Source organism: Schistocerca serialis, chromosome 4, assembly GCF_023864345.2.
Source record: "Schistocerca serialis cubense isolate TAMUIC-IGC-003099 chromosome 4, iqSchSeri2.2, whole genome shotgun sequence".
NCBI classification, from domain to species: Eukaryota; Metazoa; Arthropoda; class Insecta; order Orthoptera; family Acrididae; genus Schistocerca; species Schistocerca serialis.
This window is the reverse complement of record NC_064641.1, coordinates 571,308,231-571,380,319: the sequence shown is the minus strand read 5'-3', so window position 1 is coordinate 571,380,319 and position 72,089 is coordinate 571,308,231. Positions and strand designations below refer to the sequence as shown.

At 44.0% G+C, this 72,089-nt stretch overlaps 1 pseudogene; it reads left to right on the top strand.

Moving 5' to 3' along the window:
- Positions 1-40,484: 40,484 nt before the first annotated feature.
- Positions 40,485-40,602, top strand: LOC126476204 (5S ribosomal RNA; annotated as a pseudogene).
- The last annotated feature ends 31,487 nt before the right edge of the window (positions 40,603-72,089 follow it).

Sequence of the window (72,089 nt, the reverse complement as noted above, 5' to 3'; positions counted from 1 at the left end):
TAACTCAGCAAGGGACTGGATAACAGCATTGCTGGTTCTAAGGACAATTTCAAAAACTTTGTGAGTGCACAAGTGGTGGTTTATGGACTTGCTATATTATCCGCAAGACTCTTCAATGGTGATTGTGCACCTGCACAGTCACAACAGATGGCTGCTGGCCATCTCTTCAAGGACTACAGTGGGTCTACATCTTTGATGATCCATCAATACCATTATTTCTACAAGGACTGCAGTGGGTCTGCACCTCTGGTGGCCCACCAATACCATACTCTCTACCAGGACTACAGTGGGTCCGCTCTGTGATGACTTACCTACCAATACTCTTCAAAACTTCGAATGACTCTGCTGTGGGTTTGCTCCATTGTGGCCCATTACCTGTCAGCATGTCAAGAGCCAGCACTGTCTTTCCGTTGGAAGGACAACACTACTTCTTCAAGACTGCATGGAAATCCACTACTTCTGTGTGCAATTTCTTTTAGTAATGAGACTTTGTGAAAAAAAACCTGTGATTACCGTAATGAATGATCAGGACTGTCTTTATAAACTGTGAGAAAATTTTAGCTTTTGACCAACATTGTATCAATAAGTGTGTGCATTTGATTTCTTTGTTATTGTAATTATGAAAAATTTTATCAAATCATTATTGGCCACTGCCCAAAAAAAAATTTTGTAAAATTTTTTGTGAGGAGCATGGGGGCTATGTAAGTAGGCTGTTTATGTTTTCTTATTGGCAACGTTACGTAGCGCTCAATATGAAAATCACTGGCTGTGCTGTGTGCAGTCTGTGGCTAGTTTGCATTGTTGTCTGCCATTGTAGTGTTGGGCAGCGGCAGCTGGCTGTGAACAGCGCGTAGCGTTGAGCAGTTGGAGGAGAGCCGCCAGCAGTGGTGGATGTGGGGAGAGAGATGGCGGAGGTTTGTAATTTGTCATGAACTGATATATATATTATGATTTGTGATGATATTAAGGTAAATACATTGTTTGCTCTCTATTAATATCTTTCATTTGCTAACTACCCCTATCAGTAGTTAGTGCCTTCAGTAGTTTGAATCTTTTATTTAGCTGGCAGCAGTGGCGCTCGCTGTATTGCAGTAGCTTGAGCAGCGAAGATTTTTGTGAGGTAAGTGATTTGTGAAAGGTATAGTTTAATGTTTGTCAGGGCCATTCTTTAGTAGGGAATTTTGAAAGTCAGATTGCGTTGCGCTAAAAATATTGTGTGTCAGGTTAAGGACAGTCCTGTATAATTGTTCAAAGGGGACGTTTCACATTATAAGAATTATACGTTGAGTGTTATGACAACTACTTCACAAAAGATGCATTGATTAATGCCGTTCTTCATCATCAATATTTAACGATTCGCAAAAGTAGTGGCAAGCATCACTATAGCACTAGGAACAAAAACAATGTCTACAAAGTCGTCAAGGTTCAAAATGGTTCAAATGGCTCTGAGCCCTATGGGACTTAACATCTGTGGTCATCAGTCCCCTAGAACTTAGAACTACTTAAACCTAACTAACCTAAGGACATCACACACATCCATGCCCTAGGCAGGATTCGAACCTGCGACCGGAGCGGCCTCGCGGTTCCAGACTGAAGCGCCTAGACCGCACGGCCACACCGGCCGGCAGTCGTCAAGGACTTATCATTAATGCAGGAAAGAGTCAGATTTACACATGTATTCAACAATACATCAGAGCACATTAAATGTCATGTTGATAGTGTGGTGGGGCTTAAGCCAGATTAGTTCAACATAGGCACTTTAATACAATACTTTTTCATGATATTACATCATTTCATTGAATTGTACTTAAATAAAATGTACGTACTAGACTTCTTTCTACATTCCAGAAACCCTTCCGTGGGTTATCCATGAAATCCGAGTAATGTAATGAAATCTACTGTCTCTTTGGCAGAAGTCTTAGTCGGAGATCTGGAACGTACCACACCTACAGTGCTCGTACAAACACGTTTAAATTCATATATTAACAAGCGCCATGCTCCCTTCAAGTCAGTCTGTATTTGAACAAAAGAACACTTTTATTTCTTCATGGCAGAATACTCATTATAATCAACTTGTGCGAAACTTCAACACCGATCACTGAAGTAACTTACGATTACAACAACAGAGGATTTATGTTTGAAACACATTGTTACAAATCTCATATTAGTTAGGCCGTTTAACTAAATTTCTTATTATTTTTTTGCCAGCGTAGCTTTGATTTAGTATCTCATGTGACTATACACCAGGCAATTTTTCGACTGAGGTCAAACTTCTAGAACGGTTATTGACAGCACAAATCTGTGTCGCTCATCTAGTATCCGGGCAAAGACACACATTGAACCCCTGTACGATCGTGTCAGTGACTTTCAGAGAGGAGGGGAGGATGAGCAGGTTGAATATTAACTGAAGTAGATAAGCAAGGGCCGATAAGTTAGACACCCCTAAGTGCTGTAAATAGTTGAAGTGTTGCTATACATACACTATCTCAGAGTTCGTGATCCGTTCGTTTTAACTGTTAAAGAAAAAACAATAGTTGGATATGTTTCAGCTTACATGCTTATTTTAAAAAATCGACTAATCCGCACCTCGTGGTCTCGCGGTAGCTTTCTCCCTTCCCGAGCGCGAGGTTCCGGGTTCGATTCCCGGCGGGGTCAGTGATATTAACCTGCCCCAAGATGACTGGGTGTTGTTGTGTCGTCATCATCATTCGTCTTCATTACGGTCGGAAGAAGGTAAGGGCAAACCACCTCCATTAGGACCTTGCCTAGTACGGCTGTGCAGGTTTCCCGCATAGTTCCCCTACGCTCTGTCAAGAAGCATGGGACTTCATTTCCAACACCATAATGAATTCCAGCATTACCGATGGAGGGCGCCACGAACTAGTAAGTCATTTTCAGCCAGGTGTTCTACCTTTGATCACATAATGTATATTGTGTTCGAACATTGTGATTTTCCACGAATCTGGAAAACATCGTTTTCGTAAAACACAAATAGCGCTTCACTCATGCTAAGTAAAATGGATTTTAAATTGATTCCGCATTTCTAGATTTCCAAAAGTCTTTTGACACTGTACTCCAGAAGCGGCTTGTAATCAAAGTGCGTGCTTATTGAATATCGTTTCAGTTACGCGACTGCATTCGGGATTTCCTGTCAGAAGGTCCCAGTTCGCAGTAACTGACGGAAAGTCATCGAGTAAAGCAGAAGCGATTTCTGGCTTTCCAGAAGGTAGTGTCATAGGCGCTCTGCTCTTCCTTATCTATATAAACGAGTTAGGAGACAATCTGAGCAGCCGTCTTAGGTTGTTTACAACTTATGCTGTCGTTTATCGTCTAGTAAAGTCATTAGAAGATCAAAACAAATTCCAGAACGATGTAGAAAAGATATCTGTATGGTGAGAAAATTGGGAATTGATCCTAAATAATAAAAAATTTGAGGTCATGCACGTGAGTACTAAAAGAAAACCGTTATACTTCGGTTACACTATAAATCCGTTAAATCTAAAGACCGGGAATTCAACTAAATACCTAGGAATTACGATTACGAACAACTTATGTAGAAAATATTGTGTGGAAGGCAAACGAAAGACTACGTTTTATTAGCAGAACCCTTGGAAAATGTAAGAGATCTGATAATGAGACTGCCTACACTTCACTTGTCCGTCCTCTTTTGGAGTACTACTGGGTACTCTGGGACCCTTACGGGTTAGGGTTTACAGAGTACATAGAGAAAGTTCAAAGAAGAGTAGCACGTTTTTTATTATCGAGTAATAGGGGAGAGAATATTACTGACATGATATAGGATTTGGAGTGGAAATAATTTTTTAAAAAGGCGTTTTTCGTTGCGGCGGGACCTTCTGACGAAATTTCGACCACCAACTTTCTACTCCGAATACGAAAATATTTTCATGACGTCGACCTACATAGGGACAAACGATCATCATAAAAAAGTAAGGGAAATCAGAGCCTACACGGAAGAATAAAGGTGGTCGTTTCTTTCGCGCGCTGTTCGAGAGTGGAATATTAGAGAATTACTGTGAAGGTGGTTCGAAGAACCCTCTGCCAGGCACTTAAGTGTGATGTATCCATGTAGTGGTAGATGTAGATGCAAATGTAGACCCCTTGGTTACGAAAGCATCTACCATACGAGCACTAATAATTTGCGCACATTCGAATTCGCTTAGTTCCGACATAATGCATTTACAACCACACAGAACGCTGTTCTGACCACGACAGACACTGGCAACGTATTGTGGACATTACATGGGCGTCGATCGTGGTCAACTAGAGGAGCAGAATCTGCAGCCTTAGTTGGAATCTGCATTTATGCTCAAACATGTGTTTCTCGCGGTATTTCCATATTTTTGTCTAATCCCTATAGGGCTTCTTCAATACATCTGAATCAATGGTATGAGTCGGGTTAAAACTGGAAATGAAACTGACGAACGGTATTACACAGCGATACAGGTTATAGGTCAAGGGTCATACTTACCTCTTCAGGGCAAATAGGACTCTGTGTGACTGCTTTATGTGTTACACTTTACATAGAGCATCTTTTAATCTGTAATTCATGTTATTTGGTAATGAAAATTATTATAGCTGTTTCCTTCTTTTAAATATCGTACATCTGTTCATGAAGCGTTTACTAATTTGTCACATTTACAAATAATAAAGCCGAGAAAATCTTATCCTTGTATTTTAAGTGCGCTGGATTGTTTATGTCTGTTTAAGCGCAGTTAACAAAAACATTTCAATTCATACATTATCAGTTTTAAATGGCTCACGCAGTAATTGGAAACAAAATTCATTGCGATGATATCTTGCGGTAAAATATTCTCGGTCTTCTTGCAGCTTTCGAAAGTAGCCTCCATCTGTTACTTCTGACTTAGTTGCTGCTTATGAAGACCACTGTGATTATCGTCGAAGCTCGAGTTTTATCTTGCATTTGACAAAGCAAGAAAACCATCAGGTATTGCTTGTTTGTTCGTTGCCGTATTTCATTCGGTTAATAATCGTTGATGGCGAGGCTAAACGTGCTGCTACAGCTAAAGCCCCCTATTACTTTCTGTTTTCAGATAGTTTGTCTCTTTTTTTTCTACAGAATCTTCCACTGACCGAGAGTAAGAGAAAGCGAAACTATGACAGAATCAATGAACGTTAGTGAAAGGGAAAAATGGCATGAAAATTATCAATGTACTCTATAAGAAGGTAGGGAATACTTATACCTGGAAAACAAAATTTCACAAGAAATCGGGAGAGACGAAAATATCTGAAATAATATCTGCTGAGTTCATTGGAGGCACAAGGTGAAACATTGTTATATAAGAAAATGATTATTTGCCAGTTATTTCATTAATTAGTTATTTTTTCGACCTAGATTTCAAGTTGTTTGTTCAGCGTCGAGCGCAACTAACAAAGATAGTCTCGAACCGTATAACATGAGGACGTACCATTCCTGTAACATACTGGCGAGCATGGGAAAGAAGTGACAAAAAAGAATTTTTCTTCATATATCAGAAGTGAACTGTCGCTGGCGAAGAAAAACTTTTTCCGACAAAGAACTTCACTGTTAAGGAACATTGGAAGAAAGAAAGATAAGGCTTTAACATCATTAGAGGCAGTGCGTGTTCAGATATGAAATGGATGGGAAAGAATTTCGGCCCTGTCCTTTTAAAGGAAACCATGCCGACATTTGCATTAAGCTATATCCGGAAACCGCAGAAAACCAAATTCCGGACAACATATGGGGAATGAACCAAGGCGTACGACATCTTAACCATTACAGGAAGTTGCGCAGTGGTGTCAGGAATGGACAGGCATATGTCAAAAAAGTTTCCTGAAATTGTACGTCTTAAGAAAGGGAAAATGATGAACCGTGGAAATACTGGAGAAACAGAAATTGAAGTAAATGAAAAATGGTGCCACAGACAAATGTTGAAACTCAAACGCACAGATGCCGTATGAAGTAAAAGGTACCTGAAAGAATATACGAAAAAAGAAATGTATCAGAAGAATTTTCAGAAAGGTTAGGATTAGTGGGATATCTTCTGGGGCATCCAAATGTAAACTTGGCTCTAGAAAAAGCGGCATAGGAGAAAATAACAGCGACAGACAGAGACTAACTTATACTATAGATTACCGTTGATGATGTATTTATTGCTATACATGTTATAAGTTGAATACGCCTCTGTTGCCGAGTGGTCAAACATGCAGAAGCTCAGGTTCGATTTCCGGTACCGTCAACTAGTTTTCCTTGACGGGAGGACTGCTAAGGGGTGATCTCAACCTCGTGATGCCAATTGAGTACGGTGGAGCCGCTATTTCTCGATCAAGTAGTGGCTCCTCCGTCTGGAAAGTCGGCCAAACAGCCTGGAGGGCAGTGTGTAGACCACGTGCCACTACATACCGCGTACGCATGACGCAACATGGAAGAGAATGACACGGCCGTCGGGGCCTTCAAGGCCAGGGTAAGGAACATATTATAAATTAAATTCGTCAACCGCATTTTTCTGTCCGTATTCGAAGGCTTATCTCAGGAACCAATGTAGGAGCTTTGATACTGTTTTTCCTAAAAGAGAGTGATTCACGAGGAAGGCTTGTGCATACAACTTATAAAAATGGTTCAAATGGCTCTGAGCACTATGGGACTTAACATCTGAGGTCATCGGTCCCCTAGAACTTAGAACTACTTAAACCTAACTAACCTAAGGACAACACACACATCCATGCCCGAGGCAGGATGCGAACCTGCGACCGTAGCGGTCGCGCGGTTCCAGACTGAAGCGCCTAGAACCGCTCGGCCACCCCGCCGGCGACAACTTATAATTATAGTAATTATGAGTGTATGGTAATATACTGTTATGTACTCCATATTTAACTGGCATTTGCAGTGTCATGTCGTGGCAAGGATGGAAGTTATGAGCTGGTCATCGACAGAAGAGGCGGTAGCTGGCGGCAAAAGCAGTAACAGCCGCCAGAACTCGAGAAATCAGCGAAGGTTGACCCGGATCTGTATATTTCTCTTCTACGACATACTCGTATTATAAATTAAAGTCTTCTGCCACGTTTTTCTATCCAGTTTTGAACGCCAGTTTCAGGAACTCCTCTAGGTATTTCTATAAGGTTTTCATTAATAGATAAAATGATAAACGTTTTTCTTTCCAGTACGCCAGCAAGTTTTTGTGCCGTAATTGCCCGTCTCAAGTACGGGCGGCTCGTTAGTTTACGTCAAATGAATCTTATCTCACGCATTCCAGAAAGAAATTCGCTAGCATTTGGTTCCTACATATACATCTACATCCATACTCCGCAAGCCACCTGATTGTGTGTGGCGGAGGGTACCTTGAGTACCTCTGTCGGTTCCCCCTTCTATTCCAGTCTCGTATTGTTCGCGGAAAGATAGATTGTCGGTATGCCTCTGTGTGGCCTCTAATCTGATGTTACCCTCATGGTCTCTTCGCCAGATATACGTAGGAGGGAGCAATATACTGCTTGGCTCCTCGGTGAACGTATGTTCTCGATACTTGAACAAAAGCCCGTACCGAGCTACTGAGCGTCTCTCTTGCAGAGTCTTCCGCTGGAGTTTACCTATCGTCTCCGTAACGCTTTCGCGACAACTAAATGATCCTGTAACTAAGCGCGCTGCTCTCCGTTGGATTTTCTCTATCTCTTCTATCAACCCTATCTGGTACGCATCCCACACCGGTGAGCAGTATTCAAGCAGTGGGCGAACAAGTGTACTGTAACCTACTTCCTTTGTTTTCGGATTGCATTTCCTTAGGATTCTTCCAATGAATCTCAGTCTGGCATCTGCTTTACCGACGATTAATTTTATATGGTCATTCCATTTTAAATCACTCCTAATGCTTACTCCCAGACAGTTTAAGGAATTAACTGCTTCCAGTTGCTGACCTGCTATATTGTGGCTAAATGATAAAGGATCTTTCTTTCTATGTATTCGCAGCACTTGTCTACATTGAGAATGAATTGCCATTCCCTGCACGATGCGTCAATTTCTTGCAGATCCTCCTGCATTTCGGTACAATTTTCCATTGTTACAACCTCTCGATATACTACTGCATCATCCGCAAAAGCCTCAGTGAACTTCCAATGTTATCCACAAGGTCGTTTATATATATTGTGAAAAGCAACGGTCCTACGACACTCCCCTGCGCCACACTTGAAATCACTCTTACTTCTGAAGACTTCTCTCCATTGAGAATGACACGCAGCTTTCTGTTATCTAGGAACTCTTCAATACAGTCACACAATTGGTCTGATAGTCCATAAGCTCTTACATTGTTCATCAAACGACTGCGGGGGAACTGTATCAAACGCCTTGCGGAAGTCAAGAAACACGGCATCTTCCTGGGAACCCGCCTCTATGGCCCTCTGAGTCTCGTGGACGAATAGCGCGAGCTGGGTTTCAGACGATCGTCTTTTTCGAAACCCATGCTGACTCCTACAGTCTCCAGTCTCTAGTCTCCAGGAAAGTTATTATACTGGAACATAATAAGTTTCCCAAAATTCTACAACTGATCGACGTTAGAGATATAGGTCTAAAGTTGTGCACATCTGTTCGACTCCCCTTCTTGAAAACGGGGATGACCTGTGCCCTTTTCCAATCTTTTGGAACGCTACGCTCTTCTAGAGACCTACGGTACACCGCTGCAAGAAGGGGGGCAAGTTCCTTCGCGTACTATGTGTAAAATCGAACTGGTATCCCATCAGGTCCAGCGGCCTTTCCTCTTCTGAGCGATTTTAATTGTTTTTCTATCCCTCTGTCATCTATTTCGGTATCTACCGTTTTGTCATCTGTGCGACAATGTAAAGAAGGAGCTACAGTGCAGTCTACCTCTGAGGAACAGCTTTGGGAAAAGACATTTAGTATTTCGGCCTTTAGTCTGTCATCCTCTGATTCAGTACCATTTTAGTCACAGAGTGTCTGGACATTTTGTTTAGATCTACCTACCGCTTTGACATAAGACCAAAATTTCTTAGGATTTTCTGCCAAGTCAGTACATAGAACTTTACTTTCGAATTCGTTGAACGTCTCTCGCATAGCCCTCTTCACACTACATTTCGCTTCGTGTAATTTTTGTTTGTCTGCAAGACTTTGGCTATGTTTATGTTTGCTGTGAAGTTCCCTTTGCTTCTGTAGCAGTTTTCTAACTCGGTTGTTGTACCACGGTGGCATTACAATCTTGCTTGGCACATACTCATCTAGTGCATATTGTACGATCGTTTTGAACTTTGTCCACTGATCCTCAACACTACCTGTACTTGAGATAAAACTTTTGTGTTGAGCCGTCAAGTACTCTGAAATCTGCTTTTTGTCACTTTTTCTAAACAGAAAAATCTTCCTACCTTTTTTAATATTTCTATTTATAGTTGAAATTACCGATGCTGTAACCGCTTTATGATCGCTGATTCCGTTCTGCGATAACTGTTTCAAATAGTTCGGGTCTGTTTGTCACCAGGAGGTCTAATAGACTGTTATAGCCAAGAGTCGGTTCACTGTTTAACTGCTGAAGGTAGTTTTCAGATAATGTACTTAAAAAAATTTTACTGGATTCTTTGTCCTTGCCACCCGTTACAAACGTCTGAGTCTCCCAGTCTACATATGGTAAATTGAAATCTCCAGCCAAAACTATAACATGGTCGAGAAATCTACTCCAAATATTTTCCAAATTTAAAGAAACCTAAAAGAAAGTTGTACACATGGAAGAGACCTGGAGACGCCAGACTGCTTCAGACAGATTACACAATGGTAAGACAGTGGTTTCGGAATCAGATTTTAGACAATATGACATTTCCAGTGGCAGTAGTGGACTCTGACCACATTTTATTGGTTATGAAATGTAGATCAAAACTGTTGGAGCACAGAAATGTAGAAAGTTAGGGAGGCAGGACCCGGAGAAGTTGAAAGAACCGAAGATTTTTGAGACTTTCAAATGGGTCATTGAACAACGATTGACTGGAACAGAGGAAAGGATAACAGTAGAAGACCAATGGGTAGCTTTCAGAGATGAAATAGTGAAGGCAGTAGAGGATCAAATAGGTAAAAAGTGAAGGTCTAATAGAAACTGTACGGTGCCACTGTGAGTGACCCACATGGGCACAGTACATACATGGCGGCCCTGTATAGCCCAGGATGTATTCTAGTAAAGGAACCCATTCTGGGAAGTGAAAGATGGAGATTAAACAAAGTTCAACAAAACAATAATTAGGAAGGGATCATTGGGTATGGTAAACTTTACATCCAAAATACTAAACAGTTTTTAACAAAAATTAGCAGTAGAAGTAATACACAGACTAGTGGAACTAAAAGGAATATTAGTATAATACAAGTTCTGACGTAAGTAAGTAGTCAAAGTTAGATAATAAGTGTGCGCAGAGTGGCGAAAGCAAAGCAGTGCTGAGACCTCTCTTAGAAGGGCGGTGTGACAGACAAAGAGATGCTGCATTCCCGAGCATAGAAGCCTAGAGGAAGACTCTAGAACTTCACTCAGGTTGAAATATGAGTAAGGAAAAACTTTAACATTATATATTTTTTGTGTTTCATGTTTGTGTGTGTTGTATAGTGACAGTCAATGGCCTTACTGCGTGGTAACAGATCACCATATTTAAGCACTGTTGTGCTTGGCTAGTACTTGGAGGGGTAACTGTCCGGCTCTGCCGAGCGCTGGTGGCAAGCAGGCTGCACTCAGCCCTTGTGAGGAGAGCTGAGGAGCTACTTGACTGAGAAGTAGCGGCTCCGGTCACGAAAACTGACAACGGCTGGGAGAGCGGTGTGCTGACCACATGCCCCTCCATATACGTTTCAAGTGACACCTATCGGCCGAGCATGACACGGCGGTTGGTCGGTGCCCTAGCACCTTCCGAGGCCTATTCAGACGAAGTATAGCGACAGATAATTGTCTGCCTTGTGTTGGAGAATTATTAGGAACGTTTTCTTGGTGGTTGTTAGATGTTGTAATAATCTATGTATTAAGTAAGGAGCATTTTTAGATACTAGTTGATTAGTAAGTAAAATGTGAAAGAGTAACTGGAACAGCTATTCGCCGGAACAAAAGGGATTTGAAGATGTTAAGAAATACAGGAAACGGTTGGACTGTAAGTTAGGGGTTTATCTTCTACGATGAATACTGGCCTGGAGGAGGCAAGACAAGATACAGAAAACCTACAATCAGAGTTTAATCCGAAATTTAATGAAGAAGGCAATAACGTAATGGCTGTGGAATCTCAGTTAGTAGATCCGATGGCCCTTCCTAATGGAGGTAAGGACGTTAAAAATTCACAGGCGCTGTCCGTGGGATTATTATTAAAAGAATTTAAGAATAACAAATAATCTGAAGCTCAACCTAAAACTTTAAATAATGATGTAAGTTCGGATAAAGTTGCAAGACTGAAGACAGTACGTAGCAGCGTCTAATGGAAGGAAAGTTATTGGTGGAACGAACTAATATAGTGAATTCCTCGAAAACCTTTTTTTAGAGAAATCACTAAGTTCACAGTGGTTAATAATCCACAAGAATATGAAAAACTGGTTGAGATTTGGGAGACTAGGGAAAGAGAATCTATAACAATTACTACTGAAGAGCTTGGGCATAAAAGAGATGTCCTGGCACTGTGAGAAAAAAATTCTGCGAAGTTACACCATTTCATAACAGTAAAAAATCGCACAGTTCAGGGGCTAATAAAGACCTAGCTGAAAAATTATCACTAAAGGGACTGACTTACAGAAAGCCTTGTAAGAAGAAGAATTTGAAATCGAAGGTCGGAGACCGAGATCATATGAGAAGGTTGTTCTTTACGGTGTTTCTATGAGGATGGCCGTTAGACAGTCTTGTCTCCTCATGGAAGTCGCAGAACTACAGAGGGATAGTTAAGGTTTAGACAAAAATGCTATAATTTATAAGAATTTATTTCTTTAAGTTAAATGCTATTTCTGTGTGTTAATTAATCCTGATAGTGTTAGCTAATGAAAGACTTGGTAGTTTCTCTTGAGCAACATATAGTCGATTGGAGTGTTGAAAAAGCAGGTATGGTTGAGATTGGTCTTGAAGGAAACAGATTTTCATTGAGGTTTAGGAAGTATACGTCTGTGTCTCTAGAGATACATCAAGGTGTTTCAAGTAAAGGTAGCGATGACATTTTAGATGCAGAAAAAAGTACCTCAGTTTCAATAACGTTTGTGGAAATGATAAAGGAACATAGTGACGAGGGTAACAAGATTAAGGTACCAAAAAAGTTAAGAAAACTAGAAAGATTCTGACTATGGTGAAATCACTTGGTATTGAAAGAATACGATATGCTATCCAATTAGTGAATAAACAGTCAGAAAATACGACAAGACATAAGAAGATTATTACCCGACAGCTTATGGAATTTAAGTGTACTGTGTGATAAGAAGAGGAGGTGACAATTTAACGGAGAACGGATATAAAAAATGGCGAAGGACAATACGGAAGTATCAAGCAGAAGGCCATAGGCATCGAGCTGATTTAAAAAATTAGAATTAATGCAGTGACTCAATAAGGTGATGTCCCGTTATTGAAACATCATGATATAGGGAAGTATCTTAGTGACTAGTAGTATATGTATTATTGCCTTGGTGGTAACTGTGGTTTTAATACTAGTCTTAAGGTATATGTTCTGTCTTGATGGTAGACGAGTAATATGATTTTTTTTTGTAGTTTGGTGTAATATATGTGGGTGCTTAACTTGGTACGAAACACTATCGATTTAATGAGTTATGGCCCAGAATAGTTTAAGATGCGATTATTTAGTGAGAAGGTCCTTGACAGTAAAAGTGTGTTACAATTTTAAAGGAAGATGGTAAGTTTGGAGCAGGCGGAACCGAATCTCAAGCAATCAGTATTTGGCTCACTCTTACGACGGAATGAGGAAAATGTTCGGTAATAGAAGTATAGTAGTGGAACGAAGTTATGGGTTTTGGACCTGTCTGAATAAGATTAAAGCATAATAAGTAATTTGACTGGATGTCTTTGGAGAATGAAGTTTAAATAATATGTCTGAAATGTTAATGGCTCAAATGGCTCTGAGCACTATGGGACTCAACTGCTGAGGTCATTAGTCCCCTAGAACTTAGAACTAGTTAAACCTAACTAACCTAAGGACATCACAAACATCCATGCCCGAGGCAGGATTCGAACCTGCGACCGTAGCGGTCTTGCGGTTCTAGACTGCAGCGCCTTTAACCGCACGGCCACTTCGGCCGGCTGAAATGTTAATAATGACCTGATTAAATCAGTGAGAATCTAAATGAAACTAACGCAATGTAAAAGGAAGATTTGGTATAAAAGAGTTAAATTTATTTCTTAAGGATTGGAATTTAGAATGAGTTCAGTTCAAACAATTTTAATAAGTTTTACACAGGTAAAGTAGGATTCAAAAGTAATGGATTAAATAGTGTGTAAAGAGATAACGAAATGAGTTCTCAAAAGAATGCCTTCATAAGATATTAGGGTGTGAAACTGTAATACACTAAAGTGAGGAGGAGGCTCTGTAATATGCCGGTTTGAAATGTAGGACGCATTACGGATTTATTTCGCTTTTTATTACTAAGTGGAATGGTAATTATAAGTGTGTTAGTGTGAAGATGTTATATGTTTGTCATATTTATAATGGTGTAGAAAGAATAAGATGTGAGAGATTACGTCGCGACAGTGGACGTGACCAAAGATAATCACACGCCGCAATGCCGTACGGGAAAGATGCTAGGGGCAGTCAATGAAGCGGCTGCTATCCAACGACAAAATGGCCACGAAAAGAAATACATTATCTGTTAAAAGTGTTGTTAATGGAGTTCATTTACTAGTCTAAATGGTTCCAAATGGTGTTATGTTCCTACACAGTAATCTGGTTTTAACTGCGTTACGAATAGGAGCCACTGCTACCCTAAGTAAAGTTACAGCTATCGTAAAGAATCCTTAGGTAGCTAATTCGACGCATGTTTCCCGAGGAAAATTTTGGATGCTCATTTTTGGAGGGAATATGAATTTTTGGTCGTCATAATTTGGTTTCATCATTGAATTTGAGAGTTCAGTGACTGACCTAGTCGTAAAGCCGACTCTTACGGAAGTTCCTTAGCATTATTTGCAAGCTACTGAGTAGCTGATCTCAGAAAGCCTATAGAAGAAAAACTGGTTTGTTGTCAGTAGAAATAGAAAAGTGTTGGTCTAAGAAAAATGAGTAATTACGAAAGACTTAAAGCGAAGCATATTGTGTAGGTCCATTGAAGTATTATCGGTAAGAGTCTGATTTGTCCAGACATGCATTTGACTATTGTTTGACGTACTCGTGAGGATAGAGGCGTCGTATGGGCTTGAAGTTGTAGTGAGAGACTCTCTGGAGTACGAGGTTACTCGCAGAGTTTACTATTAGATATAACAGAGTCAAGGTGAATGATATTGGGCTTCTAATTTTGTACGTAATTATGCGCATTCTAACAGAGATCCATTTTGTGATGAGATCATTTGCTACATAGGAATTGATAATTTTATTTGGAACCACTGTGACGGCTGGTTAACAGAATTTAACAAGTGACCACTGGGATTAATTTTCGAGAAAGAGTCGTCGTAGTTAGAAGACAACGCCTATACAGGTCCAGCTTCGTGACGTCACTAATTAAGTTTAAGCGGCGGTGGTAACTTAATTATTCCTCTTCTTTTATTTTTTATTGAACCTGATTAGACTCCTATCCAGTTTTTTGAGATATGAGTCACTCGTTGTTCGCTGTATACCGTTAACCGTAACCATGAAGAATCAATAGCTGAGAAGGTGGATATGTTAAAAATCAATTCCTGTTGAGAGGTTCATTTGGTAATGGAGTTGTAAATGAGAGAAGGAAATAACGTTGAAAACTGTTACTAACAGAAAAAGTAAAAAGTACAAGTAAAGAGAATACGAAAGTATTTCATGTATAAATAAAGAAACTGTGGTTAGATTGATAAGTAAGGCTATTACACAGAAAGATCACAAATTAGTATTCATGAACTTGGTGTGACTTGGGTAGAGAAGCAAGTTTCAGTAACGAGAAGATAGAAGAAAAGAAAAGAAAGAAAGCGAGAGTAACGCTACAATTTAGTGTTACAAGCTTTGAGATAAAGTAGAGGATGGTAAGTATTGTAAGTGTCGACAAATGATAATCCTATCAAAGACCATTAACTACGGAGATAGAGCCTGCAATACAAAAAGTCGTTAGATAAACATTAATTTATTGTCGAGAAGTGTCGTACCCTTGTAAACATTGACATATAGATACTGACATTATCTTGACAACCGGAGTAATATCGCTGACGATGTTAGTAGTGGTCTTTGATTAAAAGTAGCTAGACAAAAGAATAAAGCTTGTACACGCATTTTGCAGTGTAAAATTTTTAAAAAACTCGGAGGTAAATACTGATTAAACGGTTTTGTAAGGTCCAGTGATATATGATTGAGGAAATATTTGCGGCAAATGGATGTATGGTAAGAGAGAAGTTTGCTTCTTTGAACTTTGCTGCGAGCAATATACGAAACTATTGTCGAGTGGTAAACTGCGTTTTTTTGTTTAGAAAAAAAAAATATTTTAGCTTGATTAATGATGGTTATTCTAATTTATTAGTTATAAGATCGAGTGTGGCAAACTTCTAAGAAAAGATTTTATGAAGCCATTGTGTGGTTAGCCCGCATCTCGTGGTCGTGCGGTAGCGTTCTCGCTTCCCACGCCCGGGTTCCCGGGTTCGATTCCCGGCGGGGTCAGGGATTTTCTCTACCTCGTGATGGCTGGGTGTTGTGTGCTGTCCTTAGGTTAGTTAGGTATAAGTAGTTCTAAGTTCTAGGGGACTTATGACCACAGCAGTTGAGTCCCATAGTGCTCAGAGCCATTTGAGCCATTGTGCGGTTAATTAATATTGGTGTGACATACTGAAACGTACGCCTCGCTAATGTTGATTACTTTGTGGTGTCTTAAAATTATATAGTAATCCCAAGCAATAGTAATAAACGGATTTTCCCCAAACGAGTAAATAATAAGTAACTTCCGTACTTTATCCGAACCTTGCCTTCTTAGAAAGAATTAACTCTTTGTTGTCAAATTACTTCTTATGATTGTGCTGTAGTTACGTTCTCTATCGTTTGTAGTATGTTGCGTAGAGTGGTCAAGGTACGTTTTAATACAGGGTACGAAAATTTATTTGATATCTGTTACCAATTAGGTGTCTAGTTTAATCGACGACTGACATTCAATAGTACTAGAGCTTACATCAGTCTAACCTACGGGCTGACGCTAACAACCACCCACAAGTCGCATACTGGAGAGGAAATAGTAACGCCTAGCTTCCTAATCCACACTGACCTGTAGTGAAACCTCAAATGAAGGCTTGCTGAGCATTAATTTATTTCATTAACTGACGTTAATCTGGGTAAGTCCTCCTATGTGAGATACCGAATTTAGTTTGGATTCTCAAGTGGTATCATTGAGAGAGCGAGCAATGACAAAACTATCCATCCGATATGCAAGATGTATGAGACAGGCGACATACCTTCAGACTAATAATTACGATGCCAAAGAAAATAGGTGCAGACAGGTGTGAACATTAACGAACTATGAGCTTAATAGGTTATGGTTACCAAATGCTAATATGAAATACTGACAGAATAATGGAAAAACTGCCACTACCATAGTTTAGATTTCAGCGAAATGTAGGAACACGCGAAGCAATACTGACCCTACGACTAAGAAGATAGGCCAAGGAAAAGAAAACCTACGTTTATAGCTTTATAGATCTGGGGAAAGCTTTTGGAAAAGTCGACTAGAATATTTTCTGGAATTCCGAAGGTAGCAGGAAAATAATACAGGGAATGGAAGATCGTATACAACTTGTAAGGAAACCTGACGGCAGTTATAAGAGTCGAGGACCACAGAAGGAAAACAGTATTTGAGAAGGGAGTGAGGCAGAGTTGTAGCCTATCTCAGTTTGTACATCGAGCAAGCAGTAAAGCAAACCACAGAAAAATTTGGAGAGGGGATTAAAGTTCAGGGAGAAGAAATAAAAACTTTTAGGTTTGTCGATGACATTGTAATTTTTTTGGAGAGAGCAAGGGACTTTGATGAACAATTGAACGAAATGCATGCTGTCTTGAACGGAGAAGTTAAGATCGACACAAAAAAAACAAGGGTAGAGAAATATAGTCGAATTAGATCAGGTAACGCAGAGGAAATTACATTAAGAAACAAGACACTGAAATTAAAGCATGAGTTTCTGTTTGGGTAGAAAAATAACTGATGATAGTCGATGTAGAGAAGATATAAAATTTAGACTGGCAATGGAAAGAAAAGAGTTGTGACAAAGAGAAAATTTTAACATACAGTATAGATTTACGTTTCAGGAAGCGTTTTCTGAAGTGGACGATTAATAGTTCGGACAAGAAGAGAATAGAACTTTTTGATGATGATTTGTGGATGACAGCGCTAAACAACACGGTCATCAGCGCTTACAAGCTTTTGAAATGTGGTACTAGAGAATAACGCTGGAAATTAGATTGACGTATAGCATAGCTAATGGGGGGGTCTGAATAGAATTGGGGGAAAAAGAAATTTTTGGCATAACTTCAGCAAAAAAGGGATCGATCGAAAGGACACCATCTGGGAGAACACAGATTACCAGTTTAGTATTGGGAACATGTGTGTGTGTGGGGGGGGGGGGGGAGGGAGGGGGGGTTCAAATGGCTGTGAACACTATGGGACTTAACTTCTGAGGTCATCCCTAGAACTTAGAACTACTTAAACCTAAGTAACCTAAGGACATCACACACATCCATGCCCGAGGCAGGATTCGAACCTGCGACCATAGCGGTCACGCGGTTCCAGACTGTAGCGCCTAGAACCGCTCGGCCACTCCGGCCGGCTGTAGGGGGGGGGGGGGGGGGGGTAAAAATTGTAGAGGGCAACCGAGGGATGAATACAGTAAGCAGGTTCAAAATTATTCGCAGTTGAAGAAACTTGCACAGGATAGACCAGTGTGGAGGACCAAATCAGACAAGTCTTCGGACTGAAGAGTACAACAACAAGAACGACTTTCAGGCCTCCTAACTGCACAAGGAATAATGATCTGTGAATTGGAAGAAGTTTTACAAAAGTACATTGTAACGTATATTTAACTAATACGTGTGTAGCTACAACAAATATGCCTATGTTCGTTAGTGAAACTGGTCTCAATAAGCAACCGGAGTTATCAGTAAACGGAATCTAACCTGCGTAGCACTGTGTGCGTGTTGTATGAGTGTCAGTTTTACTGTTCTTTAAGCCCTCAACAGGTCGATACAACAAAAGCTTAAAACTAACATTTGGATAAGCTATCTGATTGCATATTTGAATAAGAATTTTCAGTTTATATAGAATCTGACTTGTGCAACGGAATATACTTGATTAGAGTACATGTCATGTTGTGGTGTGTCAGTGTCTCTGTTTTGGCCCTAAGTTTGCACTCACCTCTTTATATGATTGCGTTTCTCCATGTGTTTTACAGCAATTCACAGCAGCATACAGCAGCAGCGGCTAAAGCTTGTTGTTACTAAGAATGAATGTAATAAAAAGGAGTTTGCTTGGGTCCTGTTAACTACTAACAAGGGAACCTCCCCATCGCACCCCCCTCAGATTTAGTTACAAGTTGGCACAGTGGATAGGCCTTGAAAATCTGAACACAGATCAATCGAGAAAACAGGAAGAAGTTGTGTGGAACTATGAAAAAAATAAGCAAAATATACGAACTGAGTAGTCCATGCGAAACATAGGCAACATCAAGGATAATGAGAGCTCAGGTGCGCCGTGGTTCCGTGGTTAGCATGAGCAACTGCGGAACGAGACGCCGGGACCTGTCCCTTCCCACCACCTCCCTATAGCTCCCGTCCCTCATATCACCACCCGCCCTTCTGCCGCCATTAAACGCCCTAGTGGCACCACCACCTCCTCCGCTCCCAAAAAGGTCCCGCCCCGTCCTCCTTCCCCCCCCCCCCCCCCAGGATGCCATGGATGTCTCCCCACCTGGCCCTGCTCCCTCCGCCTCCTCCTCCTCCTCCTCCCCCCCTCCTTATACAAATACCTCCTCTCCCATCCCGATCCTTCCCTTCTCGAGGCTCAGAATCTCTCCCTCCTCCTCCGCCAACACTTCCCTGGTGGCCCCATCTCTCTCCTCACTCCCAGACGGGATTCTGTTCTCATCTCCTCCCCCAGTCCAACCCTCCATACTGACATCCTCTCCCGCCACCCCATCATCCGTTTTGGCCCCAACGCCTCCCTCACCCCTGCTCCTTCTCCATCTCCTACCCGCCAACCCCAACCCCCGCATCGCCCACCGACCCTCACCGCCATGATCACTCAGCTCAGTCCGTCGATCACGGAGGAGGAGGTGTTGGTGGAGCTCAAGGCGCATCCCACGCTGGAGGTGCGGGTGGTCCATCGCATTTTCAACTCGGCCGGCCCCACCCGCCTTATGCGGGTTTTCTCCGAGGATGCCCCCTCCATTGACCGTCTCCTGAAGGAGGGTGCCCTTCTCTTCAACCAGCGCTACAATGTCGACCCCTCCCGTTCCCCTCCTCAATCCCTGCGCTGCCAGAGGTGTCTGCGCTATAACGCACACCCAACAGCTGAGTGCCGCGAGGCCCCCACCTGCCCGCATTGTAGGCAAGTGCACTTCCTCCGGCAATGCCTTAACCTTCAATCCCCTCCCTCCTGCAATACCTGCAATCTCCCCCATCCCACCTACTCCCAAAAGTGTAAAGCCCGAGCCCCTCTGACCACTCCTGAACTCACCGTCCCTGTCCGTCCTCTGGACGCCCCCACCCCTCCTGGCAATTCCCTTCATCACCCCCCCCGCCCCCGCCGCACAGGACATCATCAGGTTCATCACCATCGTCCTTCAGAATGTCCATCCCTTTCAGCGCCCCCACACCCTCCAACAGATCTCCCTCGCTGCCCGTTCCATTTTCCAACTCAAAATGTATGCCACCTACTCCCACAACCAGGCCCATTTCACCATCTCCCGTCTTGACACCCTCGTCTAAATCCCTGTCATGGTGCGACAGCAACGTATCCTTTTCAACAATATCCGCTCCCTACCCGCCAACAAGAACCCCTTCCTGCATACCCTTGCCACCCACCGCGTGGATGCCTTCCTCCCCAATGAAACCTTCCTCCAATCCCACCACTCCATCCACACCTCACCCTATCTCCTCCACTGCTCCGATAATCCCCTCCCAATTGCGCGTGGTGGAGTTGCCATTGGTCACCACCGCCAGATCCCCGTTCGGCTCCAACCTCTCCTTCCCGACCCCACCAAACACCTGATCCTTAGTCTCTTCTTCCCCGGCCTTACCATTACCTGCGCCACCATCTATGTCCGCCCCAATGCCCCTATTCCTTTCGACTTCCTGTCCCACATCGACCGCACCTTCTCCTCCTACGTGATCGCCGCCGACCTCAACATCCATAGTCGTTCCGTTTCCCAGTTACGGCGGTGGCATCGGTTCCTCTCCTCCCTTCAAAGCGACCTCATCCCCATCCCCCAGCACACCCGTCCCGAATCCAACTCCACTCCTGATGTTATCCTCTCCTCCCCCAACCTCCTTGGCCGCATATCGGTGGATGTCCTGGAGCCTATTGGTAACGACCATCTCCCTGTCCTCCTCACCGTTTCAGATGGTCGTCGCCCCCGCCCCGACCCTCGTAATGACCCTCCCCCCAAGTACGTCCATGACTATTCCCGTGCCAACTGGAATGCCTACCGGGATACCCTTTTCACCCAGGTCGATAGACACCCCTTCACCTACCACCACCCTGACGATGTTACCCATGCTGCCTCCTTTCTCCAGCAGACCTTGTCTGAGGCTGTGGAGGCCCACGTCCCTACTGTCACCGTCCAACCCCACCGTCCTACCCTACCCCCACAGGCCGTCCTCCTCCTCCGTGAATCCCGTCATCTCTACCGTGCCTTCCTCCGCACGTGTGACCCAGACACACTACAACGCCACCGGCAACTACAGCAACACATTCGTAATTTGCTCGCGGCTAAGAATCGGCGGGACTGGCGACAGACATGCACCCGTTTAAATGCTACCCTCCCAATAAACTCGTCCAAGTTCTGGTCGGCCTTCTGTTGCCTTACCGGAACTAAACCCTCCCTCTATTATCCTCTTCTCCATGATGATCACCCTTTCCCTGACACCCTTAGTAAGGCCAATTACTTTGCCTCCTACCTCTCCGATGTATTTTCCATCCCCGATGATCCCCAGTTCGATTACTCCCTCTTCCTGGATATCCGCAATCGAACTGACACCTCTGTCCCTCCCCTCGCTCCTGGTTCCAGTACTTGGACAACATTGCACACACGGAACTCAATGCCCCTATCACTACACAGGATCTCATTGATACACTCCGCACAAAACGCAACACCGCTCCTGGTCACGATCGTGTCACCTACCGTCACCTTCGTGAAGCTCCTGTCTCTTTCCTCTCCACCCTGGCCAGGCTCTACAATGTAGTCCTGTCCACCGGTTACTACCCCGACCTGTGGAAAACCTCCCATATCCTCATGTTCCTTAAACCTGGCAAACCGCCGTCCGCTGTCTCCTCCTACCGTCCCATTAGCCTTACCTCGGTCTTCAGCAAGGTCCTGGAATGTATCCTCACCCGACGCATCCACCAGCATCTCCGCCAGCACCGCCTCCTTCCCGTTTCCCAGTGTGGCTTTCGACCGTCCTTCTCTTCCGACGACCTTCTCTTTCACCTCACTCATCTCCTTTCCGAACAGCTTAATTCCCGTCGCTCCGCAATCTTCCTCTCCCTGGACCTCGAACGTGCTTATGACTGCATATGGCATTCTGGTCTCCTCTTCAAGCTCCAAACCTTCGCCCTTTCTATTAACTACGTCCGTCTGATCGGCTCCTTTCTCTCCCGCCGTCCTTCCTATGTCACCATCCATAACTCCGATTCCTACACCTTTTTCCCTTCCGCCGGTGTGCCCCAAGGCTCCGTCCTCTCCCCCCTTCTGTACCTTTTGTACACGGCGGACACGCCGCCGCCGTCACCACCTGTCCACCTTCTCCAGTTTGCCGATGACACTGCCTTCCTTGCCCTTGCCCCCACCCTACAGCGCTCCCAACACCTTCTCCAATCCCATCTTGACCGGTTCACCGCTTGGTGCAACCAGTGGTTGCTCAAGGTCAATCCCTCCAAAACCCAGGAGATCATTGTAGGCAAAACCACCCCTTCCTTCCGTCTCCTTGATTTCTATATCACCATCTATGGCCGTCCTATCGCCCTCACTCCCACCCTTAAGTACCTTGGCGTCACCCTCGACCGCCGCCTCTCCTGGACTCCCCACCTCCGGACAATCCAAGCCAAGGCACACTCCTGACTCGGTCTCCTCAAGCTCCTCTCTGGCCGTACGTGGGGTCTGGACCCCTCCACTATCCTCCACACCTATAAATCCCTCATCTGCCCTATCCTTTGTTATGCCCATCCGGCTTGGATCTCCACCCCCCCTACCTTTTATAAATCCCACCAAATCCTTGAACGTCATGCTCTCCGCCTCGCGTATCGCATCCGTCTCCCCTCCCCCACCCGGATCCTGTACGATTTCATCCCCTTCCCCCACCTCCTCCTTTTCCTTGAAAGGATATGGATGCTGTACACCTCCCGCAAGCTCGATCCTCCTCACCCGCTCGTCTCCCCGATCCTCTCCCACCCCCACCCGCTGCCGCGCCTGTGTTCGCTCGTCCCACCCGGTCTCCATCTCTCCACCCTCCTTACCCTCTCCCAAGGTGGCTTCCGCTAGCTCCCCCTCCCTGATGATGCCCTCCTCCCCTCCATATACCCCTCCTACCAACTGTGATCCTCCCACCCTCCTCCTGTGCTTGCTCCTCTGGGCACCCTCCCTCCCTTCTCTCCCTTTTCCCTCCCTCCTTCCTTTCTCCCCCCTCCTCCCCTGGGCCTCCCCTCCCCTGTCCCTCTCCTCCTGCCCCCGTCTCCTCAGCCATTGGCATCCTTTTTCTCCCCTCTCCCCCACCTCACCCCTGTTCCCCTCTTGGCAGGTCCCCGGACTCGCACACGCTCAGTGGACATTTGCGCGCCGGAGATCACCGCCATCAGTGTTTCGTGTGTGCCGTCATGTTTAGTGTTCAGTGTTTCACCATCACACTCCATCGTTCACCAGTGCCATCGTCTTCTTCAGTGTTTGTGCGTCGTATCAACAGTTTGCAGTGTGGAGTATCGTCGAGTGTGAACGGCTTCGTGTTTGTCTTTATGTGTCTACTGTTTTATTACCCACCGTTCTGTAACTTATGTGTCTTTTCAGTGTTTCTTCTCTTTGTGTATCCTTTGGCTGAAGAGCGGCGCTGTATGCCGCTGCCAGCCTACCTGATTGTTCAGGTGTTAAAATCACAATAAAGTAAAAAAAAAAAAAAGACGTTTTCGCCAGTCTGCGACGGCTCAACTGAAGATGACTGGCAGGTGCCCAGTTGAAATATCGTGCGAAGTATTTAACGGCGACCGGCTGCAAGCCCGAGATTTGTTTGAACAAAACATGGGATTATTGCAAACTCGGACTAACAATCACGAGCCTAACCCTGCAATTGCTTCTGCGCTATGCTTGCGAATTTTACCTTGAATTTCATCTGCAGGCGTAGTTAAGCTATCTAAATTTCTCCTGCCTATATAAATGAAATCAGGCCTTGAGTTTGGTAAGATCTGCCATCACCGACGTGAGGGCAGCATGATACGTCTTCTGTCTTCGAGCCCTCGAATAAACACTACTACTTCCACTCTTGCAGACAGACCTTGTCTCGCAACAATGCTTAGAATCGCGCTCCCATGTTTCACCCTCAGACTGTTACTATCGATATCTGAGTGCTTACACAATGAAAAGAATAGCGTTAAGTACACTATATTGTTTTCAATGTAATGTAAGGTTCTGACACACTACTTACAACATACATTTTTATTGTTGTTTCTTAAAATACCCTGTGAACTTATGATATTAATAAATTTATAAAAACTTAAAAATAACGTTTGTCCTCCCTAATCAAATAATATTGAGTTAGATTCTTTGAATTTACCTCTACAGTGATGTATTCTCGATTATATTTCCCACATAGCATTTAACAAGCTGGCCAGACTGTCGAATATTAATGTAGGAATGTATCTGACTACATAATGCAATGATGTTAAACGCGTTTTTATAGACATCGCTATGAATCAAGTATTATAACCACGTTTTGTAATATTTTTTAAGAAAAGTGTAGTAATGATAACGGCAAAGGACGTTAATGTATATGTGGTTACAAATTACTTAGTTTTCCAAGAGATTTCTGTTCTAGGATTAGCATCAGACAAAGCTGATACGACAAGCGTTTGTGCCCTCAAGCTCTGTAACTTGTTACTTAATGGGAATATTCAACAGAAACTAATATATTCGTATAAAATCATATACAGCTATTATCATCCAACTGCAAATGTAGCTGAACTACAGAGTCTCATTAAGTTTAGAGCGTGGGTTTCTCATTTCACTTTGTGATTCCGCCGTTTTGAAACATAAGAAATTTAATTTGCAAGCAGGGAGGGAATGCTTTGTTAAGGAAAACACGTAAAAGGGAGCTTCTGTTAATATTTATTAAACTCACAAGTATGAAAGTCAACACAGTAGTATTTATTAACTAGAAAAATAAATTTTGCCTTTGGATCCACAAAATTTATACAACTGTAATAAAACTTTAAAATGGTCACTGGAAACTACAAGTGATCATTCCTTGTGGTTCTGGGTTAATGGCAATGTGATGCATCACTGCAAACCGTCCTCAACGTTAATGTGTTTGGTTCAGCAAGAGAAAGTAACTAATATCTTTCACTCCTACTCCAGGAATAAGCTACCCAGTGGAAGATTGGGTAACTAACCCTTCGGGAAGTTGAGTCAGGGATCTGATGAGTACTAGGGGATTCACGACTCAAAAACTTAGAAGTATCTTTGTCAGAGTGAAACACCTCTGACCCCAGCTTTCAGCTGTTAAAAACATCTCAAGAGCCAGGTAACTGGGAGCAACAGCAAGAAACATCAGTGAAAACAGCTAGCGAAATAGCTCCACTAAAGAAACCGAAGAAACATCCATAGTAGACATAGGATTCTGATGTGATTTTGAGACAATGGCAGCTTGTGCGGCAGAATAAAAGTCACGGAAGAACGAAGACAACTGGACGAAATTCCTGAATGCGAGAAAACACACTGCTAAAATTACCCGCTTCCTTTCGACAAGAGCCACCGGATACATATTGAAGAAGACTTCAAGAAGAACATCAGAGACTACTATAAGACGTTCAAACGAAACCTCGGCAAATACAATCCTTCGAGCCCACACTTCAAGGGCCCCGATGGTAAACTTGACAGTATTGCGGAAGATTTTGTGTTGACCAATATACGTTTGGCATCCAATGAAAGATGGCAGGAAGAAAACCCATTACCACAAAAAGCAGTTGGTGAAATGAAGTGGCTTGATACGAAAGCAGCAAAAAACAGCCGAGGGCAAAGGTGATGTACTGGAAATGGGACAGAATAGTATTGGCGTTACAGTTTAAGATACAATTAACAATAATTTATTAAAACTTCGAACATTACGTAACATAAATATGATAAACAAATGTGGCTAAAACTTCAATAACTATGAACACTGGTCTATTCCTGATTCCAGTGAACGACGACGAAGTAAACTAGTAGTATGTCCTGTCTGGTCCTGCTGGCGGTGAACGAACTCCAGGCGCTGTCCGTTAATACACACACACTGGGTCAGTGGATCCTGCGACACTGTGAGGAACTGGAAGCCACTGTCTCATGATTGGAAGTGTGCGTCCACTTAAATCCGCGGTTGGCTGTGCAACGTAACTATTTGATCACAGGTTGACAAGACGGGTGCGAGGATGTGTGTGAAGATGCCGTGAGTTGCCTTCACTGCGACTCCAAGTTTTTCACTTCACTTACCATCACTTAGCTTGTCTTCATCTGTGTTTGTCTTCTGCAGTGGTTCGCACCAAAGTAAACTGGCAATGGTTCTCACCAAAGTAAACTAAAAGATCAACATCATTGTCACATCTCAACGGCATCGTGTTGCCACCGGACTTAGTGTGGAAATAGCTACACTAATAATATTATGTAGGCTGTTGTGAAAGTAGCTCGAAACGCTTAAATAATTTCAGATGTTATCGTTATTTCATGTGGTCGGTGAATTGTAAAATGTTATTCAACTGATACAGGGTGTGTCCGTAGGAGCGTGCAAAAATTTAACAGGACATAGAGGATGCTCCCCTGAACAATTTGAGGTGGGGAACCTGGGGTCGGAGAAGCTAGCTTGTGGAGATAATACGAATAAAATCACATTACTGTGTACTTTTTTATTTACATTAGTTAGTTGCGAGTACCATCATTGACACAATGAACGTACCATTTGTACTGTTATCTTTCAAAATGTGTTGGAACTGACGGTCATCAAATCAATGCAAGCGTTACATCGGCGAACAAGATTCTGAAGCACCGCGACAAATATCCCTTCTGTGTTTCGAATCACTTCACAGACAGCTACAATTCTGCAACTAAATTCATCTCTGTATCCACCGGGATCTCAAACACAAGTGACTTCAGATATCTCCATAGGAAAAAAAGGTGAATCAGGTCAGGCGTCTCGCAGCCCACAGAATAGGACCTCCACTTCCAATTCAGCGACCAGGAAATACTGTACCGATACTGCTCCATCGTATTGTACTGTACGTCTCTGTATAGCACTGAGTAATGAATGGTCCTGTCCTTGATTCATAGCACGTTCTGTCATGGGACAGAGTAAATACGAGTAAGTAAAGTAAAGAAAAACTGCATCATGACTTCCTGGTAATCAGGCTCGTCCTCCTTGTTTCATTGCAGGAAATAAAGAATGTACATGTAAATAGACAGCACAATACGTGTAAACTTGTACGAATGTTAGTTGTGAATCAGCTGGAAAACAGTACTGCTGGACATGGCTGTAGACAAGTTTACTTCAATATCTACTTAAGCTGGAATATGTTCGTATGCCAAAATTTTTGGGAACATTTTTAAAGGTATTGAGAAAGGTAGAATGAGGCAGCTGGTACCACACTTTTCGGTCAGAGTGTTTTAAATAGGAGCATTTTCGCCTTTCCTTTGCTCCGATACGAACATTTTTCCGTTGCTGTATACAATGAGTAAAATTTCGATTTTTGTTGTCCTCTATGGTGCTGAAATTTTGATAGCCAACAGTGTAGTTGATTATAATAATGAGAGACGACTACTTTGTTAGTGTGCGTGCAAAATGTGAAGCGAAGGACAGTAATCACAACACTTTTTCTAAACAGTCGTACGTATTTCATCCATATCACGTATATAGTGAATATTCGTTCCACATAAATGAAAACTCGTTCAATTTTTAGCGGATAAGTGGTTTCATTTCGGAATTACTGAAGCTGAGCGGTTTACCTCTCGTGACTTCGTTTGTGCTGTGATCTAATAAAGCCTTTACATTATCTGTCATAATAGGTGATGATAATACAGCGGAAATGTTAATTGGTCATAGCGGCGCAGCGTTCAGTTAATACCGCTAATTGCTTTGACTGCTGCCTCCTGCATTCCGCTGCCGCTGGCGGGTGCCCTTTGATGGCACCCGAGGCTCGCGGCTTAGCCGCCCCTCTGTAATCAGCCGACGCTAGGCCCTCTCGGGTCAGTGTTTTGTTACGACAGCACAGAGCGCCTCACTGAGATTGCTCCAAAGTTTGATACCACTTACGCGACTTCCCACTTGCCGCAAGGCCGAATTGAATATAACAGATTACAAGCTCGTCAGAGGCTACAGCAGCTTGCTTTACTTCTTGATAGCCCTATCGAGAACCACGAAGGCATTCGTGATTCGTACGCTATTTCTAGCAGGAAAGTATGGAGATTTACACTGTAATGTCCCAGTGGCATTGAGATCAGTGCAGTGTGGATGCCTCATTATATTGGACAGTTATACAATGGTTTACGTTTGAAGAGGGACAAGAAGCATGCCGACAACGAAAGAGGATTCAGTTTCCTGAATTTGAGAAGATAGGAGGAGGGATCTGTTTTACTTGCTAAAAACTTTCTGAAGCCAAGATCGCCTAATATTTCTTTATTTAAAACAACCAGTTCAGAGAGACTTTGTTGTCATATTTAGGTCTTAAAAAGCTTTTTGTTACGGAACGTGTTCATTTTAAGTTGGACCTCACATGGAAACTTGGTGTGAGGTTCAACTTAAAATAAACACTTTTCATAACAAAAAGATTTTTTAATACGTGAAGATGATACCAAAGTCTGTCGAAACCGGTTGTTTTAAGTAAATAATTATTTGCGCATCTTGGCTTTAGAATGTACTTAGCAACTGAAGAGGATATCACTAGTAGACACTGGCTATAAAGTGGTGGCGAAACTCCTGCTCAAGAGAGTAGACGAACAAATTGAAAAGTACAGTTGGGGATTATCAAGCAGGGTATATGAGTGGCAGCGAATGCTAGGAACAGAGCTTCATCCTACAGAAAATATTGACTTAAAGAAGAGAAAGAGGATAGTAACCTTCGTGGGTTTCACGAAGACATTTGACTCCAACAATAGCGAAGTTATTCGAAGGATTTTGGACAGAGGACCAGCAGGGCCCGTGAGAGAACTTTTCTGTTAGAAATAGCGTATGAATCACGAAAGCCTTCGAGATTCCCAATAGGGCTATCAGAAAGCAACAGAAATTCTGATAGAGACAGACGAAAGGGTAAGATTTAGAGGAGCACTGACGGGAGTTTTAAATCGAAACTGGTATCAAACTGACGTTTTTGGAGACCCCCTGAGAGCGGTGGAATACCAATCTCACTGTCGTCCGCCATACGGTTCGAAAACCGGCAGTGATGGTTTAGCGTGCCATTTCACATCATAGCAGGATCCCTTTGGTTGTCATTCGCAGCAGTCTCTACCCGGTTTATATTGCAGTAAGATAATGCCCGCCTGCCGCTGGATAGATTTTCTACCGCTTGTCTTCGTGCTTGCGAGGTCCTTGGGCAGCTAGGTGGCCACATCTTTTCCCAGTTGAGTACGTTTGGAGCAGTATGGGCAGGGGCTCCCAACCGTCTTGGGATTTTGACGATATAAAGCGCCAAGTGGACCGAATTTGCTGCGATATCCCGTGGGAGGACACCTAACAACCCTGTCAATCAATACTAAGCCGAATAACTGCTTCCATAAGAGCTAGAGGTGGATCAACGCTTTATTTACTTGCTCAGTTTGTGAAGCTCTTTCTTTTGAATAAGTCATTCAATTTTTCTGAAACTGTAATCATTTAATTGTTTGTACATGTGAATCACCTCTACCGATTTCCGTCCCGCTTGGACAATTCCTTCGTGTTGCATCTTTTTTTTCTCTCTTTTTCTTAGATTATAGTTTCTTAACATTTCCCTGCTTTTCTCGCTCCATATGTTTTCTCTGACTCAGATCTGATGAGTTTGTAAACATTTCTCACAGATTTTTCTGATATTATAATAGGTCCTTCAAAAAGTCGAAAAATGTCTCGCGGTATCCGTTTCTTCACTGGTCTTCTGCATCTACACTATACATTTGTCTACATATTTCTATTCTGACTGATTACAATACACAAAGAGCAAATTAACAAATTGAAAGTAACATTGTAAAACTTCTCTTTCCTAACAAATTCTTCGGACAGATCTTGTGGTTTCGAACGAGAACCCAATTTCCAATTTCAATATTTGAATGTCTGGTTGTAACGACATCACTAGTTTTTCTGAGGAACTGTCTTCAACGCTAGTCCTCAGGTTCAGCTGCACGTTATGAATACAGCTTCACTATGAAATTGGTCTGCCACTCTATGTGACAATGTATAAGGTGTATATTACCTATGTGTGAGTTCATTGTCACCTAATCAAACACTATTAGCTGGTATGTTACAATTCAGTGAACAACTACGAAATTTTAACACTTCTATTTTTATGTTTTCTAATTTTTATTATTGTTCTTATAAATGTTTTATATTTAAGCTTTAATAGACTTGGCTTGAAAATGAACTTGGTAGTTCAAAACTAGTCGCTAGCTTAATAAAATTGAGACAGAATTACAATAAACAGTTTCCGTTATTCATTATGGGAATAGTAATAAAGATCTAATTAACTACCTCCTGATCTCTTCCATCAATAGAGCTTCGGTTTTCGAACTTACTTATTTTTGTTTGATAACTTTATACCCTCAATCGTCTACTTTGTCCCATTCCATAAAGCACTGAAATGCAACGACTCTGCCTCCCACGTGTCGTAGCATTTATCGCCATATATGTCAGTCTCCGACCATTCAGCATTTCGCTTTATTTTGACGTGACTGAAGTTACATTGGATGATTTTAACTTTCACTTCTCCGCTGCTTAGCTTCATCTGCTGGCGAACACACCTGACGTCATTTACTTTTGAGGGCATGTCTACTCTGCCGGTCATTCCCCATCCCGACTCGTGATTGTAATCTCACTCAGTCTGTAACTTGTACATTGTCACCATTCTCCTTACTCAGCCCGTCGCTGTGTTGCAAATGTTTGCACATAATTGCTTCTCCCCACCGTCTGGTTGTCATACCCAGATCTGCCCTTAGGTTGTGATAATGATCACCTGTTCACTGCCACCTACCCAATAGCTGTCCTGGCTGCCATTACGTATGTGTGCACGGACGATGACATATGTGTTTCTTAATTTTCCAGTTGTTTAGTGTTTTGATCCTTTCCTCTCTGTTTTCCTTCTCCTGTTATTCCTGTGTTCTCTCCATGGTTGGGTCTTTCTTGATCATTTCGGCCTCTTCCACCTCGTGACTTGTTAATTGTTCTGAATTGATCCATTAATGTAGTTTATACGTTATTGCATTGAACTATTACCGCTGTATCTTGCTTCCGCCCTCTTAACTGCCCATGAAATTCCTTGGGATGCTCAACGTTCCTCCTTTAAATTTTAAATTACTATATTTTGCTTTCTTCCTGTGCCATTCAAAGTTCTCGTGTTGACCTACACAAATGACAACACTTTTCTTCCCTTCTTGTAACTGCTGATCCATTTTACTTATTTTCTGCTCTGCTATCGCACTTCGTTCCTGTACGGCCTGTACGCTTCTTCTGGTCTCTTCAGACTTTTCAGTAACTTCTCGCAGCCTACTTCCTACAGGTTGTATTTGTTCAGCGATTGTTTTACCTGCTATAAAAAAAGCTGCGATTCTCTTCTCAGATATCTTCTACGTCTGTTCTTTTGCACCGTTGATTTTATTGTCAGCCTCTTGGTTCAGGGTTTTGAGTTCATTCCTCAATTTTGGCTCCACTTCGGCAATGGCTCCTTCTAACTTAATCTATTCTGCTTCGACGTTTTGATCCAAATGGCTTTGGGTAGATCGAAGCTCAGCCTCGATCTTGTCTTGCCCCACCTTCATTTCGGTTTCCAACTCTGAATCTTTTCTATTTTGTGTAGTATCTCTAATTACTGAGTATTTGGTTAAGAACCAGATTAGTATTTGCTTCTTCTGAAGGAGTTGCTTCTACTGTAGTATTCGTAGTTACCGACCTTCAAATGGCTCTGAGCACTATGGGACTTAACTACTGTGGTCATCAGTCCCCTAGAACTTAGAACTACTTAAACCTAACTAACCTATGGACATCACACACATCCATGCCCGAGGCAGGATTCGAACCTGCGACCGTAGCAGCCGCGCGGTTCCTAACTGCGCGCCTAGAACCGCTAGACCACCGCGGCCGGCCTACCGACCTCCGAATCTGTAGTTTCTACCGCTCACTCCTCTTCTTGTACAACGCTGCTTCGAGCGACCTATCCAGTTGTCTCGCAAACAGAAGCCACTTTAATTCTTTTCAGCTTTGCTTGCTGGAGCTCGAGTAAGCATAAACAGTCACTTAATTGGTACTTTTCGTCCGAAGACTGTTGAGCTGGTTTAAGCGGGTATTGTCAGGCACGGAGTAGCAATAGTACGCTACACATTAAACAGTGGTTTACTTCGCATAAACAAGTTCTAACTTCGCGGAGACGTAATGAAAAGTGAAGTACATATTTCGTAGACCTTAATGTTAACACAGCTACTTTATGTTGACTGCAAAGGTCTGCCAGCAAGAGAAATATAATTGCTGAAAACGTAATGAATACACTGTCAGTCTCAGCTACACTATGTGATCAAAAGTATCCGAACACCTGGCTGAAAATGACTTACGAGTTCGTGGTGCCCTCCATCGGTAATGCTGGAATTCAATATGATGTTGGTCTACCCTTAGCCTTGATAACAGCTTTCACTCTCGCAGGCATACGCTCAATCAGGTGCTGGAAGGTTTCCTGGGGAATGGCAACCCATTCTTCACGGAAAGCTGCACAGAGGAGAGGTACCGATGTCGGTCGGTGAGGATTGGTACGAAGTCGGCGTTCCAAAACATCTCAAAGGTGTTCTTTTGGATTCAGGTCAGGACTCTGCGCAGGCCAGTCCATTACATGGATGTTACTGTCCTGCAAGCAACCCGCTACAGTCCGTGCTTTATGAACAAGTGCTCGATCGTGCTGAAAGATGCAGTCGCCGTCCCGGAATCGCTCTCTAACAGTGGGAAGCAAGAAAGTGCTTAAAACATCTGTGTAGGCCTGTGCTGTGATAGTGCCACGCAAAACAACAATGGGTGCAAGCCCTCTCCATGAAAAACACGACCTCACCATAACACCACCACCTCCGTATTTTACCTTGGCACTACACACGCTGGCAGATGACGTTCATGGGGCATTCGCCATACCCACAACTTCCCACCGGATCACCACATTGTGTACCGTGATACGTCAGTCCACACAAGGTTTTTCCATTGTTCAGTCGTCCAATGCTTATTCTTCTTACACCAAGCGAGGCGTCGTTTGGTATTTACCGGCGTGATATGTGGCTTACGAGCAGCCGCTCGACCATGAAATCCAAGTTTTGTCACCTTCCGCCTAACTGTCATAGTACTTGCAGTGGATCCTGATGCAGTTTGGAACTCCTGTGTGATGGTCTTTATAGATGTCTGCCTATTACGCATTACGACCCTCTTCAACTGTCGGCAGTCTCTGTCAGTCAACAGACGAGGTCGGCCTGTACGCTTTTGTGCTGCACGTGTCCCTTCACGTTTGCACTTCACTGTCAAACAGTGGACCTAGGAATGTTTAGGAGTGTGGAAATCTCGCGTGCAAATGTATGACACAAGTGACACCCAATCGCCTGACCACGTTCAGAGTTCCGCGGAGCGCCCTGTTCTGCTCTTCCACAATGTGTAATAACTACTGAGGTCGCTGATATGGATTTTCTGGTAGTAGGTGGCAACACAGAGCACCTAATTTGAAAAAAAGTATGTTTTTGGGGGTGTACGTATACTTTTCATCACATACTGTATCATCTTAAGAAATGCTGATACTGTTTTTCCATGTTGTGTACCATAACATGATGTTAAGTTAGTAGTTTTTTTGTGAGATACCCAACACAAATGCCGACGATTGTTGAAACTGAGTCTAGATAATTGCAGCATAATCATGCTGTTCCATAGCAGAACTAATTATTTCAAAAGGTGTGGGACGAGATAAGTTAATATTATGAACACGGAATTCTCACATTCCAAATGACTACTGTATGACCGTCTACTCAAATAACAAGTCATCGGTTTATTACTGTCACCTCAAAATGAACGGTCGGAAGCTTGGTCCTGACCCATCAGAGAAGCTCAGTTCTGAAAAAAAGCAAATCACAAATCCGTGTACAGAACGCGATCCGTCGAATTTCGCCCATGAGCCTGTAAGACTGTAAAGTTCGTACTAAAGATCACGAAAGTAGTTTGGTTTTCTGGAATACGTCACAAATAACACAACTCTCTTGGGTTGCTGCTGATTCTAGATGGTTCTGCGCCTCTTTGATATCTCCTTTCCAACCGACGTGCTCTACGATGATCTTCTAAAATCTTCGTGCTTGAATCTCCACACTTACGCTCCCTCTTTTGCGTCGATTCCCAAATAAATTCTTCATCTCTAAAGTTCTAGCAAACTGAAGCAAAAACAGACTATTACACATTCGGTTCGTCTTTTCTCATTAATGACTACGTTCTTCCTCTCAAACTTACTGCCCCTACTTCTTCCTAACTTCTCCTTCTCCCAACACCAACAAAATTATTCTTTTCTCCACAATTTAATGAAACTTTTCATCGATTTTCACAGCACTCCCTGCCGATCCGTCCTAACGCTTCCGAATCCTGCCTTAAACTACTATTCTTTCACTCTGCACGTGCTCTCATTCAAAACATCACCTTCCAACATTTTTGAGAAACACTTCCTCATACAAAATGTAACTGACTTTTCTACCACAAATTTGACTTATCAGCGTCGTCCGTCTTAACAGTGCTAAGTTCCTTCTTGAAAAAACTCGTTCATCAATTGTCTCTCTCACGTTCGCGAAACTTTTAGAAATGTACCGTTTTCCCTACGGAACAGTAGCTTTATGACATACGTAGACGATATACACAGGTACATTGAGAAGACTATGTCTTTGCTATGGTGAGTGCTGCCCGTAGCGCATAAGAGAGAGAAGAATTGCCTACTAATAACGTGGCAGTAAACGCCGACGCCGCTGTTGAGCCTGGTGTATTCTACTAAAAGACTACTATGTGAAGGAAGTGTACCAAAGGAAAAGTAACCTGTCATTGCTGCTGGACTTCACTGCTTTACCGCTCTGATAGTCTGTGTACCGCGGAATGTATAGATCGTTGGCTCCATTCTAAATTTTGTCCCTCTTGTTTTGTCTGTTTAGTATTAAGAATGGCGACGACTTTGGTTGGGTACTTTTGGAATTTGGTTTTGCGGTGAGTTCTTGTATTGCTCATCAGTGTGGGATCCGTACCAGATCGGTCTGACGGAGGAGATAGAGAAGATCCAAAGAAGAGCGGCGCGTTTCGTCACAGGGTTATTTGGTAACCGTGATAGCGTTACGGAGATGTTTAATAAACTCAAGTGGCAGACTCTGCAAGAGAGGCGCTCTGCATCGCGGTGTAGCTTGCTCGCCAGGTTTCGAGAGGGTACGCTTCTGGATGAGGTATCGAATATATTGCTTCCCCCTACTTATACCTCCCGAGGAGATCACGAATGTAAAATTAGAGAGATTAGAGCGCGCACGGAGGCTTTCAGACAGTCGTTCTTCCCGCGAACCATACGCGACTGGAACAGGAAAGGGAGGTAATGACAGTGGCACGTAAAGTGCCCTCCGCCACACACCGTTGGGTGGCTTGAGGAGTATCAATGTAGATGTAGATGTAGATGTAGTGTCTCATAATCTTTCACTGTACGTTGTTATTTGTGTATCTTAATACAAGACTTGTGTTCTAGCCTGAATGAACTCTGAGGATTTGATTTATTGATCAGCAACCAGTTCCAATAAAACAAATTTAATACCTCATCTGGTTTCGGGCACTTAGTGCCTTTCTACAGAAGGTTATACCTATCTCATTATTTGAAAGTGTCAAAAAGAAGATGCACGCAGCAACATGCTGTAGTCTGCGAGTATCAGTTCATAGTTGTTGGCCACTGATAGAATCGTGTGTACGATTGTAGTTAACCCTCTCAGCGTCAGTTAAGACCTGAAGATGGCACCGAAACTGGTAGCAAATTTTAAATATCATCGTAAGGACGGCTGTTGGTGTTCCGTTTTATTACATAAGTGAACGACCGAAGTCCCTCAAACCTCCAATCAGGAATCAGGAAGATCGGCATACAAATCCAAGAATTTAGACACCCATAGCTGCGGGCGTCTACCTGAGCTGGGAACCGTATGCGAACAACATGGTGCCGCCGCGCTATCTTTTTCTGGTGACCACCTTCCTGGTCGGATGCATATTCAAACCTGGGCTAGGGGCTTACCCGGCTACACTGCTGCTGTTGACTGGCTCCTGTGGCACCTCATCGTTGGTGACCACTACCCAATGCAGGCACACGCCTTCGTCGTCGCGTGTGGTGGTGTGAGGTGCGGTGAGAGGCGCTTCGTCTCGGTTCGCGCAGCTCCCCCCCCCCCCCCCGCCCCCCCCCGGTCGGAGGTTCAAGTCACCCCTCGGGTATGGTGTGTGTGTTGTCCTTAGTGTAAGTTAATTAGCGTGTAAGCCTAGGCATCGATGACATCAGCGGTTTGGTCCCATAGAACCTTACCACAGATTTCCGAAATTTCCACACGGCTTCAACTTCGGCCGTGTTGGGTACTATGGTTTAAACACCGTGCCTGCCGGTGTGGTATGCGGTAGCCACGAGGCAGTCAAGTTGCCAAGAGCAGCGCCTGTCACGCTCTGACGTCCGCACACGGTAGCGTCAGCCCTCTGCGACCATGCTGACGCCAGCGCCCGTCAATGCTAACATGTGCTGCCTTCCGGCTCGGCTGTTGCTGACTTTGTCTCGTTGCGTGTCTGCAGCTAGCTACGTCACTGGGGTGCAATAGACCTCCCGCCTGGTGCAGTCCCGTCTCTGTACCTACAATCAGTGAGGTACTATTATAATCAGGAATGTTTTACTAACAATTCGCTGTGCGATTCGAGTACCATCCACCTCCACAACTTACACTGAGGCGAGAAGGGGCTTCTTTTACTGACCTACGAGCGGCCGATTCCTCTGCCGACATGGGGTCATGTCCAGATCCCATCCTATACTAATATATATGCGAAAGGAACCCGCTGTTACCCTTTCACGACTAAACTGCTGAACCAATTTTGATGAAATTTGGTGAATAAATAGCTTGAAAGCTGAGGGGAAAATCATAGGCTACTTAAGTGCGCGCAAGGTACTTGTTGATTTGAAGAGTATAACGAGAATTATGTAAATGAAATGTCGTGTGGCGAGGGCCTCCCGTCGGGTAGACCGGTCACCTGGTGCAAATCTTTGGAGTTGACGCCACTTCGGCGACTTGGGTGTCGATGGGGATGAGATGATGATGAAGACAACACAACACCCAGCCCCTGAGTGAAAAAAAATCTCCGACCTACCCGGGCATCTAACCCGGGCCCCTTAGCATGCCATTCCTTCGCACTGACCACTTTTTTATCTCATTTTGTTCTATATTGTTCTTTGAATATGTTCGGGGCGGTCCGACGACACCCGTTTAGGTTCTTCGTTGATCTATTCACTCAGTTTTTTGTTACAGATGGTAACTAACCCTCTGACCGAACACGCTGAGCTACCGTGTCGGCACCACTCTGCTATCAAATGGCTCTGAGCACTATGGGACTTAACTTCTGAGGTCATCAGTCCCCTAGAACTTAGAACTGCTTAAACCTAACTAACCTAAGGACAACACACACACCCATGCCCGAGGCAGGATTCGAACCTGCGACCGTAGCGGTCACGCGGTTCCAGACTGTAGCGCCTAGGACCGCTCGGCCACTCCGGAAGGCCACTCAACTATCGAGGCGGACGTGTGAATTATGGAGACATGTACTCTTCCAAAAAGCTTTTTACTTTTTCTTTCATTTTTCAAGTTCTTCTAATTTGTGAAAGTGTTTTTATGTTTTTATATGTTCTGCGTAACGCAATTCAACGTATGATTACAATCAGCACCTTCTAGGAGGTGCTGATACAATGCTTATATGTACCATCCTCAACGTGTGTAATCTATACTATCCATACTTTCATACTACTGTTATTAAATGTTAAAGTAGCTCTGTCACGATTTCACTAATAAATTGCTGAACCGATTTAGATTAATTTTGGCATTGGGGTAGTCTGAACCCTGAGGAAGAACATATGCCATTTTAAAAAATAAAAGAGAAAAAAGATCGACCGCTAAGAGGATGAAGTAGGGCATCGTATATCATCTTTACCTCAGTGGACGTAAATCATATTAAAAATTATTAAATTTGTTGCGTAATGTATATGCTGTATATCAAATGGTTCAGATGGCTCTGAGCACTATGAGACTTAACTTCTGAGGTCATCAGTCCCCTAGAACTCAGAACTACTTAAACCTAACTAAACTAAGGACAGCACACACACCCATGCCCGAGGCAGGATTCGAACCTGCGACCGTAGTGATCGCGCGGTTACAGGCTGTAGCGCCTAGAACCGCTCGGCCACCCCGGCCGCTGTTTTATATTGTACGGCTACGTCAACAGAAGGGGGCATAGACGCGTTCTCCTGCCCATTTCCCATTGCACGCACTGCTTGGTAAGGATACTGCGCTTGTCACCATATCATGCATTGGTACAGTTGGGGAAAGAGGCTGTGGCATACATGAACTATGCTTACCCGAACAGGCAGACACGTGAGGACAGCTGATGTTACTGGAAGTACAATAGTTCACTTACCCACCATCACTCATCGTAGCAAAACTAATGACATTCGAGTGCAGCTGGCGTCACAGCTAGTATCACAATAAGCAGAAACAGAAAAACGACGGACATTATCAAAGGAAATACGGAGCTTATTTACATTGTTTTTAAATCGGCTGTGTAGTTACTTTAAAGCATTACAACAATGGCAGATAATCGCCGTTGAGACGAAGACTCGGAAAAAAGAAAGGAAAGGAAGTTTTTTTTGTGTCCAGTCGAACATAAAGTCATTTGAATCGAGCACAAGCTTGGATTAGGTTCAAATGGTTCAAATGGCTCTGAGCACTATGGGACTTAACTTCTAAGGTCATCAGTCCTCTAGAACTTAGAACTACTTAAACATAACTAACCTAAGGACATCACACACATCCATGCCCGAGGCAGGATTCGAACCTGCGACCGTAGTGGTCGCGCGGTTTTAGACTGTAGCGCCTAGAACCGCTCGGCCATTCCGGCCGGCGCTTGGATTAGGAAAGAATGCGAAAGGTAGTCAACCGTTTCTTTTTCAGAGGACTTATCTTGTCCCCATAGTTGCTTCAGTGATTCGGCAAAACGAATGTGGATGACTTGGTAGGAATCCGAACCACCTACCTCCGGAATTCGAGCCCAGTGTCTTCGCACTGTGCCAGCTCTGTAGGTGACTTAAGAAAAACACGAAAACATATGAGTGCGACTTACAGTCTTCTGAAATGGAATCTGCCTAAGAATAAATTCCCTACTTACCTGTGTATAAGACCGGTTGTTCCTAGAGAAATCACGAACTGTGACTGACAACACCACGCGATACACAAGGCTACTGTAACAGTGAACAATCTGGCTACGTAGGTCTTCGATACACGGGGCGTCTAATAATATTTCACAGCCGAACTCGAAGAGCAGACAACATCGACAGCCATCCTAGTAAAAGATCGGTCACCGTTCGGAATCCTCAGCGAACTGAACTTAATCCGATGTGACACATATCGAGTACGTGTGCGAAATTTGTCGGTTCTGCAAATGTTCCGATGCTCTGTTCAAATGGCTCTGAGCACTATGCGACTTAACTTCTGAGATCATCAGTCGCCTAGAACTTAGAACTACTTAAACCTAACTAACCTAAGGACATCACACACATCCATGCCCGAGGCAGGATTCGAACCTGAGACCGTAGCGGTCGCTCGGTTCCAGACTGTAGCGCCTAGAACCGCACGGCCACTCCGGCCGGCTCCAATGCTCTGTATCGAAGCATTTAGAGTTGCTCATCGAACCAAAAGGAGACAAGTGATGTTAAATACGGTGAACGGGCCTAGGCCGTGTCTCTATAGCGGCAACGCTGATGCATATGGCATCATGGCATGTGTGGCACTACAAAATTTTATTATCAAGGGCGATCAATAAGTTTCCATTTGAGAGCGTTTCTGCAGTGTATAAGAAACGTAGCGCGACCACAGTGCGGTTATATAAGCCAACATGTAGACAAGACATTACTGTGGCATTCGAGTCTTTCCGACAAGCGTACGGTAAATTCAGAAATGTGCTCCATAGCGACATTATTACTAAATGAATCGAAACAGAACCAGCTTGCTGTTATTCTTTTCTTGCTGCCAGAGGACAAACCCCGTTAGACATCCATGGAGAATAAAGGAGTGTGTATGGGGCATCATGTCTGTCGAAAACCATCATTGCGGAATGTTGTGCCAAGTTCCATGCTACTTCATGATAACGCACGTCCCCATATCGAAAATATCGTAGCGCGGAAGGTAGACCAACTTATGTGTGGGATACTCGAACAACCGCCCTAGTCTTAATATCTTCCCATGTGACTATCACACCTTCGGTCTCTTGAAAAAGGCGCTGACGGGTCGACAAATGCCGTCGGACGAGGATGTGCAACAGGCAGTTGACGACTTCTTCATATTACCAAACGAGTATCTTCAACCGGCTGCGTCGATAAGATGACTGCCTCATTTTCCACGGCGATTTGGCCTCCTTGGCATACCGATTCTGGACAGTACGGCCTTCGAACGGAATCTTTTTAATCTCCCCTTACACATTTTCCTGGCAACGGCCTTGCCGCAGTGATAAGACCGGTTCCCGTCAGATCACCGAAGTTAAGCACTGTCGGGTTGGGCTAGCACTTGGATGGGTGACCATCGGGTCTGCCGAGCGCTGTTGGCCAGCGGGATGCACTCAGCCCTTGTGAGGCAAACTGAGGAGCTACTTGATTGAGAAGTAGCGGCTGTGGTCTCGGAAACTGACATACGGCCGGGAGAGCGGTGTGCTGACCACATGTCCCTCCATATCCGCAGTGATGCCTGTCGGCTGAGGATGACACGACGGCCGGTCTGTACCTTTGGGCCTTCATGGCCTGTTCGGGAGGAGTTTATACATTTTCTTGAGCACTCAGTTACACAGTAATAAATCATTAGAAGTTGTAAGGCTTTGAGCAGTCATCCTTTTTTATCCTTTCGCCTTTGCAGACTCTAGCAAATTAGTAATACGCTTGCCTAGAAAGTAATCCACCGCATTTTTTTCTCAGCCGAAGACAATGTTACGAATTCGAACCGTTACATATGTATTATTTGAAGTCTCCTAAGTTAGCGCGCCAAGTTCCCGTCACAGATAGCGTAGCTGCAAGGACAGTTTCAACATGGCGTCTGTAGGTGATGTATGTTACAAGCAACGTGCCGTCATTGAATTTCTCACTGTAGAGAAAGAAACTTTGGGGAATATTCACAAACGTTTGTGCGAAGTCTATGGAGCATCTGTTGTCGATAGAAGTACAGTTAGTCGCTGGGAACGGATGGTGAGGTCATCAGAAGGCGATTCGGCGGAGCTCCACGATTTGCAGCGGTCGGGGAGACCATCCACGGCTATCACACTTGACATGTTGCAGAGAGCTGATGTAATCATTCGAGAGGACAGATTAAAGGATGCCATTCGTGGGAGACATTTTGAGGACGATGAGGTGGTGGTTCACACAGTGAAGCACTGGTTCGGCTACCAGGACAAGGATTGGTACCGACGGAGCATACACGCCCTTGTTTCGCGCTGCGGGAAGGCCATAGAGCGGGATGGAGGTTACGTGGAAAAATAGGGCATGTAGATAAAACACCATTCTTTCGTGTGAGTAATTCTCATTGTGGTGTCACCGCCAGACACCACACTTGCTAGGTGGTAGCTTTAAATCGGCCGCGGTCCATTAGCACATGTCGGACCCGCGTGTCGCCACTGTCAGTGATCGCAGACCGAGCGCCACCACACGGCAGGTCTCGAGAGACTTACTAGCACTCGCCCCAGTTGTACGGACGACTTAGCTAGCGATGCAACACAGACGAAGCCTCGTTTATTTGCAGAGAAGATTGTTAGAATAGCCTTCAGCTAAGTCAATGGCTACGACCTAGCAAGGCGCCATAGCAATTGATAGTTATCGTATGAAGCATGTCTCATCAAGAACGATTTATACAAATGATGGATTAAAGTTAAGTATTCCAGAAGCTACGTACTTTTCTTTATAGCATTCATTACGTATCCTGTTTCAGACCTCACGCCATCCTGCGTAAGCTTATAGCGCGCATTTCGGCCTTCTCTAGCAATATAACACTCATTATGTTCAATAAAGAATTGTTCAATAAAGAATTGTTGGCCAACCCTCGTAGTACTAGAGTTGAGTGTAACTATGAGTTTTATTAAAACTTCTCTACCATGGCAAGGCCGTTGAACTAGATAAGACACTTAAGTCCTACAGAGATTATACGAAAGAAGTAAGGCCGTTGAACTAGATAAGACACTGAAGTCCTACAGAGATTATACGAAAGAACTTGATCCCGTAATAGCAGTAGCTTATCGTAGATCACAAGAGCTGCGAAAGACCTAGTGACTGGAAAGAAGCGCAGGTCATTCCCGATTTCAAGAAGGGTCCGTAGGACAGATGCACGTAATTGTAGATCTGTATCGCTCTTATACAGTTATGAAGTATGTTTCATGATCACGCATTATTACGTTGTGGAGAACGATAATCTCCTCTATAAAAGTGGAAATTGGTTCCACAAACAGATGGGGGCCAGAGCGCCGTAACCAAAGGCACTGAAATTGATGCCACGTTCCTTCATTTCCGGAAGGCATTCGATACAGTTGCACTCTAGTTAGTGAATAAAGTACGAGCTTACGGAGTATCAGACCAGGTTAGTGACTGGGTGCAGGTCTATCCCGCAGACAGAAGTTTACATGTCCTTCTTAACGGATCAACATCGAAAATGTAAAAGTAATTTAGGGAGTAGCCCAAGAGAGTGTTATAAGGCAAATATTATGTACAATTTGTGTTGATGATCGAGTACATGACGTTGGAGACTCCGTGAAGCTATACGCTTACGATGCTATTGTCTAAAACAAGACTGAATCCACCCAAAGACTGTAGAGAAAGCCTATAAGTCCCGCAGAGGATCGATGACTGGTGCAGAGATTGGAAGTTGACCCTGAACGTAAGTAAATGTAACATACCGCACATAAAAATCCAACTACACTGCTGACGACAAATCACTGGAAAAAGCAGCGACAGTAAAATACCGAGGAGTGCCGTCCAGGCCAACCTAAATTGAAATGCCCACATAAAACAAATAGTAGGAAAAGCAGAGGCCAGACTGAAATTCATTAGGACTGTCTTAATGAAATATACAGATACAAAGAAACGATCAGGGTGTATCAAAAAGAATCGCCCGATTTTAAAAAATCATAACTATTATGATTTTTGAGATATGTGCATGAACCTTGTACTGTTGGAAAGAGCAAACTCTCGAGTTTTACATAGTTCCCGCTAGGTAGCAAGCAGCGTATGCCCACTTCAGTTCTTTTAAAAGTGGTGTCGAGACAACAGAAAGAGTTTTGTTTTCTACGTTTCGCGCAGTGCGGGTCAGTAATAACTCTTCAGCGTGACTTTCGTACTATGTATCGTGTGGATCCTCCTAAAGCACCGAGCATTAGACGATGGCACGAACAATTCCGAGAAACAGGTTGCTTGTGTAAAGGCAAATCGCCGGCCCGTCCCCGAGTGTTTGACACAGATGTCGAAAGCATCCATCATAGTTTCACAAGGAGTCCGCAGAAATACGTTCGCCGAGCAGCGCGACAGCTCAACATGCCCTATATGTCCATCTGGCGTGTGTTGCGTCGACTTTTACATATGAAACCATACAAAAATCAGCTACCGCAAGCTCTCCGTGAAACAATGTGTAGAGTTTTGTAATTTCGTTCTTGGCAAGATGGAAGATGGCAGTTTTTTTTCCACACATAGTGTTTAGTGAAAAGGTAACATTCCATTCAAATGGAAAGATGAACCGTCATGAAGTGAGAATATGGGGCACAGAACAACCACACGAAGTTGTACAATACGAGAGTGACTCTCCACAATATAATGTGTTTTGTGCAGTTTCATGGGGAAAGGAGAATGGTCCATTTTGCTTTGCCTAGAACACTGTTATAGGAAGCACATATCTCGATATGATTGAGAACATCCTGTTTTCACAGTTGTAACCTTTTTCGAACGACTTCATTCACCAAAAGGACGGGGCACCACCACACTGACATCTGGAAGGGCGGGAATTTTTAAAAGGATTACTGAACGATGGATCGGTCGCACTGGGCCAAATGATTCAGCCTGCAAGGTCAACGAACATGACCGTATGTGATTATTTCTCGAGGGAGTATATAAAAGACCCTGTTTGTGTGCCTTTGTTACCAACAACAATGAATGAACTGGGACATCACATAACATCAGCTGTGGAAGCTGTAACTCAGACATGCTCGCTGCAGTGTGGAAACAATTTGAATACCACAGTGACATATGCCATGAATCTCTAGGGGGGCATGTTGAACACCTATGAAAAGGTATGAAAAAGAAATTTCTGAGTTTCCCGTTTAGCAAAAACAAAATTAATTGTATATATTTCTTAGTTAGGGAAATGTAGACGTGCTAATGCGGATGATTCTTTTCGAGGCACCCTGTATTTCTTCCACGGAAGAAGTGATTAACACTTGTTGAACCAATTCTTGAGCTTTGTTAATCACTCTAGCACTCTTACGAAGTAGGATTAACAGGAGAGACAGAGAAGATCCAACAAAGAGTAGCGCGTTTCGTCATGGATCGTTTACTCGGTGCAAGAGCGTTTCGAAGATACTCAAAAAACTTCTGTGACAGTGGCTACAGAGAGGTGTTGAGCGTCACAGAGAGGTTTACTGTTTAAATTTAGGGAAAATTCATTCCCAGAGGGGTTGTTGTTGTTGTGGTCTTCAGTCCTGAGACTGGTTTGATGCAGCTCTCCATGCTACTCTATCATACAGTAAAGCTGCATGCCCTCGGGAAAAATTACGGGTGTAGTTTCCCCTTGCTTTGAGCCGTTCGCAGTACCAGAACAGCAAGGCCGTTTTGGTTATTGTTGGGGTTGGGCAACATATTACTTCCTCCCTCATGCATCTCGCTAAATGACTGCGTCGAGAAAAGCAGAGAAATTCTGTGTAATACGTTTTAACGACAATCATTTTTTCCGCGCGCTATTGGTGCGTGGAACAGGGAATGGGAAAAGATAGTGATGACACAAGTATCCTCTGCCACACACCGTCAGGTGGTTGGATGACCATACACTATGAGATCAAAAATATGCGGAGACCTCTATCTAATGCGTAATTGACCACTAGATGTAACGAGAGGCGGATCCGCCGTATAAAAGCAAGTGGGGAGTATTGAGTTGTCATTAGAGAAGCAATAATAGCGCAATGCGCGTCTCTCGGGAGAGCTCAGTGTCTTCAAATGTGGACCAGTCATTGGATGTCACATGAGTAACAAATCCATCAAGTACGTTTTAACCCTTCTAAAGCTGGCCAAGTCGATTGTTGGTGATTTGATTGCGAAAGAACAAGCACCGCTCAACCAAGCCCAGGCATACCTCATGTACTGACGGACGTTACAGAGGGTAGATGTAATAAAATCGCACGAAATCATCGGAAGAAATGTCTCGTGCTTCCCAAAGTGCTACCAGCTGTGGAGCTGGCACATTGTGCGTATGGACTTAAAAAGAATGGGGTAAAATGATCGAGAAGTTTCGCATAGGCCACTTTTGTAGTCAAGCGACGCATGAGGTGGTGTAAAGAGTGACGCCAGTGGACGGTGGATGACCGGAAAAGAGTAATTTGGAGTGATGGTCACGATGTGCCCTGTGGCAATCCAAACTGGGTTTTGCGAATTCCTGGAAAACGTTACATGTCGTTATGTGTAGGCCAACAATGAAGGTGAGAGGAGGTAGTGCTACATTAAGGGGCAGCAATGTGTGCTGCGTACAGTAAAAGGCTAGTTCAGAGGCAACGATTGTTCGCATCACCATGATAATGCACCTTGTCACCTGACACATCTGTGATCAATAACATTCCTGAAATGAACTGGCCTGCCTGCCCAGAATCTGTGCCTAATCCCAATGGAACATCTTCGTTGTGGAAGTCCAACCTTACGATTGAAGGTTTGAGGGGCTTCAGCCGTTCACTTATGTAATAAAATGGAAAACCCGCAGCCGTCCCTTCGATGTTATTTACTATACAGCTATCAATTTTGGTGATTCAAAACACCATCTTCAGGCCTTACCAGATACTGAGGGAGTTAACTCTAATCGTGTACACTATTCCATGAAAGGCCCAATATCTATGATCCAGTTTCTATATACCGTAATAACGATGTTGTGTCTCCAGCCATCAACTACCTGTCGGTGTTGATAGTTGATGGTTGGAGACACAACGTCGTTGATACAGTCTACAGAAACCAGTCCATAGATCAAGGCTGCTGGTGAAATAGTGTATATGATTGGAGTTAACCCCCGCAGCGTCAGATAAGGCCTAAAGATGGTGTCCTGAATCACTGACATTAGTTGCTGTATAATAAATAACATCGAAAAGACGGTTGCAGGTGTCCCATTTTATCACATCTTTGGGGTGAGTTAAAATGTCAGCTTCACTCCGCACTTCACGATCCATCATCACTGCCTAGTTTCGGCTCTTGGCGAAGAATGGGCTGCCATTCCTTCAGACATTCAGATACTTCACCGAAAGTTTCCCCATCATATTTCAAATCGTCATAAATGCGAATGTTGAACACACTCCATATTAATGTTCTTTAATAAGTGCCTATATACTTTTGACCAACTAGTGTAGATGTATATGTAGAAAGTAAGGATACATCGTTTTGTAGTATAAAAACTTCTCAGCCTTTGACTCGGGTTCGATCCTTACTACCTTCCCATTTCCAGTTTTTGTATCGCTCTCTTGTTCAGTTTTAGGAATCCATAGAAGAACGCGTTTGGCGGCAGAGTTTCTGGCCGTCCGCTTGAAGTCGCGCAAGTAGGGGCCTGATTGCCTAACTTCAATGCTAATTGACTGGAACAAAGTGCAACGTATCGAATCCTTTTCTGAACAGCTATTTCTTAACACAACTTATCCTAAAAGAGCCTTACAAGCTTTTCAGACTGTGGAATTCGGAATTTTGACTTCCCTAAATATTTCCGCAGTATAATGTCCCAAGCGTCTAACTCCAACTACCATTTCGCGTTCAAAATCTGTTAATTCCCGTCTTGAGACTTAACCACGACGTCGGAAACCTTTTCACATGAACCACCTGAGTACAAATGACAGTTCTGCCAATGCATAGGCCTTTTGTACTTTGTCTACGCGATATTACCACCATTTGTATATGTGCGCGTCGGTATCCCACAACTTTGTCATCTCGGCGTAGCTGAGTTTGGTTGTGTTATTTGTAATGGGGCCTAAAGGTCAAATAGGTCATCTAGAGACTGTTGGAGTCCTCTCACTGTTGTTGCATTCATGTTATCCATAGTAATTCTACTCATATGTAGCACTCAGGTGGAGACAGTGTTTAGATCTTGGAGGAGAGCAGCGTTCAACTGAACTGCTGCGGTTTCGAACCCTGCCTCGGGCGTGGATGTGTCTGATGTCCTTAAGTTAGTTAGGTTTAAGTAGTTCTAAGTTCTAGGGGACTGATGACCTCAGGAGTTAAGTCCCATAGTGCTCAGAACCATTTGAATCATTTGAACTGCTGCGCGAATGAGGATCCACGCGCTCTCGTGAATGCGCATCTCGTGTCACGAAACACGAGTGTTGTATGTAGGGTGAAGCTGAACCTTATCGACAACATATCAAAGGTAGTTCGGGGATATTTTCTGCGTCTTCTGGTATAAGGATGGCTCGTCACTGAATAACAATGTAATTAAGACGTGTTCCATTGATAATCCTATTACATTTGTTTCTGTGAAAAACGTTCGTAAAAAAAAAACACCTGCTACACGCGATCACCGAAACATACAATACAAAGCAGAGTACTGCAACAACCCATTGACGCAAAAGTACTTTGATGTGGCTGCCGGAGCTGCAGAAAAGTTTCGGTATAGTGTGGTTGGGCCTTTTTCCCATTGCTTTCAGTGAAGCAGTACATATGGCGTATATAGGTCAAATTTTCATAAGTAAGCATACCTATATCGCTGTGCAACATTGTTGGCGTAAGCTAATACTGCTGGAAAAAAACTTGAGACAGAACCAAGAAGTACTGAACGCAAGTTTGAGGGGGGAAACTAAAATGATCATTACTGTTGTCAAAAGCGAGTCCTGTGAGTAGCCGGAAGTAGTTGGCTTATAAACAAGATACTTAGCGCATGCTGTCAAAATTTACACTCTTGTACACACAATTTTTAGTGCAAAACGTATGCGAAGATAAATGAGGGAAGAAAATGGAAAGAAATGCAATTACGCCTTGGCGATTGATTGGAGTCCACTGCTCCATTATACAAAGATACTCAAAAAACACCGAAGAAAACTTCAGAACATTTTGTCGGTGGAGTTAGAGTCATCCTACATACTCAATAAAAACATTCAGAATCTCCCTGTGGTACTCCTCGTCACAGGCTGCATGGGTCGAAATAACTAGGGTAAACGGAACAATTGTGAGAGCTCCTACTTCACTTGGGTAAGTGGCGCTTGAATTCAAGTCACTGGAACATTGTTACTCCTACCGAACTATCTGTAGGCTTTGAAAATGGCACTGAGTGCTATGAGACTTAACTTCTGTGGTCATCAGTCTCCTAGAACTTAGAACTACTTAAACCTAACTAACCTAAGGATATCACACACATCCATGCCCGAGGCAGGACTCGAACCTACGACCGTAGCGGTCACCCGGTTCGAGACTGAAGCGCCTAGAACCGCACGGCCACACCGGACAGCTGTAGGCTTTCATATATAGTTCTGGAATTCTGTGTAGTACGAGTAGTGTGTTAAGCAGTATGTTCCTTCTCAACTATTTCTGCTTACGATATCATGTTCTTCTTCTTCTTCTTCAGTAGCTCTACAGCCCTTGGTGAGCCTTGGCTTCTTCAACAATCTCCCTCCACACTTCTCGGTTATTTGCTGCTCTTTTCCACCCCCGGACTCCCATATTGCTGATATCCATTATTACCTCATCGATCCATCTTCTTTTAGGTCTCCCTTTTCGCCTAACTGAATCATGTTACGATCATTAAATATAGCATGAGCGTCTATTTAGCTGTGAAGATCCACTTCTGGAAAATTATACTTCCTGTTGGAAAAAAAATATTTTTTCGGGAGGATTTTTTCCCCCTTAGCTACAGCTCGGTTGGCCGTTCCGGCCATGCGTGTAGATATGTAACAAGATAATGCAGAGTTATGTATGATTCCATCTTCTTAGTAATCATAGGAAAGCGTGTTACGTCTTACTAAATATAAAAATGTAAATTCTCATATGAGAGAGAACGTCGTTCAGTGACGGCCCGGGTAGTTTAATTTAAAGTTAATGACATGAAGTGGGCCGCAAAGAACATCGATAACCAAATACTCATCTCCACCGTGGCAACAGTAGAGATTTAATTTCAGATACCCTCCTTGGTTGAAAAGAAGGCTAGAACGGAAGAAGAGAGGAAGAAATGAAGGAAGCAAGGAAATGAGGAAGGAAGAAGGCTAGAATTTACCGATCTGTCGATATCTACAACTTTAGAGGAATAACACTAACTTAGGTGGGAGAAAATGTTGGCAGTGGCCTTGTTGCAGGAAACGCTCCACCATTCACCATTCGATGGAACATCCAAAAGACGATAGAAAGAGGTCTGGTGTCGTTCACCATCGTCCTTTTCACTCGATACTGCCTGACAGAAGATTTACTTTTAAGGAAGTTTGAAAGACGCCGGAGACTGCTCGCGATGAACTGGGCGTTGAGTGTCACAACAACCATTTGGAGCTACAGCACAGAAAAACACGGCTACGGTTTGCAGTTACGAAACAAGGCAGTAAGGGGAAGCACTGCTCCACTGTGTCAACACTAAACACTTGGGCGTGAAAATATGCGACAGCTTGATCAGGCGAAGAGACTGCCAGGAAAGGGAGGTGCAGTCAGCACGTATCCATTTTTTTTGCTCATTATTTAGCACTGATTCTCCCCAGACAACAATAATGAGAACAACGAAAGACCTTTCAATATTTTACGCACACAAACAACTTATACATTTACTCACGGTTTGCTACTGTCCTCATTGCCAGGCGTACACTTCTTTTGTTGATGTATTCTCCAGGTTTCGATTTTGACTAAGGGATGGAAATGAAGAAATACATCTTTTGATTGGTAGCTGGGTGCATAGTTTAGCTGCCGTTACTACATGTAAATGAGTCTTTTCACACGGAAGATATAGTGTAACTCGCCACCCTGCGTGACTGTTGACTAATTAATAATTAATTAAATCACTTGAATTAAAATAGTTGGAATATAAAATAGTGTTTAATATACGTTAACAGTCACAGACGTCACAGACGTCCCAATTCCAGAATGAAGAAAACACAAGAAAAAATTAGGGAAACATTTTAACCACCGTATGCTGTCACATTTATTCCTTTAATGAACAATACATACATTATTGGCCAGTTTTGCCCTTACGCTATTTTCAGATATCTGCAGTATAATACCAGTTGTACGAATATAATAAATAAGTAAGCCGCCACATTAGTGAAAAACATTATGCTTGTGTATTAGAATTGTTAAAATTATTTACATGAAGTTGGTGATGTGTGTGTCACATTTATAAAACTTGTTTCGTGTTATGTGGGGAAATATACTCACGAATGTGGTCTTGCACATACGAAGCACCCTACAAGCACAACTAGTACAACACGTTTTGTAGACAAAAACCTTAATTACAGCCAGCTTAATAGATCTTGCATATTCGTTTAACAGCTTAAAGTGTACATTTAGGCATTCATACATAACCATAATAGTTACAGAATGAGGAAAACATGCATCATCCACAGAGTTTGCTAAGAGCTGTTATTTGTAGAGATGAAGTTGCTGCCATAGGGAGTTGCAGCCATGTGATGCGCACATGTCGTTAATTCTTACTAAAATCTTTACATAATAAACTTTAACATTACTTCAACCATTACCGGCACAATGAAAAACTCGTTATTACTGCAAGTGTGCTACGAAGCCTTATTTAATTCTTTTAAAAACAAGTCTTGTTTTTTGTGTGCCATTGCTGAAAATAGTCTGTATGCATGTTAGCCATTATGAAAATCATTAAGTCGTACAACGTTAGTGTCTCTCGCCATTGTAGTAAAATAGCCCTTGTATCTGATTAAAGTCCTACGTCACGCCGGTCTCTGATCTGTTAAGATTATTAGCAATACTGACAGAACTGTTTACAGTGTTGTCAAATACTAAATAATTTACATTCGTTAATACTATACAAAGACATGCATCAGTCCCGCACGAAATATTCTTTTCTGAAATGGTCTCATATCTTCGTTTTCCTAAATTATATTAAAAGTAATAATTTTCATCATTAATAAAATTACAAAACCACTTCTATTTGGAGATACGATATTCCTCTACAGCTACCGAACAGATTTCATTACGATAATAACCTGTGTTCAGAACGTCCTGAGTACCGAGTTAGAATCCAGACATTGTTTGAATTTTGTTTAAAAATCCTGCCAAAGACAGCGAAAGAGCAGACAGAGGTTCAAAGCACTCTACTGCCCTTGGAGTGGAAAACTGCCCTTAAAAGGAGGAAGAAACAGCAATGATTAACGGCATGAGGACGCAGAGGGCAATGTAAACTATTGCATTAAAGATACATACTATGTATCCATAGGATATGTAACCTGTAATTGAAAAAAAAAAAGGTGTCGTAATGATCTTCCCAGTGACAAAAGATTCCGGATTAGTCCCTCCTTCGGATCTTCGGGAGGGGACTGCCAAGGGGGAAATGACTATGAGAAAGTGATTGAATAACTAACCAAAGGGTGACGTTCTACGAATCGGGGTGAGGAGGAAGTTTGAGCCGGCCGGAGTGGCCGAGCGGTTAAAGGCGCTACAGTCTGGAACCGCACGACCGCTACGGTCGCAGGTTAGAATCCTGCCTCGGGCATGGATGTGTGTGATGTCCTTAGGTTAGTTAGGTTTAAGTAGTTCTAAGTTCTAGGGGACTTACGACCACAGCAGTTGAGTCCCATAGTGCTCAGAGCCATTTTGAGGAAGTTTGAACAAAATAGGAAAGCTAGAAAATCAGAAAAGAAAAATGCAAAATCTGAATTTATTTGTAGTGGGGGTCAGCGAAGTGAAATGGGAAGAAGATAGGGATTCCTGGTCAGACGAATATTGGGTAATTACAACAGCAGCAGAAAGCAGTGTGACGGGAAGGTAGGGCAGATCCTCAGCTGCTGTGAACATTTCATTGATAAGATTGTTCTCATCAGATTCGACCGCAGATTGTTCTCATCAGATTCGACCGCAAACCAATAACGGCAACGATAGTTCAGGTGTGCATGCCGATGTCGCTAGCAGAAGATCAAGGGAGAGAGAAAGTATTTGACGATATAGAGCGATAAGTAAAGTGAGATGAAAATCCAATAGTCATTTGGGAATGCTGTTGTAGGGGAGGGATTAGAAGAAAGGGTTACGGGAGAATGTGGGCTAGGTAACAGGAACGAGAGAGGAGAAACACTAAGTTCTGTAATAAATTTCAGTTAGAAATAACGAATACTTCGTTCAAGAATCACAATTCTTCGAAACGCCCGGGAGATACGAGTAGGTTCCAGCTAGATTACGTCGTGGTCAGACAGAGATTCCTAAATCAGGTATTGGATTGTAAGTGTATCCAGATGCACATACAGACTCAGATTACTTTTGAGTAATGATGGAAATTAGACTGAAGTTTAAGAGAATCGTCCGAAATAGTGTGTAAGAAAATGAGATACTGAAGTAGAGAGGAATGAAGGGACGAATTAGGGAACACCAGAGTAGGCAGCTCAGTTGAAGAGTCACGGACGTGTCTAAAAAGAGTAATACAGATTTTGGACGGACAAACATAGGTACAAGGAAGGTAACTGTGAAGAAACCTTGGGTTACGGATGAAACACTTCTACTGAAGGAAGTACAAAAATTTTCAGGGAAAGACAGGAATACAGCAATATAAATCCCATAGGGATGAAATAAACAGTGAGTGCACGGCAGCCAGTGCTAAGTGGGTGTACGAAAGATGTGAATAAATCGAAAAAGAAATGATCGTCGGAAGGACTGAATCAGCATATAGAAAAAGTGAAAACAGCTTTCGGCGAAATTAAAACCAAGATGAGTAACACTGAGAGTGCAGTGCGAAATTCCACTGTTAAGTGCAGAAGAGAGAGCGAGTAAGTGGAAAGAGTACACTGAAGGTCTCTATTAGGAGAGAGGACTTGACCGATGACGTGATAGAAGAGGACATTGGGGTCGATATGGATGGCATAAGAGATCCGCTGTAAGAGTCCGAATTTAAACAGCTCTGGAAGACTTGAGATCAAATAAGGCAGAAGGGGTGGACAACATACGATCGGAATTTCTAAAATCTTTGGGGGGAGAGGCAACCAAATGAGTATTCAGGTTGGTGTGTAGAATCTATGAGACTGGCGATGTATCATCACACATTTGTAAAAATACAATTACGAAGACAGCAGGGACAGATAAGTGCATAAACAATGCAGAAACAATCGTAAGGTCAACTTAGCTTAAGATCTCATCCGTCCAAGCTGCTGACAGGGATAGTATACAGAAGAATGGAAAAGAAAACTGTGGAACAGTTACGTGACGATAGGTTTGGGTATAGGAATGATACGGGTACCAGAGAGGCGGATCTCATGTTACGCTTAATAATGAAAGCAAGGCCTAAAAAAATCGCGACACGCTGACAGGATTCAACAAACTACAGAAAGCGTTCGACAATGTAAAATGGTGAGAAAAATAGAAATAAGTTATAGGAAAAAGACGGATAACATACAATATGCACAAGAGCCGACAGGGAACATTAAGACTGGGAAATCAACAACGAAGAGCTGCAATTAAAAATGTTGTTAGTCAGGGATGTAGTCTTTCGCCCCTACTGTTTAAACCATACATCGAAGAAGCAATTACGGAAATAAAATAAAGATTCAGGAGTGGGATTAAAATTCAGGATGAAAGCATATCAATGATAAAATTCGTTGATAACCCTGGTATCCTCAGTGAAAGCGAACAAGACTTACAGGATCTGCTGGAAGGAACGAACGGTCTAATGATTATAGAATATGGACTGGGAACAAACCGGAAACTGTTATAGGTGATGAGATACAGCAAAAATGGAAATAGCTGGAAGCTTAATATCAAAATTGATGCACAAAGAAGTACATGAAGTTAAGGAATTCTGCTATCAAGGAAGCAAAATAACCCATGATAGACATAGCAAGAAGCACATAAATAGTAGACTAGTACGGGAAAAGAGGGCATTCCTGGTCAAGAGAAGTCTACGGGGTATCAAACAAAGGCCATAATTTTAAATTTCTGAGAATGTACGTTAAGACCATAGCATTGTATAGAAATGCAACATGGGTTGTGGGAAAACCGGAACAGAAGATAACAGAATCGTTTGATATGTGGTACTACAGAAAAATGTTGACAATTAGATGGACTGATAAGATGAAGAACGATGACGTTCCGCGCATAATTGTTGAAGAAAGGGACATACGGGTACCATTGTCAAGAATAAGTGACAGGATGATTGGGCGTGTTTACGTCGGCTCATAACCTCTATGGTACTCGACAGAGCTGCAAAGGGAAAAAATTGTAGGGGAAGACAGGGAGTTGGATATAACCAACAAATAATTGAGAACGCAGACTGCAAATGCTATTCTGAAAGGAAGAGGTTGGCGCAAGAGAGGAATTCGTGGCTGGCCGCATCAAATGAGTCATAAGATCGACTGGAAAAAAAAAAAAAAAACTGTGGGTGGTCACTTTTGTTGCTTAATTCACACGGAACAAAAACCGATTAAAACTTTGTAAAAATGTATTTTCAAGTCTATCTGCTCATTTAACACTTCTACTAGGTGCTTTATAAGGTGCTCGTATATCCTAATCTCTTCCAAGATAGCCATGGTTTTTCCATTGTCTGGTCCGTTTTAATATTTTGTTTATGTTTAACGCGGAGTGGCTACTTTGTCTCAGAAGCGTACTAAATGTGAACGAATTAGTTTCGCTGTGTCCGACATGTTCTTTAAATAGTTTATTAAAACTTCTCCCCATTTGGCCAATGTAAAATTTCCGCAGGTTATTTTGTAAATGCCGAATTTACTAAAAGGAGACTCTTCCTGCGTGTTGCGATGGATGATGTCATTCAACGCGTTATCGGTACGGAAACATACGTGCAACATTATCTGAGGTCGTTCCGATGCGTGGCATGACAGTGAAGTTTAGATTTTCTTTTTTTTACTTCTCTAGCTGGTGTGATTTCGACATTTGTTATTAATCCTTTCTTTCTTCTGGAACATTTCGCTAGTCGTGTTTGAATTGTAACCGTTATTTGTAGCTACGGCTTCTAATATTCTTAATTCTTTATCAGTTTCACCTTTTTCTGACGGAAGGTTCATAATGCGATGCAACATGGCATTAGAACGTATGTTGTTAAACGAATATGCAAGGGTTAGGCTCTCTGGTCGTAAGGTTTTTGCCTACGTGACGTGATGCGCAATATATACAGGTCGAACAACAAAATGATTCAAATGGCTCTAAGCACTATGGGACTTAACATCTGAAGTCATCAGTCCTCCAGACTTAGAACAATTCATACCTAACTAGCCTCGGGACATCACACACATCCATGCCCGAGGCAGGATTTGAACCTGCGACCGTAGTAGCAGCGCGGTTCCGGACTGAAGCGCCTAGAACCGCTCGTCCACGGCGGCCGGCGTCGAACAACAATACATATGTAAAGAAAACAAATATCATCTAGCGAAGTCTATAAATTTTTTGAAATTCCTATATGAATGCGGGCCTTTGACAGTCATACTGTCAAGTTGTGCCAGCCTAAAGCAGCCCCCATGGGTAACATCACCAAGTTTGTGGGGACCACGCACATCAGTTGTCATCTTTTGTGCTACCTTTTAAGGCTCGAAGCCTTGGGATGGTTTCGTAGGAGGACTAATTCTCCAATGCCATAGTCTCTTACTCTCTTTCGTTCCTGAGTTAATTTAATTAAAGTTTGACTGATCTTTGCTTCCTGAGTTACAAGCTCAGGTACCGCGGTTGTTTGCCCGCATCTCGTGCTCGTGCGGTAGCGTTCTCGCTTCCAACGCCCGGGTTCCCGGGTTCGATTCCCGGCGGGGTCAGGGATTTTCTCTGCCTCGTGATGGCTGGGTGTTGTGTGCTGTCCTTAGGTTAGTTAGGTTTAAGTAGTTCTTAGTTCTAGGGGACTGATGACCATAGATGTTAAGCCCCATAGTGCTCAGAGCCATTTGAACCACTTTTTGAACCGAGGTTGTTTACTCATTCTCTTCCTAGCAACTAACATAACCTCCGCTGATGTATTCTCAGTGAAAGAATGGGACAAATGATGGTATATTTGCTGAAATTCACCGACGTAGTCTACCCATCGCGGATGTTGTCTAGGGCTGTAGGTTCGTGTAACTCTATTAAACAGGTTTTCCGGCCTGGTGAGTAATATGCCTCACATCAAACACAAGCCTTACACTTCCATCTGCTTTTGCTATAGCCAGTAGGGGACTGCTACACGGACGGTAGGAAGGCTCTATAATATTCCATTCTAACATCTTCTTGATTTCTCTGGTTCCGCTTCCATTTCCGACCAAGACACGGAACGAGTTGCGCGGCAGTATGATTCATGTGAATCCATGTTATAAACATAACCTATGATAGTTCCTGGCTTCTCAGTATAATTGCTTAACGAACTCATTACTCTGGCAATAACTGCTATGTACCTCTTCCAGTACTATTCTTTTTCCTACATTCTCTTTGATAAAGTCCCAAGCCAGGATATAGACCACTAATAAATTTTTTATCGCCATGAACGTGCATTTAAAGGCTCCATTTCCCACTAAAATCTCGATCTGCACCTGTGTTTTGAATACCTGTAATTCGGCGCTAACGACCCCGACTGCCATACGACCTTGCTCAGGAAAACCCGATACCTTATATACCTGACATAACTCTTTATAGAAAGCGAAGCTCATCACACTTTTCGTTGGTCCTGTGTCTAAAATCACAGTAATCAGTATGCTGCCTATCTTAGCGTGCACTGAAGCTTACACCACAGATTTACTCGTCTCACAACAGACTTTCGGCTCAGTGCGTAATTCATTGCGTATACACTGGTCGTCGTTGTGTCGCAACATGTTTATTTCGTCATAGAGGTGTCTTCACTTTTCTTCATGACCACAACCGGAAAGCATGGGGTGGTCGACTTTAATTTATAGGTATAGATGGGCCGGGTTAGCTATCATCTACCACTTCGACGACTCTTACTCTTTGGTCTTGATGCTGTTGCATCATGTGACCGTCTTCTCTCTGCACGTTAATGTGCTTAGGATTATTCCGGTATTGACTGGATGCAGTAGGTGGCCCCAATTCGGATTAGGTTGACCACCCTGTTGATTTGCCTATCTATCGGAATTGTATCCACTTGTTTTTGATGACTGGAAATTATAATCATTGTTCCCTATGACGTCTTCGCGTCTCTTCCTGTTATCATCTTGTTGATTGTTGTCGTTCACGTTTGAATTCTGATACGCAACATTATTTTGCGGTTGCCTATATCCTCCATTGCCATTGTTACTAAATTCTTCTTACGATAATCGTTCCTCTTTCGATTCCCGTTACCATTACCATTGTTTTTGTTACCCCCCTACATATGGCGGAGAGTAGCTACAGTTGTTATTCTTCTTTGGATCTTCCTGTGTAAAAGCCGAGGGAATCTACAGTGGCTAGAAATGTTTCTCAATCGTCTTCAGAGACGTTTACCAGTGGTACAGGTAGTTTCGGTTTAAGGATATGTAATACTTCTTACACGGTCACGGGTTCACCCTGTAACTAGTTTTACTGATGTACTTTTCACTATATTTACGCATGCTACCAAGTTTTATGTTGTACATTGTGAGATTATATGCTTGGGCTCCAATGTTTGTCAAGAATACATTCTCAAATTGTTTTAAAGTTTGACAGCTACTGTCTCTATAGCCCACAACAGTTACAAACTGTGTATTCTGGCGTGATGTTCTCATTTTGGGCATAACGTGTCTAAAACTCTTCATAAAAATAATGGGGTGTTTAGACTTTTCCTCAGCTGATCTGATATTGTCTATGTTTTTAACGCTTTCCTGTAATTTGATAATTGCGTAGCTTGGTTTTTGTTCCTCAGCTACAAATATTACCCTCTCTGGAGCCAGAATGTTATTGTTCCGCTCCGGGTGAGCTATTGGTACATAATAAATTTCGTTCCCGTATCTTCTACGATCTTGCATCATATTTTGATCACTATCCTGCACACTAGATTCCTTTCGTCCTAGACGTGCAAAACGTGCTGCAATTCCATTTTTCCACTGTGGAAGTTCCTCATCTATCTTTTGTTGAACATGGTTTAATTCGATTCTTAATTCGGGTGCAGATTCATCGCTACAGAATGTTACTCTTTGTACTATCGCTTATACGAGTGCTTCAGTGGTTACGTGTTCTCTAATTTCAACATTTTTCTTCGATGACCACTGAGTTATTTTATTTTCTATTTTCTCAGTTTGAAACTTAACGTACTCTTCTACCTGCTCAGTTTGTTGTAGAGAAACCTGGTTTAATCTACTAGTGATCTCCTGCACTTTAGTGTCCAGAGCATTTTGTACTTCCTGACTTTTTTGTTCCTCGCTCGTGATCTTGGTTACTGCGCCAGGTAGCCCACGAAAAACTTCCTTCGTAAGAGTCACCTCAGTTCGCATGGTTCCTAACTGTTCATCTAGTTTTTGTAATAAAGCTTCATTGTGCTTTATTAAAACTTCGTTTAATTGACGGATGATGTTTACATCCCGCAATTTGTCTTTAGCCTCTAACATCTCATCGCGTTCTTTTTCCATAAGGGATAACGTTTCGTTCCTTTGGTTATAGTTGTTGACTTAGCTTTACAATAAGATCTTCGTCACGTTGCTTTCCTCTAAGTTCTAATTTTTGAAGAAATAACGTGAAAAAAGTATTGCGCGGCAATCCTGCCGGTGATGGTTTACCTTCGATTGGATTTGACCTCGCTTCCACAGGAGTCTATGCTACTGATTTAGCAACTGATTTCTGACAATATATTCGTTTCGGACTCATTGTGTATCAGTTGCTCCTATTCCATCCCTATCATGTTTTCTTCGGAAAAGGGTTTGGCTAATTCAGTGCCTTCACCTGATAATTCTCGTAAATTAACTAGAGATTCAGAATCAGACATTTCTGTTACCTTTCTCGTTTGCTGGCGTGTTCTAGAAAAGTTCATCATGTGAATAAATACGAAATTTATCTTGAGCGTATAACTCTACAGTCAGTTTTGAGTCAGTTGTTATTTGGCTGTGTGCGAGACTCACTACCAATGCAGTAAAAATGACACTCAAGCTTCACACAATTAGAGCCTATTGCTGTTATTATACACTCAAGGTACGTACAGTACAAGACCTAACACACAATAAATGAAAATGTACCATGGGCTATCACAGTAAGTTCCTTCCCTATCACCACAAAAACCATAGAAACGCACACTAGAGCCTTGCCATATTTAAGTGCGGCAATAGATCCAGGTCGTTTGGAATTTAGTCTTGATCGGTAATATTTAGTTCCTTGCAGTACAATTTCTCTCGTCAGCGCAAGGAAAGATTCTCATTAGTTTTTCATTGAAGCATAAGTCAAAGAAAATGTGGAAAAATACGCAAAAATTAATTTCAAGTACAATGCAATATAGTGCAATAAAGCAACGTAATTCCTTTTCTATCATTTGTATTCCTGTGGAAATCGGGGGACGCTTTGGGTGCCAATTACATCTCAGGTATATGATTACATCTCTCTCTCTCTATCTCTCTCTCTCTCTCTTCCGCTCTTTTTCTTTTTTTAATGAAAGGTAAGGGTTTGTTTCATTTGGAATCGTGGATGAAAATATAAATAAGTCGTGCCGTCGCGCATATTTAGCACACTCGTGGTAGTGGCTAAGATATAAGCTAACAATCATCAGTGTTACTACATTGTCAAATTATTTTGAGTGAACGTACTAGGCTGGATAGTAACAATTTACTTATGTTATCAACACACATGGCTAACTAAAAAATATGCGTGTTTTTTTTAAAACTGTAGTTAAAGAGAGAGACACGATATAATACCTAAGTAGCTGCACTATTATTCTCAGTCTTACGTAAATTCTATGTTGAACCCGATTCGTCTGTAGTCAATCATGATTTGAATATTTACGGTAGTCAACACACGAGTTTTTACCAGTCAGCGATTTATTCATAAGCAAGCCTGAGCCTCGTATATTTATTTATTATCTCTGCTTTCGTCGTGTATATACACTCCTGGAAATGGAAGAAAGAACACATTGACACCAGTGTGTCAGACCCACAATACTTGCTCCGGACACTGCGAGAGGGCTGTACAAGCAATGATCACACGCACGTCACAGCTGACACACCAGGAACCGCGATGTTGGCCGTCGAATGGCGCTAGCTGCGCAGCATTTGTGCACCGCCGCCGTCAGTGTCAGCCAGTTTGCCGTGGCATACGGAGCTCCATCGCAGTCTTTAACACTGGTAGCATGCCGCGACAGCGTGGACGTGAACCGTATGTGCAGTTGACGGACTTTGAGCGAGGGCGTGTAGTGGGCATGCGGGAGGCCGGGTGGACGTACCGCCGAATTGCTCAACACGTGGGGCGTGAGGTCTCCACAGTACATCGATGTTGTCGCCAGTGGTCGGCGGAAGGTGCACGTGCCCGTCGACCTGGGACCGGACCGCAGCGACGCACAGATGCACGCCAAGACCGTAGGATCGTACGCAGTGCCGTAGGGGACCGCACCGCCACTTCCCAGCAAATTAGGGACACTGTTGCTCCTGGGGTATCGGCGAGGACCATTCGCAACCGTCTCCATGAAGCTGGGCTACGGTCCCGCACACCGTTAGGCCGTCTTCCGCTCACGCCCCAACATCGTGCAGCCCGCCTCCAGTGGTGTCGCGACAGGTGTGAATGGAGGGACGAATGGAGACGTGTCGTCTTCAGCGATGAGAGTCGCATCTGCCTTGGTGCCAATGATGGTCGTATGCGTGTTTGGCGCCGTGCAGGTGAGCGCCACAATCAGGACTGCATACGACCGAGGCACACAGGGCCAACACCCGGCATCATGGTGTGGGGAGCGATCTCCTACACTGGCCGTACACCGCTGGTGATCGTCGAGGGGACACTGAATAGTGCACGGTACATCCAAACCGTCATCGAACCCATCGTTCTACCATTCCTAGACCGGCAAGGGAACTTGCTGTTCCAACAGGACAATGCACGTCCGCATGTATCCCGTGCCACCCAACGTGCTCTAGAAGGTGTAAGTCAACTACCCTGGCCAGCAAGATCTCCGGATCTGTCCCCCATTGAGCATGTTTGGGACTGGATGAAGCGTCATCTCACGCGGTCTGCACGTCCAGCACGAACGCTGGTCCAACTGAGGCGCCAGGTGGAAATGGCATGGCAAGCCGTTCCACAGGACTACATCCAGCATCTCTACGATCGTCTCCATGGGAGAATAGCAGCCTGCATTGCTGTGAAAGGTGAATATACACTGTACTAGTGCCGACATTGTGCATGCTCTGTTGCCTGTGTCTATGTGCCTGTGGTTCTGTCAGTGTGATCATGTGATGTATCTGACCCCAGGAATGTGTCAATAAAGTTTCCCCTTCCTGGGACAACGAATTCACGGTGTTCTTATTTCAATTTCCAGGAGTGTATAATGAAAACTTTACTTTAAAAATATTGTCTTTCCCTGACGTAAAAAATATTTAATGTATTTTTTCCTATTATCTTGTGGGTGAAGCCCGAAAATCATGTGATGAATCATTTTTCACGTAATGGCTGCCAAAGCGCCATTACGACAAAGAATAGCGGACGGCCAAAGATAAACTAAATTCTAGCGATAACTTATTATTTCCGCTTAATTGTATTCACATGGAGTGACAGGTATGAAATTAGATTACAAGGACAAACACTTTTTATATATATATTCTGAAAAAAACTTACGTACAGTTAACAAAGTCATGCATTCAGAAGGAATCTCGTACAAAAGCGTCTAGTTAGTACGAGAGCTGACACCAGAGTGATAATTTTATTCATTCAAGTCTTTATTACACAGTTATATAGAAATTCCATGACATGATATACTCATACACTCTGTTACTCATAGTATTTGTTAAACAGAAATATGTTTATTATTACTATATTTATGTTCAAAACAAGTAATGGTGGAGTGTTTTCTCGCTCAAAAATAATATTCCATCATTTACAGCCCATTTACACAAACAAGCATAGTTTTGTTCATTTATGACACAGTTGACTTTGGCTACCGTAACATTTTATCGGAGTTTTTAGAAGACTTTCCAGGAGACGATACAGCAAGCTATGCTTTTGAACTAACTGGTGTCCGCCCCCGGTAGCTGAGTGGTCAGTGCGACAGAATGTCAATCCTAAGGGCCGGGTTCGATTCCCGGCTGTGTCGGAGATTTTCTCCGCTCAGAGACTGGGTATTCTGTTGTCCTAATCATCATCATTTCATCCCCATCGACGCTCAAGTCGCCGAAGTGGCGTCAAATAGAAAGATTTGCACCCGGCGAACGGTCTACCCGACGGGAGGCCCTAGTCACACGACATTACAACTGACTGGTACGTGTAGGACTGCACTTGTAACATTCGATACATATATGTGTGGAAATATGACACATACATCACCAATGTAATTTAAACAACAATAGTAATACGCAATCATAATGTCGTGCACTTATGTGTCCTACGTATTTACTATACTTTTATTACCGTATTGCAGACATTTAAAAATGGCATAATGCCGAAACTGGCCTGTAATATAATTGATATCCCTGATGCAGTAAAGGAATAAAATTGACAGCCTCCAGCGTTTAAAATGGTTTTATCATTTAGACGACACACTGAGGCCGTGGACCGTACGTTAAGAAATTAGCAGTACATATAGGCTACGCCATGGTAAAGAAAACGACGCACCACGAAGGAATATCCGAATGAGACAGAGATTGGTCGATGTGATGTACATATACAGAAAATCAAATGATGAAAATTTCAGAAAAATTAGGCTATTTATTTAAGAGAAAAATCTTCACAAATTAATCAAGCCAATAACGCCTTAGTCCACCTCTGGGCCTCACGCGAGCAGTTATTAGGCCCGAGCGATCTAAAGCGCCGCAGTCATGGACTGTGCGGCTGGTCCCGGCGGAGGTTCGAGTCCTCCCTCGGGCATGGATGTGTGTGTTTGTCCGTAGGATAATTTAAGTTAAGTAGTGTGTAAGCTTAGGGACTGATGACCTTAGCAGTTAAGTCCCATAATAAGATTTCACACACGTTTGAACATTTTTGAGTTAATTGGCATATCCTCAGGAAGGATACCGTGCCGTATCTTCGCTGGTCATCGGGGTTCATTTCGAAGCGGGACTCATCACAGAAGACAATTCTATCCCGTCAATGAGATTCCAGCCCGAAGTCGTATCTAGAGACGCCCTGGGCAGCGGTGAGATGCCAATTTGACTGTCGCCCGTCTACCAGGAATGTTGGTGGTGGGGTGCCACATCTTTTCATAGCAGGACCCCTTTGCTTGTCATCTGCGGCGCCCTTAAAGCCCAGCGGGACGTCGGCGTATTCTACGTCTCGTTCTGTTACCTTCGTGGTAACCCATCCTGGGCCTACACTTCAGCAGGGTAATACTCCATCCACACACGGCGATAGTTTCTATTGCTTGTCTTCGTGCTTGTCAAAGTCTACCTTGGCCGTAAAAGTCGCCATATCTCTCTCCAGTAGAGAACATTCTGAGAATTGAGGGTAGGGCTCTGCAACAGCTCGGCTTTTGGCGATCTAAAGCGCCATTTAGACAGAGCTTGGCACGATATGCCTTAGGAAGACATCCAAAAACTCTGTCAATCGACTGCTCGCACAAGAACAAGAGCTGAACCGACGCGCTACTGACTTTATCAGTTTGTGAAGCTCTCTCTGTTGAATAAATCATTCAATTTTTCTGAAACTGTAATCATTTGTTTCTCTGAACATGTACATCAGATCTATCGATTTTCGTCCGATCTGGATAATTACTTCGTAAGCCGTCTTTTTTTTTTTTTTTTTTTTTTTTAGTGTATGTTCGACATTGACAGCGACGGAGTCTTTTTCATCGCTTTTGGATATTATTCATGATCATCCGAGTAGTTACACCCTATGCGCAGAGCTCGCGCGTCCAATTAAAAGGCCCTTACGCCCTTTATTTCTATACCTTATTGCAGTGGTCAAGAAATCTGCATCATAGATCTTCACAAAAGCGTCCGAGCCCCACGACGACGGTTGATTAATGCTACAAAGCACTAGTCAGGTTCGCAATCTACTTGGGAGACTAGCCTTTACCGCCACTTCAGCTTGTTGCTGACGTGGACGCTGATCTGGGCAATAGGCCTCATTCACAACTATCCAGTACCAAACATAAGAGGCTACTTCACATCTTGTATGAGACATCACCGCTACATGTAGCGAATATACATACTTAGATATTTGACCATTATTTCCATGAGGCACTGCATTACAGGCCAAACTCCGAAGCTGTTAATAACAACATATAGTTCGAACAGAAATATCGGCCAGAGGTCCAAGAGATAAGATGTCAGTAGTAACTCAGATATGGGCGCAACAATGTGTAACAACTATCTGTTCCTAAGGTGTTATTGGACAGCCTAGCGGCCTGTAGCACATTCCCCTTTGGCCAAATTACCGTGAACTCACCACTGTCAACCATTAGACTTCGAACGGCGATGAACCAAACTGAACATACGCACCAGAAGGCTAGGTGAACTGCAGTCATCTCCACAGGTGCTTCAACACTTTGACAGTCCAGGACAGGAGCCTGCGGCCGCTTGACCACAGCCAAGAAAACTTCCAGCTTTTTTCAGGCAGTGAATTCCCCCTGCTTCTTGTCCCTCTCTTAAAATTTACCGGATGTTTATAATTAAAGTGCAGCTAGTAACAAAGATTGAGCGTGGGCTGTAATTATCATACAGTTGCAAAACTTAGTAGATATTCTAATGCGTTAATGCGCAACCGATTACACTGGAAATAAAGTTCCAGTTGTGGCCGTCAGGTGGAAATATGGAACTGTGAATGCAAGACATGGTCCGTGGGATATGGGCGGTAAAGGTCAAAGAAGTGAGAAAGGCATAATGTTAATGTTGTTATTAACCACCTCTTACACTACGTTTTCAATATGAGGACGAGAAACATCCGTGAGATCCTATGGACTGCCTGACCTGCACCTGGTGGCCAAAATTGGAACTACTTTTCACCAGCGTAAATTGCCTCCGCATAATGCAATAAATATTTCCAAGTTTCGCTGCAGTACGATAATTACAGCACACACTGGACTTATGTGACTGGCTGCACTTTAATTATATATACCCAGTACAAGTATAAAATGATGAGCCAAAAACTGACGAGACGGAAATTGTGAATCTGGTCAATTTTCACGATTACCTATCGTGAGCATCTTTGGAAAGTGGCTCAAGGAAGACAAATGCGTGAATAAGCGACAAAATGTTGAACGTCTTCTCATCGCAGCACCATGCGCTCTGTAAACCGGCTTTGGTGGCAATCTGTGGTAGGTCTGACAAGAGAGTACAACTTTGTGCTTATATAAGTGTTTCGAAGCATATCGTTCAGCGCACATCGTGTTTCTTAGCAGATGGCCCCTTTGTGTTATTTATTGACACAACAATGTTGTCAATTACGAATGCTGTGGGGACCGGAATCTCGAGATCGGACCGTGGATCGATGGAACAGTGTCGTCTGGTTGGACTAACCACGTTCCTTGTTACACCAGGTTGATGGTCGTGTCTGGACACGTCCGTATTCGGGCGATCAGTAGGTTGAGATCTGAACTGCACCACGAACGCAGGCCGGTGGGGAGCAGTATCGTGCAATGGGAGAAGTTCACCTGGTGTTCCACAGGGCTTATGCAAGAAATTGAAGGCACCATTACAGCTGTAGACTACGTGAATATTTCTGCGGACCATCTGCATCCATTCCTGATTGATATCTCCTCCAGTGGCGATAAACCTGGCCTGTACGTAGATAGATGGTGCCACATACCTTGGAAAACCTACCAAGGGCTTATCGAATTCACGCCACGCAGTGGCGATGGTATGTTGCATTCCAAAGGGAACCTTGTGGTATTTCCAGCCAATGAATGTCCAAAATCGATTTAAATCTGTGTCCCCATAAAATAAGTGATGCCACAAGTCCATACACAGTGATGGATTTTATCGATTACAACGATGGATAATATTGGCTGCAGGGCATCCCAGGAGACTAGTCCCTAGGTTCACTTGTGCTAAAGGTGCTATGTCCGAAGAACCAATAAATAAATTGAAACATTATTTCAAAGTACGTGGTTTATTAGTAAACACCGTTCACAGAAATCACCAATCACAAAAAAAGTCTGCTATGTTGTTTTAGAGTTTCCAATTTAATTATTTTAAGTAACGACGTACCCCAGTGACAACTAACACTGAACTGTTGTTGGCAACTTTCAAAAATGTATGTACAGACATTCCTCTCCTCACCATATTAGGGGCTGTGAGGTCACGAAAACAAAGTATAAATTCGCACTTCATCCTAGATGCAAGAAGTCTGGTAAAAGCATTATTTTAATTAATAGTGCTTTTAACAAGTAAAGAGATTGCAACTTGCAAATGTATTCATTGTAACATGTACAGTGTGGAAGCACCAATATTCAAGTCATCTATTCTATTCACAAACCGTTCTGCCATCTTAACAAAATAAACTAAGTGTATTTTTTTATAAAATTTAAAATGAGTATAAAGTGTTGTGTTGCCGCAATTGTTGTGCTGACTCCAAAACTGGTCTTATATTTCCTGTGACAGTCATATTTCCAAAGTTATGTTTAGCAAAATATTGAGAGTAATACGTCAAAATATTATGTTGATGATAATTCACCTCAAGTGGTGGTGGTTATTGGGATGTTTAAGGGGGACTAAACAGCTAAGGTCATCAGTCCCCCATTCCAAAACAGGCGAGACAAAAATTTGCGGAGCAGGTAAAACCCCAAGGGGAAGGAGACTCCCCCCCAGGTACTAAAAGAACACACATGCGGCAACGATCACTACAGACAAGAAGAGTACAGATGAACACCAGACAGAAAGAAACAGAAGAAAAGAAGATGGCCGGAGACTGGTTGACTGACCACGAGAACAAAAAAAGGGAAAGAGTCAACCAGCCAACTACACACTAAAATCTGCAACCAAATATGAGAGACACGAGGACAAGAGACACAGAAAGGGAAAGGTGCAGGACCTCCCTAAATGGAACCATAAAAAGGACTACCACGGGTAAAATTTAAAACGTCGGCAGCCATGGAGGCATCGTCGCATAAAACCAAAGGCAAAGTGCCCGGGAGATTAAAAGGCTGCCGGAGGTTGCTCAGTCGGGGACACTCCAACAGAATATGGGCGACTGTCAGCTGGAACCCACACCGACACAGGGGGGGATCCTCCTGATGCAAAAGATGGCCGTGCGTCAGGTAGGTATGGCCGATGCGGAGCTGACTCAGGACAACAGAGTCCCTGCGAGAAGCCCGCAGGGAGGACCGCCATACATCGGTCGACTCTTTAACAGCTCGCAGTTTATTCAGGGATGTCAGGCCACGCCACTCAGCATTCCACAGCCCAAGCACCTTACGGCGCAACACCAACTTCAGATCACAAGCCGGGAGGCCGATCTCCAAAGCTGGGGCATCGATCGCCCCTTTGGCCAGCCTGTCAACACGTTCATTCCCTGGGATGCCAATGTGACCTGGCGTCCAAACAAAGACCACCAAACGACCAGAACGGGTAATGGCGGAAACAGACTCCTGAATAGAGGACACCAGAGGAGAAGAGGTATAGCAGCGGTCAATGGCCTGGAGGCTGCTCAGGGAGTCACTGCAGATGACGATGGACGTACCTGAGCAGGAACGCATATGCTCAAGAGCGCGCAATATGGCCACCAGCTCTGCAGTAAAAATACGGCAGCCAGCTGGCAAGGAGCGCTGTTCAACATGGGCAGCGTGAGCAAAAGCGTAGGCAGTGCGACCATCAACCAGGGAATCATCAGTGTAGACAGTCTCACAGCCTGAAAATGAGGCGAGGAGCGCAAGAAAACGGCGATGGAGGGCCACAGGCGGAACCAAGTTCTTGGGTCCCTGTGCCAAGTCCAGATGGATGGACGGCCAGGGCAAACACCAGGGAGGTGTAGGTGCACGGACTCAGAAGGGAGGCAGAAGAGGGAATGACCCCAGTTCTGACAGCAGGGACTGGACGCGGACCTAGGTCGCCATTCGGGCAGATGGAGGACCATGGCAGGGAAAAGCAGGCGATGATTGGGATGGCCCGACAAGCAATGCACGTGGACAGCATAGTCCGGCCTCCACCAGTAGACTATCCACGGGGCTCGTACAAAAAGCGCCAGTTGCAAGCCAAACCCCACAGTGGTGTATGGGGTCTAACAACGTCAACATTGAGGGTGATGCAGACCCATAGGCCAGGCTCCCATAATCAAGCCTGGACTGCACAAGGGCTCTGTACAATCACAAGAGCATGCAGCGATCCACACCCCAAGATGTGTGGCTCAGGCAGCGGAGGGCGTTGAGGTGCCGCCAGCACTTTTGCTTCAGCTGAGTAATATGAGGAACCCATGTGAGCCGGGCATCAAAGACGAGTCCTAAGAAGCGGCAAGTGTCCACCACTTCAAGCAGGTGGCCATCGAGGTAAAGTGCAGGACGCCTGCAGATGTGCATAACTCGAGTCTTGGCTGCAGAGAACTGAAAACCATGAGTCAGAGCCCATGATGCTGCCTTGTGAACGGCTACTTGCAGCCTGCGTTCGGCGACTCCTGTAGTCGTAAAGCTAAAGGAGATGCAGAAGTCGTCGGCATACAAAGAAGGAGACACCGACGACCCCACGGCTGCAGCCAGACCATTAATGGCCATTAGAAATAAGAAGACGCTCAACACTGAGCCCTGCGGGACCCCATTTTCCTGTGTATAAGATGAACTAGAGGCGGCACCGTCTTGCACCCGGAAAGAGCGGCGCAATAGAAAGGTTTGAAGAAAAGCCGGGAGCCGACCACGAAGACCCCACTCATACAATATAGCAAGGATGTGATCCCTCCATGTGGTGTCATATGCCTTCCGCAGATCAAAAAATACAGCAACGAGATGCTGACGTCGGGCAAAGGCCGTACGGATAGCAGATTCCAGCCGCACCAAATTGTCCGCAGCAGACCGGCCCCGACGGAAGCCACCCTGGGACAGAGCGAGGAGACCGCGCGACTCAAGGACCCAACACAAACGCCGCCCCACCATACGTTCGAGCAATTTGCACAAAACGCTGGTGAGGGTAATGGGACGATAGCTGTCCACCGCCAGTGGGTCCGCACCAGGCTTCAAGATGGGGACAATAAGACTCCCCCCCCATTGCGACGGGAACACGCCCTCGCTCCAAATGCAGTTAAAGATGGTGAGGATGTGCCTCTGGCAGTCCCTGGAGAGATGCTTCAGCATCTGCGCGTGGATGCAGTCTGGTCCTGGTGCTGTATCAGGGCAATCGCCGAGGGCAGCGAGGAATTCCCTCTCGCAGAAAGGAGCATTGTATTGTTCAGAACAACGCATGTGGAATGATGATGGAGTCTGCTCGGCTCGCTCCTTTAGAGAGCGAAAGGTGGGGGGATAAGTTGCAGTCGCTGAGCTCTTAGCAAAGTGCGCAGCAAGGTGTTCAGCAACGGCGGCAGCGTCCGTGCAGACAGCGCTGTCCAAGTAGATCCCAGGGACACCCATAGGGGTCTGGTATCCATAAATCCACCGGATCCGGGACCACACGAGTGAGGGGGAGACACGGGAGCCCAAGGATGAGACACACCTCTCCCAGCACTCCTGCTTACGCCATGCAATAAGACGACGTGTCAAGGCACGGAGCCTCTTAAAGGCGATGAGGGTCTCGAGAGACGGGTGCCGCCTATGACGCTGGAGAGCCCGCCGATGGTCGCGAATAGCCTCAGCAATCTCCGGCGACCACCAGGGTACAGCCTTCCTCCGAGGGAGTCCAGAAGAGCGGGGGATAGCAGCCTCGGCCGCCGAAATGATGGACGTGGTTAAGACACAGACCACCTAGTCAATGTCACCCTGTGGGGGAGACTCAGTGGTTGCAGCGGAAGCAAAAACCAGCCAGTCAGCCCTGTGGAGAGCCCAGCAGGGCAGGCGCCCAGAAGAATGACACTGGGGCAGTGACAAATAGATGGGAAAATGGTCACTACCACACAGGTCAGGATGCACTCTCCAGTGGAGGGACGGGACACGTCCGGGGCTGCAAAGAGAGAGAATGATGGCCGAGAACGAGCCATGGGCCACACTGAAATGCATGGGAGCACCGGTGCTCAAGAGGCTAAGGTCGAGCTGAGCCAACAAATGCTCCACGGCACGACCGCGGTCATTGGAGACAGTCCCACCCCATAGAGAGTTGTGGGCATTGAAATCGCCCAGTAACAAGAAAGCTGGCGGCAATTGGGCTATCAGTGCAGCCAGGACATGCAGTGCGACATCACCATCCGGTGGAAGGTAAAGACTGCAGACGGTAATAGCCTGCGGCGTCCGCACCCTAACAGCGACAGCCTCTAAAGCTGTTTGTAGACGGACAGACTCGCTGTGAAGAGAGTTAAGGACATAGATGCAGACGCCACCAGACACCCTTTCATAAGCTGCTCGGTTCTTGTAATAACCCCAATAGCCCCGGAGGGCGGGGGTTCGCATTGCTGGAAACCAAGTTTCCTGCAGAGTAATGCAGAGGAAGGATGAAGGCTGATAAGTTGGCGGAGCTCAGCGAGATGGTGGAAGAAACCGCTGCAGTTCCACTGGAGAATGATGTTGTCCATGGCTGGGAAAGGCGTGACGGGACTGGGAAGGCAGATTACGCCGCTGGGTCACCTGCTGCCTCCGATTGAGCACCTGTGCTAGTGCTTTCCATGGCGTCGGAGGGACCGGCGAGATCGAGGTCCTCAGCGGACGCCAGGATCTCCACCTCATCCTCAGATGCAGAGTTGGAAGGTTGTGGTGGGACAGGTGTCACCGCAATGTCAGGATGTTTGGGAGCCTTTTTCTTCAACTGCTTTGCACACTGTGCTTTTGGAGGGTCTGGCTGAGAGGGCCCCACTGGGTCAGTCTCAGGTACAGACGACGACCGTGAAGCCCTATGACCAGCGACAGGTTATTGTTTAAAAAATTTGTGGGTGTCCACTTTGGCACTGGGCAAAGCCTGGGATGGGAGGGCCCCAAGGGACCCCTTCCTGGCTAGAGTAGCCAAAGAAGCCTCACGCTTCTCCGGCTGGGAAGGGGGGACGAATGTCCCTGATGGTTGGGGTGGTGTTGCTCCTGGAGTAGATGGAGCAGGAGCAACAGAGGGGGAAGTGCCCCCCACAACCAAGGGGGCCAGTTCATTCTGACATAGCTGAGAGGCAACAGTACGTGACGACACGGCAGAGGATCGGACCGCTGTTGCAGCAGCGGCATAGGTGGATGTCATAGGCACAGGATGTAGCCGCTCATATTTCCGCCTTACCTCGGTGTAGGTCAGGTGGTCCAGAGTCTTATATTCCATTATCTTCCTTTCCTTCTGGAAGATCCTACAGTCCGGTGAGCAGGGGGAAAGGTGTTCCCCACAGTTAACACAGATAGGAGGCGGGGCACATGGAGTATCGGGATGGGAACGACAGCCACAATCTCGACAGGTGATGCTGGAAGTACAGCGAGATGACATGTGCCCGAACTTCCAGCACTTAAAACACCGCATCCGAGGAGGGATATATGGCTTCACATCACAATGGTAAACCATCACCTTAACCTTTTCGGGTAAGACATCACCCTCGAAGGCCAAGATGAAGGCACCGGTGGCTACCCGATTATCCCTCGGACCCCTATGGATGCGCCGGACGAAGTGAACACCTCGTCGGT